The 72,089-nt window shown below is 38.1% G+C and overlaps 3 protein-coding genes across 4 annotated transcripts in view; 1 reads left to right on the top strand and 2 right to left on the bottom strand.

Annotated features, from left to right (window-relative positions):
• The window catches only part of LOC121387693 (palmitoyltransferase ZDHHC11-like), a 51,086-nt gene extending 19,906 nt beyond the window's left edge, over window positions 1-31,180 (top strand). The window contains exons 4-9 of the mRNA XM_041518883.1: window positions 9,949-10,073; window positions 12,427-12,573; window positions 21,663-21,793; window positions 26,833-26,900; window positions 28,495-28,638; window positions 30,923-31,180. Of these exons, the coding sequence (XP_041374817.1) occupies window positions 9,949-10,073; window positions 12,427-12,573; window positions 21,663-21,793; window positions 26,833-26,900; window positions 28,495-28,638; window positions 30,923-30,956 (649 nt within the window). The 3' untranslated portion in view covers window positions 30,957-31,180. The remainder of the gene's footprint in view (window positions 1-9,948; window positions 10,074-12,426; window positions 12,574-21,662; window positions 21,794-26,832; window positions 26,901-28,494; window positions 28,639-30,922) is intronic.
• A 10,730-nt stretch (window positions 31,181-41,910) lies between these two features.
• Window positions 41,911-55,078, bottom strand: LOC121387841. Of its 2 annotated transcripts, XM_041519070.1 has the most exons (6): window positions 54,952-55,078; window positions 50,191-50,293; window positions 49,603-49,757; window positions 47,573-47,703; window positions 44,493-45,463; window positions 41,911-42,531 (listed from the first exon to the last, which is right to left on the bottom strand). In XM_041519070.1, the coding sequence occupies exons 4-6, from the start codon at window positions 47,625-47,627 to the stop codon at window positions 42,235-42,237; spliced, it is 1,323 nt and encodes a 440-aa protein (XP_041375004.1). In that variant the 5' UTR covers window positions 47,628-47,703; window positions 49,603-49,757; window positions 50,191-50,293; window positions 54,952-55,078; the 3' UTR covers window positions 41,911-42,234. The 2 variants fall into 2 exon arrangements, with proteins under 2 accessions (XP_041375004.1, XP_041375003.1); XM_041519069.1 differs by lacking the exon at window positions 49,603-49,757.
• An 8,310-nt stretch (window positions 55,079-63,388) lies between these two features.
• On the bottom strand, window positions 63,389-67,728 carry LOC121387603 (potential protein lysine methyltransferase SET5-like). The gene is made up of 3 exons (XM_041518762.1): window positions 66,675-67,728; window positions 65,440-66,160; window positions 63,389-64,889 (listed from the first exon to the last, which is right to left on the bottom strand). Exons 1-3 carry the CDS (start codon window positions 67,420-67,422, stop codon window positions 64,202-64,204), a joined length of 2,157 nt encoding a protein of 718 aa, XP_041374696.1. The 5' UTR covers window positions 67,423-67,728; the 3' UTR covers window positions 63,389-64,201.
• Window positions 67,729-72,089: the final 4,361 nt, after the last annotated feature.

Below are 72,089 nucleotides of genomic sequence, written 5' to 3'. Positions count from 1 at the left end.
ACAGATTAACAAAGGAATAATCAAATATAGAGTTTAACAAATGAATTTTTTTTTTTATTCTGCCTTGTGCCTAACAAAATTTCTGGGAATATGACTAAAAAAAATAGGGGAAAATAATTAGGGTAAGCCCCCCCCCCCCCCCCCCCCATTTTTTTTTTTTGGAGGTAGGGTCTGTTCCAAGAAATATATATATTTTTTAACACCTTATAATGGGCACACCACATCTTCACTATTGTGTGTCTATATTGTATGTTGGGTGTATGTTATTTGCATGTCTCGAACAATTTTTTTTCTTCTTCAAATTGTGTATTAGGGGCTGCAGAAGAGGTGAGGGCCGATAGGGCCATGGTCTCCTCTGTTTTTCCTGTTACTGTGCTCAAAAGGCTGGAGATTCCATAGGCCCTATGTTAACATCTGATATTTAAACTTATTTCAGGTGAGCATGCCTCCGAACCCTAACTAACAGGTTCGGGCCCTCAAATACATGTATTCTCTTTGTCACACACACATACCACAACCTTTGAACTGACAGCACACTACTAGTAGCCTATGTCACACACACATACCACAACCTTTGAACTGACAGCACACTACTAGTAGCCTTTGTCACACACACATACCACAACCTTTGAACTGACAGCACACTACTAGTAGCCTATGTCACACACACATACCACAACCTCTGAACTGACAGCACACTACTAGTAGCCTATGTCACACACACATACCACAACCTCTGAACTGACAGCACACTACTAGTAGCCTATGTCACACACACATACCACAACCTCTGAACTGACAGCACACTACTAGTAGCCTATGTCACACACACATACCACAACCTCTGAACTGACAGCACACTACTAGTAGCCTATGTCACACACACATACCACAACCTCTGAACTGACAGCACACTACTAGTAGCCTATGTCACACACACATACCACAACCTCTGAACTGACAGCACACTACTAGTAGCCTACTACCACCCACATCCCCACTTTCAAATGCACTCCGCTGGCCCTGTACAGAATTTTTAAAAAGTGTGTTGTTTCTGAAACACTTTCTTTTAGTTTTGTGAAATTATTGATTAACAGAGCTGCCAACTGCTACGCTATGGGCATAGTTTGTTGCGCTTAGTCGACGTTTGCTACGCTCATGCCCAAATTGCTACGCTCAGTTGAAAAAAATCCAGTATGATGCGCTGTAGCTTTTTTATTTTTTTATTCCAACATATAAAAGTATAATTTGCAGATTAAGAACCATTGTAAAACAGTTAGGCCAAACAAACAAAAATGGTTTGTTTCCGGTCACCCGACCGACCCTAAATTTTACCACCGACCCTGAACTTTTTTTTTCTGCTGGGGTGGGGGGAAGCACACAGTGAAGTTGTGGTCGCGGATCGACAAAGCAGACGACAGAAGTACTCAAGTAGGATAACTCTTACTCGTCAGTGTGTGTGTTAAATGGAGGTTGAGGGGTGTGTGTGCGGGGGGGGGGGGGCAGCAGCGATGGTTTTTATACACCCCCACTGAAATTGGAATCATTAACCAGTGTTCTGCGTTGCGACCAAAATGTTGGCGTGGCGACCGATTGAATTTATCATCGTCACCATGTGGCGACTGACTCCAAAAACGTCTAAGTATTAAATTATTTGCCATGTGCGTTCAGAGTCCTAGCAGCGAAAACAAATGAAATTTGTTGACAGCATTGTGCAGTCGGAACATTTCACTATTTACGAAGTTGTCCGATTGATCACTGAATTCCGTATTAATTGTCGGTACAATTCGGAACTCATCGTTGATTTTAGTAATTTGGCGAAAACAATCCAGATACTTACAACACATTCATAAATGATATAAAATGAGTAGTGTCGCACTGTGGCGAGTAACATTTTAAGCTTGGCTAGTAAATTTTGTTTGTCCACTAGCCAAAGAAGAGTAAGTTATAAAACCGAGTGTAGAACACTGTTAATAACACGTGCTCTTATTAGGGGAACGTGGTAACTTCGGACTTTGGTAACTTCAGCCTAGTAACTTCGGACCCGAGTAATCTCGGCCCCAAGTAATTTCGGACCGGTAATCTCGGCCTCCGTATTAATGAACGCAACTTATATCTGGGTTATACGCAAACGAAACTTTGTTGTTAAACAACTTGATATTATTATTTTAAGATGAGTTTTTTTTATTTAATTAAACATTATTATATATTCATTGTACATTTTGTTGTGTATATTTTGTTTATTAACTTTTAAACATTTATTCTGCTCATACCCCGTCCCCTTCTTAATATGGTTTGATTTGGTAGGTGTTCCTGATTTTAATCAGATGTTATGCCCACATTAAGCATGTTTGAATCCTTGGCATATAAGCATTTTAATACCTATCAAACAATCCGAATTTAGCCATTGGTGAAAATGCATTGAGAGGCCATTTAGTGTATGTGAACTGTAATTTAAAAGCCCTGTTTGAATAAAGAAAGAAGAAAGAAAGAAATGTTTTATTTAACGACGCACTCAACACATTTTATTTACGGTTATATGGCGTCAGACATATAGTTAACGACCACATAGATTTTGAGAGGAAACCCGCTGTCGTCACTACATGGGCTACTCTTCCGATTAGCAGCAAGGGATCTTCCCACAGGCAGGATAGCACAAACCATGGCCTTTGTTGAACCAGTTATGGATCACTGGTCGGTGCAAGTGGTTTACACCTACCCATTGAGCCTTGCGGAGCACTCACTCAGGGTTTGGAGTCAGTATCTGGATTAAAAATCCCATGCCTCGACTGGGATCCGAACCCAGTACCTACCAGCCTGTAGACCGATGGCCTACCACGATGCCACCGAGGCCGGTCCCTGTTTGAATATGTCGGCAATACCTGGATCACGAGTGCTGTTTGGCCACCATCATCTTGGAGCGTCTACGGACTCAGTATATCCGTACAAATAATGATGTTGAAGGTGGCACAACAGACTAAATAAACGTGATCGCCCACATATGTCATTTTATATGCTGATTACCCTGCTTGGTACCCTTGCAAGTTTGATTGGTGAGCGAGTCAAAACTGAAACGTCACCAAGAAAAAAAATACCGGGATCTTCAAAGTACTGAGGAGAATATGTATGTGGAAGGCTCACGTAGTGCGCTGCAGCTTCTACGTTCATGATCCAAATTAAATGGACCCGTTCAGTAGAATGAGACATGTGGTCTACAATTCTCTGACATCTGTGAACTTTCAGTTTACTTTTAGAAACTGTATGCCTAGATTACTGATTAATAAAAATGGTGCTTAATCGTTTATATAATATTTGATGTTATCACAAATTGTTTTAGTTTATTGATGTAAGCATATAAATTTAAAAAAACCTGCAACATTTATTTATTCAGGATTTTACTTTTACGTTTGGAATATATATATAGATATAGATATAGATATATAGATATATATAGACACACACACACACACACACACACACACACACACATACTAGTAGTTGGTTAGTATATATTTTGTATTCACGACGCGGAAAGTATGATGATAATTGTCCCTCAGATATATCTAGAGTATGTACTATTAAACTGGATTTTAAATACAACTGGTAAAAACTGTCTTAACAAAATATTTTAAAATGTTTAGAAAATAAAGATATATATGAAATTGAAACTTCTTGTTTTATTTACTAGAAATAAAATATATGTACAACTGGGTATATGTCCCATACTTTTGGAGAAATATGCGTATTGAAATGAACGTTTGAACTGCATATGCCATAAAATGAAAAAACGTATTTCATTTCAACTATGTTCGTGGTTATATTCAATTAAGGTTCAAGCACACTTGCTATGGCACACACCTCAGTGGTTAATTGTTAATAGATATATGTTATTGAGAGTGTTAATGAGAAAAAAGGAGGGTGTAGTGGCCTTACATCTACCCGTTGTGCCCTTAAGAACTCACTCTGGGCTGGAGCCGGTACTGGGATGCAAACCCTGTACCTGTCATCCTTGTAAGACCGAAGTTTGCTTAGGCACTGCGCCATCGAGACCAGTAGAAAAATGTCATCGGAATTCCACTTAACTAAGCCGATGGGGTCCGAGATTACTCGGGTCCGAAGTTACCAAAGTCCGAAGGTACCCCTATTCCTTATTAGGTACCACGGTAATTGGTGACACACGAGATGGCATGACAGTACGGTAACGTGTGTGGCGATTAAACGGCTTTTATTACAAACTGCTAAATACTGTAGGCCTATAGAGGAAAATATATTGTATTATTGTAACTCCAGTCATCTCATACAATGTAGGTTTATTTTCCAAAAATAACAACGTGCGATCTCAACAAAACAATACAGGATTTCTCGATACCACATGCACAGACTACAAGTCATCGCATTTTTTCCCACACACAAAGGTGAAGGTCATTTGAAGAAGACTTTGTATGATTTTCGTTGTTGGCTACTGCTTAGGCCTAGTACCCAGAATTTGTTAATATACACGGGTGTAGCCTGTAGGAAGATATCAAAAAGTGGGGTGGGTGGGTACACACACGTATAAAATTAATATATAAACCATCGATGCTGCTTCCTACGCCAGTGATGTAGATAGGCCTATCAACTGCTGAGCATGGGTAATAATTAAATAAACGGAATATTCAAGAATAACCACTGACATTAAACAGTTCACATTTATTTCAGTGTTTCAGTTAATTGGGAATAAATTAATTTGAGTGATTTTAGCATGGGTCCGTTCAATAGGCTAATAAACATTAAAACTATAAATCCGTCCCACAGGGAACGCCTTAGCCCGAGTACTCTGACTGTAAGAGAGCTAGACGGACATTTGAACATAAACACGCTCTCATTATTTATATCCAAATGTCCGTCTAGCTCTCTTACAGTCAGAGTACTCGGGTTAGAAACGCCTTTTTTTATTACTATGAAATTTACTACAAGTTATTCATTTCTAAGCCGATTGATTTGTAAATTGCACACAAAATTAGTATTGTTTTGTTATTTTCAATACAAGTTGGATAAATCTGTGAACTTTTTGTGCAAACATCTATTGACCAACTTGGACAAATTTGTGCAGTCATCCTATGACAAAACTGGACAAAGCTGTGAAGTTTCTGTGCAGTCATCTACTGACTTTTATTGGTGAAAGGAATAGTTTGAAATTTTTTTGATTTTCTGTCTTTTGAAAATGGCATGTGAAACTTAAAACTGACATTGACAGTGAGATTGTTTTTATTTCTCTCTGGCTGCAAAGAGTAAAACAATGTCCGTCTAGCTCTCTTACAGTCAGAGTACTCGGGTTAGAAACGCCTTTTTTTATTACTATGAAATTTACTACACGTTATTCATTTCTAAGCCGATTGATTTGTAAATTGCACACAAAATTAGTATTGTTTTGTTATTTCCAATACAAGTTGGATAAATCTGTGAACTTTTTGTGCAAACATCTATTGACCAACTTGGACAAATTTGTGCAGTCATCCTATGACAAAACTGGACAAAGCTGTGAAGTTTCTGTGCAGTCATCTACTGACTTTTATTGGTGAAAGGAATAGTTTGAACTTTTTTTGTTTTTCTGTCTTTTGAAAATGGCATGTGAAACTTAAAACTGACATTGACAGTGAGATTGTTTTTATTTCTCTCTGGCTGCAAAGAGTAAACTAAGATTTTTCATACAGCTTGCCTTCATGTCTTTCATCTTGAGATTGAGTTTTCTCTGGCAAACACATTTAAGGTAGGGTAACCTTTCTTTGAACTGAAAAAAAAAAAAAAAAGGAAATCCTACCTACCTACCCTACTTTTTTTGGCCATGTTACCTGAAACAAACTTTTTTTTTTTTTTTGGCCTTATATAAAAGTTTGTTTCAGGTAACATGACCAAAAAAAGTAGGGTAGGTAGGTAGGATTTCCTTTTTTTTTTTTTTTTTTAGTTCAAAGATAGTAAGGTGTATTCAATAACAGACATGTAGTTTTACTGTAGGTTGATCCCAGTGTTGCGTACTACATTTGTATAAAACCTTCAAAGAACTGTTCTTTCGTTGTGTTATGCTTGCATGCCGTGAATATAGAAAATTGCATGTGAACGTATGCCAGTTAGGAATGGAGTAATTTTAATTTTAACTTGAAATAAGCATTCATATTTAGTATTGATCACATCATTGCACAACAGTTAATTTTGGGTTTATTGCATTTCGATCCTGTTTTAAAAACAAAATTCTAGTCATCGATAATCCTGTTCAAATCACCCATCTTATTTGACAACATTCGTTACATTTCGGGTATGTCCGTATCCCTTAACCAATGAAAAGTGTTATCTATATGCTAAAATTAACATGACCAAGTCTTTTATGGTTACTATTACATAGTTATTTGGTGTTTTCTTTTGCTGCTGTTTATGACATTTGGCCATGCTACGCTCAAATATCGCTCAAATATCATTTGCTACGCTCTGATTGTCATGAATGCTAACCTCACTTGTGGCTAGGGGTTGGCAGCTCTGGATTAAAAATAATTAATTAATTAATTAATAATCGACAACAAACATGATCAATGCCATGAGGGTAGGATGAACCCACCAAAACCCTCCCCCTCATGCACCAAAAAGCAGTGAACAAAACACAAATAAACAAAAGTCCACATATAGCATACATAAAATGAAGAAAATATAATATTTCAACTAGATTTTATTCAAATAATATATAAATAATTAAATTTTTAAAACCGAGAATGGATAGGTTTAAATATGTGAAAAAACAATTGTTATTAGAGAACTTGAAAATTATCAATGTAAAGGTATTTAACATCAAACCTAGGATTGTTGTATTAGAGCAGGGCCCCGTTCCACGAAACGATCTTAGCCCTACGATTGCGTAACTGCACAGCCAACATATGCACTTAAGGTGATCTTAGTGCTAAGATAGCTTTGTGGAACAGGGCCCAGGAATCTTTGACTACCGTTGTGTAGGCAGAGATTCAATTGCGCAGAATTTATAGAGTATGGTCTCCGACGGTTTAGAGAGCGTTATAACTGTTCAAATGTCCATCTATAGTCTGTCCCATAATGTTTTTAATGAATAATTTCAGTTTGGTTTAATGTAAGAAGAAAAGTAAAAATGTTTTGGAAATAACCCAAAAAAACCCTATTTTTGTGTGCAATTTACAAATCAGTTGGCTCAGAAATAAATAACTTGTAGTAAATTTCATAGTATGAAACAAGGCGTTCCCTGTGAGACGGACTAAGTGTTAGAGTACTCGGGCTAGTTGTTTTATTGACAGACAAACAGGTGGGTTTTTTTCTTCTCAAATATGTGGTTGTACTCATTTGACATTTTTCTTGTATTCCATTGCCTGCATGGGCTTATATTCATGAGGTTTTAACAGCACTAAGATAGCCTAATAGATTTCTGTTTCTGCTGAAATAAAAACCTTTAAAATGGCCAAAATTTCTGCAGACTTCATGTTTTCTTAGTTCAGCAACTATAGCCTATAGGCCTATCAGTCCAGGCGTAGGTACAGTGGATGGATTTTGGGGGTCGAAACCTTCCCCTGTTCACAATTTTAATTTAAAAAAAATATATATATATATTTTGCGTGGAAGCATGACTCGACCCCTCCTATAAGCTTCACTCGTGACAGTCTGGATCCCCACATACCACTGCTAATATTCCTGCACTCGCGCCAAAACAACCCAAATCAAACTTTCTTTCCATCTCTTGCATTTTGTCTTTTTATTTAAATTGTACATGCTTTTTCATCTTGCTGGTAGCCCATGGTCACACTTGTATAACAGAATTCACGAAAACAGTGATGCAATTACTAGTAAATAGAGATTACTATACGAGCTTGTGTGTCGTACTGGTTTTACGAAACGAGTGTCAGGATTATTGTATCTCGAGGGTTATACATGAATCCTGACACAAGTTTCGTAAAATCTTTACGATTCACACACGAGTGTAATAATTTATTATTAAAAATATTGTTTTTGTTAATAACAAGCTAGGACCATGTCAAAACGTTTCAAACGTAACTAATAAGATAAGCATTTACACTGGGGAAGCCCCATTAAGTTTTGACATTGCTTAACAACATATCACATCATTTGTTGTGCACGTGAAATCATTATGACACATGCGAGTCATACTGGTTATATTTCCCTGAATATCTTGAACTATGTGGATAATAACATAATCCACATGGTTCAAGATATTCAGGGAAATATAACCAGTATGACCCGCATGTGTCATAATGATTTCACGTGCACAGCGAATGACGTCATTTCCCACACGTCATAACTTGATGCGGTTTAAACACTTATAAAATGACATGTTTCATCGTCTCTTTTTTTAGTTACGTTTCAAACATTTTGACATGGTCCTAGCTTGTTGTTCATAAAAAAAATATTATAGACAATGTGCATAATAAAGAAATTATTACACTCGCGTGTGAATTGTACTGATTTTACGAAACTTGTGTCAGGATTCATGTATTTCCCCCACTCTCGCTTGGGCAATACAAGAATCCTGTAAAAGAAATCAGTACGACACAATAAAAACTTTTGTTTGCCCTTCTATTCCGGTTTGTGGATACGCATGCGAATACTAACTTTACGTCTCTTACTATATTTAGCTTATTGTGTAATTTCTGACAAGGGCTATATGATCGCTACATTAAAACAAATTAGTTCTTTTTTTTTTTTTAAATATCCTATAATAAAGCATCATTGTAGGCTACAGAATGCTTCAAAAAAGTTCATATGCTATATTTGAACTGTACATGTAAGCTTCTTTACTTTTGCCAAACTTCTACAATCATGATATAGGGCCTAATGTTTTTATTTCCATGCAAAAGATATTTCCCCTGGTAATGTAACAGTGTGTAAAATATGGATATATTAAAAAAATTTAAGTAGTGAACATGGAAATATTAGTGCATAATCACTAAAATGTCTTATCCTTTCAAGGATCGTATATATATATATATATATATTCAAACCGATTATGTAGACATTTTGGTTTATAGACTGGTGTAGTCTTGATATGAGATAACTCTATTTGATTAAGGGGCGGAACGTAGCTCAGTGGTACAGTGCTTGCTTGATGCGCGGTCTGTCTGGGATCGATCCCCGTCAGTGGGCCCATTTGGGCTATTTCTTGTTCCAGCCAGTGCACCATGACTAGTATATCAAAGGCTGTGGTATGTGCTATCTTGTCTGGGATGGTGCATATAAAAGATCCCTTGCTGCTAATTGAAAAGAGTAGTGCATGAAGTGGCGACAGCGGGTTTCCTCTCAATATCAGTGTGGTCCTTAACCATATGTCTTACGCCATATAACTGTAAATAATGTGTTGAGTGTGTCGTTAAATAAAACATTTTCTTTTCTTTCCTATTTGATTAAATTCACTACAGAGAAAATAGTCAGCGTTATCTCAATAAAACAAGACTATACCATTCCATAAACCAAAATGGCGACCATAACGCTGTAAGCGTCGTTTTTTGTTTTTTACTATGATATGTATTACATTTGCATTTTTTTGTTATTTCCGAAACACTTTCACTTTTTTCCTTACGTCGAACCAAGCAGAAATTTAAAAAAAATTTTTTTTTTATAAAAGGATGGGACAGACTGAACTTTATTTTTATCTGTATTAATGTTACCTGTATAAATATTGTTATCTTTATTAATGTTGTTATCTATATATTTGTTGTTGATCAGTAGTTTTTGTTGTCTTTATTAATGTTGCCATTTTGATTAATACTGTATGTTATGATATTAATTTTGTTACATCACGTCACTGATTACAACCGATGATCGATGATGAAATTCCAAACCAATTCCCATCACTAGTTATTATAATCTGTATTAATGTTACCTGTATAAATGTTGTTATCTTTATTAATGTTGCCATTTTGATTACTGATTAATATGTTGTTACAGATGGTTCATCATGAAGCTGGCTAGTGCTGTGGTTTCGTTTTGTCTGATTTTGTGTATGTCGTTAGCCCAGTTTATCGGATACTTTACGGATCGGACGAGTGGCAGAATACTGCAACCATATAAAGGTTAGTTCTTCTTCCATTGGTTGTCTTAGGTTTCCATAGTATTTTAACATAAAACACTAACAAATAACGTTATTATAAAATAAAAAATATTGTATGGCCCACAGGTCTCGAATTTGGCAAACTTTATAATAGAAGGCAAGGCCATTTGGCTTACGGTCAGAAGGCAGGGCAAAAAGACAAATTTCAACAAGTGTAAAATATAATGCAACACATTCAAATTAAAGAAGAGTGAACGATTTAAATGTTTTCGTAACAACTTTCAGGAGTCGTGTGCGAGAATGATGACCAATTAATATGCAAAATAAGGCATTGCCAGTTTCGTCTTGAGACTGTTTAATTTTCAGGGTATTGGGGAACGGGTCATTCTATAAGTGGGAAAAAAAGTTTGTTTTGTTTAACGACACCACTAGAGGACTAAAAGAATTCTTCATATGTGTCCATGACCGATTTATTCTGCATGGGCTGACGTCATGCAATACACCTGTCTTGCATGGCTAGGAATGGGAGAAATTGATTTATTAATTATTGGCTATTAATTGGATGTCAAACATTTGGTAATTATGACATATAGTCTCAGAAAGGAAACTCGTTACATATTTCCATTAGTAGCAAGAGATCTTTTATATGCACCATCTCACAGTCAGGATAGCACATACCACGACCTTTGGCATACCAGTCGTGGTGCACTGGCTGGAACAAGAAATAGGCCGATGGGCCCACCGACCACGTTTCAAGCGACTGCTTTACCACTGGGTATGTCCCGCCCCTCTATAGGTGGAGGCACAAATACTTTTGTATGCATTGTATGCAAACTAGTGCAGTGGGTATCAACATATTTTAAAAATAAAATCAAATGTGTAACTCTTACTAGTACTATAGTCGGCATAATTATAATTGTATATTTCTCTCTTAAATAGAGAATACTATATGAGCGGGCATTAGATACCGTTTATCTCACAAGTTGTTTAAAACTATCAAACAAGCGATAGCAACGAGTTGTTTCGCTTGTTTGATACATTTTTAAAGAACAAATTATAAGATAAACGGTATTTAACGACACTATTCTATTTCTTACAGATCTTCAGAAAACAGTTTTAAAATAATTTTAAATGCGTTTTCCCACTAAACCTATGTACAGCCCGGGCACTTGAACAAGTAGTCAACTTGTGCATTACAGACAAGTTAATTTCAGGTTCACATGTACCTCACGGAGTGATTGATTTGACTGTGCTTTTTTTTTCATTGGATGGTATGGCATTGGTGACCTGGCCATCACCTAGGTATATGAGCAGCCAGTCGTATGTCTTTAAAATGTTATTGCACGTATGTGTTATCAAAAATAACAAAAGATGCTCTCACCAATGGAGGTGTAGAGTAGCACAGAACTCAAACTTAATGACAGCACCAACAGCCATTGCCGTACTGTGATATGAATTGTCATGAGTGTTACCCAATGAGTTTTTTTTATTTAGTTTTTTTATTATAATTCTTTTTTTCAGTGGGTGGGACGTATACATTGTACGTAGCCCAGTGGTACAGTGTTCACTTGATGTGCGGTAGTTGTGGGATCAACCCCCGTCGGTGGGTCCAATGGGCTATTTCTTGTTCCAGCCAGCTAGTGCACCACGACTGGTATATCAAAGGCCATGGTATGTACTACCCTGTCTGTGGGATGGTGCATATAAAAGATCCCTTGCTGCTAATCGGAAAGAGTAGCCCATGAAGTGGCGACAACAGGTTTCCTCTCTCAATATTTGTATGGTCCTTAACCATATGTCTGATGCCATATAACCGTTAATAAAATGTGTTGAGTGGTGCGTCGTTAAATAAAACATGTCTTTCTTTCTTCTTTTTTTGCCACTGGGTAAAAATTATTGCCTTTAAAGGAATCGGTGGCTTAGGAAATTGCTAAAAAGTGGAGGGAGGGAGGGAGGGTGCACACACTATATATATAATTTTTGGTTATTTTTGTATTTTGTTGGAAAAGTTACTATAATTGGGATAACTGTGCTGTATTGGACCATTTGCGGACGTTAATACTGGTTTTACATTTGAAAACTTAGTTTTACTGGCGACGTGGAGTAGATACAGTAAAACAGATATTTGCAACTGTAAAACCAGCATTAACGTCAGCAAATGGTCAAATACAACATATGTTACATAGTTATCTCCATTGTAATTCAATAAATGCTTCTTTTCAAAATCATAACATTAAAATAATCATTTAAAACTGTTGTAGGCGCGGTCAAAATTGTCAAAATTACCATCGTTAACATTCTTAACTTCAAAGCAGTGGTATCACAGATTTACAGACTGTACTCATTCTGTTCTAATAACTGTCATATTCTTGCAGGGAATGGATCCGACGATGCTGTGTTTTTGATCCTTTACCAACCCGTACCAGACTGGGTATGGTTGGCATTTCAGTCTATCACAATATTGTTGGCCATCATATGCGTCTACTTGTTGACTGCTCTCCTCAGTTTCCATTGCTACATCGGTGAGTAAACGACAGTGATCTGTAGGAGTAATGCTATCTGTAGTAACTACATTTAGCGTTGCAGTTGTTGCTGCTATCTGTTATAGGGTTCGACATCTGTAGTAGCTGATAAAGGGACTCCAGCCGCTATCTGTTATATTGATTGCAAACATATTTTATTGTACAAAGAACAAAAGAATTGGGCACAAGTTTGACAACTTACGAGGCCCTCTTCTATATTCATACAATATACTTGGCGACCTACATGTATGTTACATAGCTGTAAATATAAACTACATGTATACATTCAAGGATAACCAGTGTAAGGAAATGTATTATATACAAAAGAATATATCTGTTATATTTGGTGCTTTCTGTTGTAGGTTTGGATTGGGTTGGATAACATATTAACATGCCTATATCCAATTAAGGTTCAAGCACGGCTCTCCCGGGAACAATATCTGACTTCGCCAGTGACTGGGTCCGAGACAGAAGGTGGTGGTGGGTTGGGTAGAGTTGTAAATGAGCTGAATTTTTTAAATAGCAATTGGTGAAAAAGTTAATAGAATTTTAAAAAGTAAAATAAAAGTTAAAAACCCAAAAATAAAAAGGAATTGACTGTTCCGCCGAATATTTATATAATTTATAGCATTTTAGAGAGACAGTCCAAAAATAAATAAGAGAAAGAAGAAAGGATCGGCTTATTTAATATTAAAAAAAGAAGTAATTTCAACATATAATTTTGAACAAAGGTCTAAAAGTTGAAACGTCTGATCTATATGTCCACGTGTGTGGCCTCGTTAAGGTGCCCAGCTAGGTTGTATAGGGACAAGATGGGTTGCATCCTGTCAAGAAAGCTCCTAAAGTGACAGTCATTAAATGTGGAATGTGTAGTGCTGTGCTGAAATAAAGATCCGGATCTGTGTGAACGAGAGAGTATTAGACTAGGGTATAGTCCAGTCGTCATGGTTAGTGTGTGACGTCGTTTAAACATCAATGCTGAGCCGTACATTCGGAAACCTTTATTGCCGACAGCAACAGATTGACTGAAATATACAAAATATACTATAAATAGCCTATTAATTGATTTATACAATAATAGTACTTGTTAGGAGCCAACATAACCTCTATAACATTACAAACATCTAATGCATGCATGTCGCAACAATCAAATGAAACAATAATCTACCCTTAGCACATGTATATCAATATAAGTAATACAATGCACCTACCATTTAATACATATACATTTATATACATATACATTTATACACATATACATTTACATACATATACCATTTAATACAAATACATTTATATGTATAGCAGGGGTACACAAATCGGTTGTCCGCGCACCCGGGACAACCAAAATATGTTGCGGGCAACCATTCTTTGTCAAACAGTTGCCTGACGGGCAATCTAGAAAAACATAAAACAAGTAAAATGAAAAACAAAACTTCCCGACACCCGGACAGTCAAAGGCAATTCAAAATTATCGAAACTGATAACTTGACTGACAGGCAATATAAATATCCACCCTAACGCTGCCATCCACTCAGTGTCCACCGTGCATGATTTTGACGAGTTCAATGCAGACAGATACATTTCAGAATGGTGGCTATTAACAAAGGGCACAAGACATGTGAAAGGCCACAAACTACGTACACCAACAACCATCCAGTTCTGAGCTAAAAATTTGGCTAAGCCATTTTCTATCTTCCAATGTGAACAATCAGTTACATAATCTATCCGACACCTAACATATAATAATAATACCAAATATTAACAGGGATCTCGCGACTGGTAACGAGAAGCGGTGTCATCAAGAATTCGGCATAACAATGTTTGATATTTTTAATAATCACAGTTATTAATTTTAACGGCAACATGTATGCAAGAAAAGTCTGAAAAATCTGTAGCGTGTTATTTTAACTCTGTAAAGTCTTTGAGCCAAAGTAATAAAAACGGACCGAAATTGCGTGTCAGTTTCAATACACATGCTAGTTCAGGGCCAAAGACAAGTAGGCTAGGGCCGAGTTCAGCTAGACCGAGCAAAACAAAAACGTCTGCTAAACTGGTTTATGCGCTTCACGTTAAACCCAATGTCCACATCGGAAACCATTCGCATAGTTCGCGTGTGCATATACATGTAGATCTCACTTGACAGTCAGCTGAGACTGTTGCATGTGTCAAAAGATATTGTTGCAGACATTAATAAATACGATTACACGCAAGTAAATCTTGATGTAAATTTGTGAGAAAAAAACCCACCACAGAATAGTTGTTCGCATCAGTGAATACTTAATTGCTGTTTCGTTTGTTTATTTCCGTTGTCTTTGTTAATTTCGCGATCGCGGGAAAGGAACATGCAGTATTTATACAAATTGCAGTTAAACGTACACTGATTACAATTAGTTAAAAATGATCATGATATTTGTTAGATAAAATATTATATAAATTTGTTGACTATGAGGTGACATCTCAAAAGTTAGCTAGATTTTAAAAAGACCGTAAAATTTGAATTCATTATCTTTTTAATCAAAACCTTTTGACGTAAATGAATAGTTGTCATAATGTAAAGTCAGCATTCTTAGGCTACGTATTTTACAAGCTGAAATCAACAGCAAGCATTTAACACCACGCGAAGTCAACAAAATGGCGCAAATTACGAAAAATGTTGGGGTGTGGAATAGATAGGTTATTTTAAAATACAATTAAAAGCAGTTCAAACCAAAATAAAGATTGCTATTTTACAGAAATAATGAGCATTGTTTAAAAAAAAAATTGGGTGTGTTTGCAGAGGGCATTGGCTTCCAACTCTGCATATCTCCCCTCACCCACTGAGAAATCAAAGTAATATATTAACTGCTCTACCCCCATAGCTGTCTTTGATTTTGATCGGGGATAATTTTGTTATTCAGATGTATTCCAGTTTGTACATAATTAGCTGAAAAAGATACATTTTCATATTCATATATAAATACTCTATACAGTACTACACAAAACAATTTTGGCTAAAATATTTTCATTATGGCAAATAAAAATCCGATTTGGCAATCTTTTTGGCAACAGGTATTTTTAATCCTAGATGAGCCCTGAGTTCATCAAGTATTATGATTGTGACAGCCCAAGCGAGATCGAACCACCTCTGTGTATCCATTCAGCTGATTGGGTTTTTTCTCGTTCCAACCAGTGCACAACAACCGGACAAAGGCTGTGGTATGTGCCTTCCTGTCTGTGGGAAAGTGCATATAAAAGATCCCTTTCTGCATTAGGAAAAATGTAGCTGGTTTCCTCTGATGACTACGAGTCAGAATTACTAAATATTTGACATCCAATAGCCGATGATTAATTAATCAGTGTGCTCCAGTGGTGTCGTTAAACAAAACATTTGTTTTTTTCAGCCTAATCGAAGATAAGCTGTAAATAAATTATGTTAAAAAAGAAATAAAACTAAACTGATAAGTAATGATAATAATAAAAACATTTTAAATTTCAGTCTCATTTTAAAGAGTTATATTCATAAAACGTTTTATGAAATATGTGGGCAACCAAGAGATGATGTTGGGCAACCAAACTTCAGCTACTGGTTGCCCACCGGACAACGATCACAATTTCACATTTGTGTGCACCCCTGGTATAGGCTTATTTTGCCTTAATATAAGAATAAGCAATATTTTATTTAAACATTTTAAACTAATTTATAAATAGTAATACATACTGTATGATATGTCGGCATACCACAAACATCTTTTGGACTTAACATAACTGAAAGGCAAAGAAATTAACGTTAACTAAAGAATGACATAACAGAATTACCATGATGTCATAAATGTAAACAAAGACGTGCATGCATAATAAACAAACAAATATATACATTACGTAAATGTAAAGTTTGGCCTTAACAGTTAGTATAGTGGTGCACATGGGCCTGGCTCTGGATGATATGAAATGGTCTCGATATAAAACAAAGTAAAGTCTAGAAAAGAGTAGTAGGGGCCGACTCCGCTTCCTATTTCTTCTTAGAGTGAGGCAGTCAATCTTCCAGTGCTACTAGGACAGGCTCTGACAGGTAGAGACTAAACATGAACAACCGTGGAGCTCTGCAGAATTACCGTCATATGAGTCCTGGAAAAACATGTCGCCAAAAGTGGTGGTGCAGGCTGTCGAATCAAGAAGCATCCCAGCGTTCAGTCGGTTCCAATAGCCGCATACATCCTAGTAGAAAACTCCCATTTCGTTGACAGAAACAAAATGAAGGATTCCCAAGTCAAACACATGAAAGCACGTACAGTGTGCACAGCCGAAACAAGCACATCTTGCCACTGAAAGCTCCAGACTGGGAATGTTTCTGTTGTAAAAGTGTGTATGGGACACCAAGCCACCATGTGATGTAACGATCGTTAAATAATCACATAATTGTGGAACGAGTAGGTGCCTACAATACTGTTTAGTAACAGGCTGTAACGGATCAGTGGGGAGATGTAAGATCACTAATAATTAACCACTGTACAGGACAGGCAATCCAGACAGCTTAGGTGTGAGCACGGGATTGCGTGCTTGAACCTTAAGTGGATATAAGGATGAAAATAATGTTCAAACAAGCAACACAATTTTTTTTTTAATGAATATCTTTTTGCCCACATCCAATTTGGTTGACGATTGTAATGTGTGCAGTGCCGAAAATCAATTATGGTTCAGGGCCCATATTTTTGAAGCCATCTTAGCCACACTATGTCGTAAATCCGTCGTAAGTTGTAGTGTATTTTCGAAATTGTTGTAACTCCAAAATATTGTAAATACATCGTAGACTAGAAACCGATATGGCACCTTACTTCTTAATTATTTCATGATAATGAAGATACAGCTCCCCAGTTTTGTAAACTCAAAGTATTTTGCCGTCAAAACTTTAAAACAGTGTATTTGCAACCGTGACCTTTGATTGTTAGGCTACCTACATGTATTTCAGAAAATTTACCAATCGATATAATGGGGCCTGATCGGGGTTGTTGAAGAAGGCACAGGTGTGAAATGTGATATGCACCTATATAATGTATCGGAAAGCCCAAATAAAATAAATATTACTGAAGTTAACCCAATTGACAATTTTTCACTATTTACAGTAATAAAAAATAGATAAGAAAGTTTTCCAAAATTAATATTTGAAATGTTTTACTGGTACATAAGAAATGTCAAGATTTTTTTAATAAATAAAATATTATTTTATTAAATAATATTTATACTACATTATTAAAATAGTAAAATATGTTGTGTGAACGCTTGAGGGGGTGGGTGGATGTATGTACAAACGTTATGTAGCGTTAAGCACTTTTTTATAACTGAAATGTTTTTTTGTTTTTTTAATGGGTTTTTTCTTTTTAACCTTCTCATAAACACTGTCACGGCAACAATGTTTAACGTAGGTAGTTATAGCTATAGTTCTTCCAATAGGGAACATTCTATGAAATTTACTACAAATTATTTATTTATAAGCGATTGTTTTCTAAACTGCACACAAAAATAGTAAAAAAAAGAATTTATTTCCAAAGCACTTTTACTTTTCTTGTTACGTAAAACCAAAACTGAAATTATTTACACCCCCCCCCCCCCCCCCCCCATTTTTGTAGGAGGATGGGACAAACTATATATAGATGTAAACACACAATGATATTATAAATAGAGTTGAAATATATGCATATCTGTGCCATTGGCATAGCCAGGATTTTATATTTCCCCCTCCCCAATATAAAATCCTAGCTTCGCCAATGGCACAGATATGCATGTCTTGTATATGCAGGTAACCCATATTGGGGAGGGGGGAAATCCACCCTATGTATGTATGTATGATTTTATAAAATTTAATAGTTTAAAAAAAAGGCTTGATTGGGGGGGGGGGTGGCATGACCCTGTGCCCGTGCCCCCCCCCCCCCCCCCCCCCCCCCCCAATGCCACTGCATGATCAGCATTTTCCCAAATCACAAAACCAAACCAAATCAAATCAAATCAGTTTATTCATAACTACATAAACAGCACCTTAAAATTATATTACACCCATGGCATGTCTTGTTTGAAAATGGGGGAGGTCTCCAAACTTTAAATAACTTTATAAAATTGTGGGGTGTATGGTTTAGCGTTAAAGGGAGAGGAAGGGTGTCTAATTTTGACACAAATATTTGAACGGCCCCTTAATCTGTATCCATTTTCCTTCATGGATTTGTGATTTTTTGTTATTAAAGTATAAAATTAAAGTTTGTTTTGTTTAATGACACCACTAGAGCACATTCATTTATTAATCATCGGCTATTGGATGCCAAACATTTGGTAATTTCGACATATAGTCTTATGAGAAAACCTGCAAAATTTTTCCATTAGTAGCAGAGCCCTCAAAAGTACCCGGTCTCCGGCGGCAAATCGCCGCCTGAAACAGCTTTTGCCGCCGCCTACTTTACGTTGATGGTAAAAAAAAAAGTGCTTTCTCTTCTTTAATTTCTTCGATTTTTCAAATGTTTATGGGGGAGGGCCCCCAGACCCCCCGCTTTGCCCCCTGCTATCATCACTGTTGTAGCCTGCTACTTCTTAAATTATTGAGGGCGCTGTAGTAGCAAGGGATATTTTATATGCACCACCCATAGACAGGATAACACATACCACAGCCAGTCGTGGTGCACTGGCTGGAATGAAAAATAACCCAATGGACCCACCGACTGGGATCGATCCCAGACCGATCGCACATAAAGCGAGGGCTTTACCATGCACTCATCTAAAATATTCATAATCAAATAATTTTAAAAGTTGAATTATGTGTATAGTACTTTGTGTTCTGGGTCTAATGTAGCCTAATCACTGTTAACCAGCCAAAAGAAGAGAAAATAATGTTGGACGTCTTCCCCACATTCTTAATTAAAAGTTCCAATTCTGTGGAACCCAGGTTTCCCTTACAGGGCCTCTTTGTCTGGGGTTCGGATGTTTGCATAATATCCATTCTGCCAGGTCAGCTGTACCGAGATGAAGTTTAGAAGGAATTTCCTTGATGATGTCACCGAGAAATACCAGGGCTCGAAATGCAGTGTTAGTACATGCACCGGTGCATGCTGATATTTGCGTGTGCATGTAACTTTTAAAACTGGGTGCACGCGGTGCATGCTAATATTTTTCAAGTACTGTGTATTGCGTATACTAGTATCCTGTTGTCTACCAGATTCAGACTCAAGTTGTTGAATTTTGCGTATGCATTTCGTAGTCTGTTCGGCGCATCCATTTTGTATCCCATAATCCTACTTACAACAGTGGCGCCCTTTCGGTCATTTCCGTGAAATATATTTGCGAAAATTGCCGGCAATATCTCGGTTATATCCGTGAACGGTATTAGGGAAGGTGGTCAAGACCGACTTTGGGGTATCCACGCGCATAACACAGTTGTTGTCGTCGCTGACAAATTGAACTCCGCCAGATCTGTGATCAATACAAAGTACCGTAACTGCCTTGAACATTTTCGACCTCAGATATGGGCACTTGATCAGGTGATTGCGAACGTGCAGGTGCGTTACTCACGTAGTTGACTCGAAGTCAGCCAGTGATTATTTCAATCGCAACTTCTCGTCGAATTCCGTAGGCTAATTTATATTATACCAACAGATCTTATCGAGTTAAAAAAGTTGATAACTTGCTTAATACAAAACACAAATATTCGTACGTTTTTGTAATAGGCCTATTGTAGATTTCTGTACGGTGTTTACGTTGGGTGAAATTTTCAAATTTGATCAAGAATCAACAGGATTTACCTTATTTTTGGTGCATGCAGAATTTTAATGGTGCATGTAACTTTTTTTTCAGCATGCACCTGGTGCATGTAGATTTTTTTTTTTCATTTCTAGCCCTGAATACCCCATCTTTTCTATCTCCATTAGATGAGAGTTCCCATTTTTGTTTATGACAAATACCATAAATCAAGACACACGAAGAGAACTTTACAATACCTTCGAAAATCTGTCGTATCTTAAATCTACGACATTCGTATTTTCTCTTACCTAGCTACGATATGTCGTACCTAAGATGGCTTCGAAAATACAGGCCCAGGGTCCCGTTCCACGAAGCGATCTTAGCTCTAAGATCACATTAAATGCAATGCCACCTTATGCATTTAAGGTGATCTTAAGGTTAAGATCACTTCGTGGAATGGGGCCCAGGTTACCTACTAGGATATCTTGTCCAGATCGGATTAGCACATGAGGAAACCTTTATAGATTATACACTTTTACACATACAGGACAGCTCATACCACAGTACTTGATAATCATGTACACAACTAGTCACAGAGAACCAGTCAGTGTCTTTGGCTTACACATACTTACCACTAAACATACCCGAGTTAAATGAATATGCCCAAATAAGGACAACAACATTTATTCATATTTGATTCAGTGTGTTTCTTTTTTGACTGTTATTATACTCACCAGACCAAGCTCTGATGTGTTTTATCACATTTGATTCAATGCGTTTCTTTTTTGACTGTTATTATACTCACCAGACCAAGCTCTGATGTGTTTTATCACATTTGATTCAATGCGTTTCTTTTTTGACTGTTATTATACTCACCAGACCAAGCTCTGGCATGTTTTATCACATTTGATTCGGTGTGTTTCTTTTTTGACTGTTATTATACTCGCCAGACCCAGCTCTGGTTAGTTTTGTGCATTCCAGGGTCATGGAAATCAAAGATCATCATGAAATTTGCTAATTTTATGTTCCAGGCCTGAAACTCTACCCAGTATTTCTATTTTACATGTGACGTTATTAAGAAAACTTTTCTCTTTTTTTGTACCCATCCATTTATATCTTGATTTTCTCAGCTAGCTGACGAATTTTGTAGTGTCACGTAAGTTTGTGTCTGCTGTTCAGATTGTTTTTAGAAAAATATTCAACAGTCGCAAAAAATGTAAGAAATAACATTGCAGGTTTTATAACTAACTTAATAAAGATAAACATCTTGTAATCCAGTTGTGTAGTTGAAGCCAAATTTTATCTTACAAATATTTATGATTGGTTTTTTTCTTACAGGCTGCTGTTACCACTGTATTAATGCAATTCGTTTCTTGATTCTTACATTGCAGGTTATAAAAAGATCAGTACATTTCGCCTTATTTTACAAAAGCGAAAAGCCAAAGAAGAAGGATCCCAACAAGAGAGATCGAAACCGAAATGCCTTGTTTCAAGAAAAACCTGGGCCAACATTTTCAAAGTGGTACAGTCACATAAACAATGTTTTAACATAAGTAGTCATCTACAGTGGTGATGCAAGATTTTGAAAGTGAGGATGTGGGGGAGGGGGGGGGGGGGAGTGTTGCGTTTGTGAGACTGGTGCTGGGTAATGTCAGTATTAGATGAGTTGGATATTTTTCACTATTAGTGCCATTACTGATAATTGTCCATTTCCGTACATTTGGTGTGTTTCTGGCCATTTTGGCGTTTGTAACACCACAAAATGCTCTTCTCTTTTTATATTATTAAAAATGAACATCCCTCTAAGAAGTAATTAATGGTTATGGAGATGAGTTAAAGTCTATTTATTAATGGTAGTTCCCCATTTCAACACCACAGACTCTTGTTTCTCCCTATTTATAACATTATATTCAAATTGTGTTTAAGTTTTGTAGATTAACCAAACATAGTGTCAGTTTTTTTTAACAGGTTAAAATTAGCATCTGTGACTTTAAATGTACTTCGTGTAACCAAACCATCGCTTATTTAGGTAAAATCAAGTGAACCAATTTCTGGTTACTTAAAGGGAGGGTAAACTCGAATAAGAGCCTTATGTGTTGGAAAGATGCATACCCAGACCACCAACACATACTGACACTTTAACAAATGAAAAACGCGTAATTTTAGTTAATAAAAAAACAAGATTATTCCTGCTAACTGGGAGCAGCCATTTTGTTTTGTTTTTGTGACATCTGGTGGTATAGCCTGGGGTGAAGTGACATCGGCTCTGTCCAACTCCTCTAAGCACAGTGTAAACAAACGCTCTAATTTACGACAAGGCGCTTCACTTTCATCAACTTGACTTGTAAAACAACATAAATGACTTGATAGTATAATAAACTATTTAACTAAATATATTTCAATTTGCATCAATAGAACAAAGTGGAGTTATAGTATTTTTCTCTTTAAAAAAATCCAAAGAAAAAATGCTTATTATTAGGCCTATTGGTAGGGTGCGTTCAAGCAAAAATGACCACTCACCATACCCATGTGATAATTTTCTTTTCTTTGGGACTACTTAATTGGTCAGTTTTGTGATTTTAGATGGGAACGTCTACTTAATTGAGGGTTTTACAGGATTACCGTACTTACAATAATAAAGCAGGATGGCTGATAATGTCCATTACGATTAGAGGGATGTCTGCGTGGCTATCAAACAATACCTTGTGATCTTAACCTTCTGACTACTGCAGGCGAGATATCTCGCCCGACGTCACGTCAGTCGATATACTGTACACTGTATACAGTGCATTCCCCAATTCATATTTCCCACCGTTTTGCACACGACACTCACCGGAAACGGAAATATAATTAAAGAAAAAAGATTTTTTTTCAAAATGGTGGTTTTTGTTTTGATTTTTTCAATTGAAAATACCTTGAAATTTTGAGTTCAAAAAGTGGTTTTCGGCAAGTATTTTCGCTTGACAACAATGGCGGCACGTCGCGGTAATTTTCAGGGATCGATAGCTGATTGTAACAGCTAATTTGATAATAAATTTGATCGTTTTACCAACAACGAAAATTACCAAATATTGCAATATGAATCGTAGTTCGGGTTTTAAAAAAAAATCTGGTCAGAAAACCACTGTTATTGGGAATAATGGACATAAATACTGGACAGCTGGCCACAAATGCCCGTAAGTAAACGCAACTTTTTCGATTTTTTGCCTAATTTTAATCACTATTAGCCGATCTAAAATAATAAAAATTACAAAAAAAGACACGAAAATAATACTTACCGATTCATATATGAACTTTATTTCATGTATTTATGAAACATTTAAGTGAATATATGTGAGTAAAAATTATAAACTTGTACCCACTCAACGTGGTTTTTGTTAAAAATTAATCCAGTAGTCTAAAGGTTAATAAAAGAGGCACATCTTTTTAGTGTGTCTAGATACAGTGTCTGGGAACCGTCTAAATATACACCTGCCATTCAGGAACCACAGGTACAGGCCACGGAAAGAAAATATCAATTAACCAAGAAAACACACCGATTATTATTTCAGTTCGTGGGTTAATTTATGTACAAAACATAATACAGTTACAGGGAATAATTTGTTGGGGTTCGCATCGCAGTTTGCTAGTCATTCTAGCTCACGAGCGAACCAATTTCGCACTATGGATCGCTGTTACTGCGAACCAAATAATCTAATAGTTTTTGCTGTTGTAGCAAAATTACCATCATGTTTTTTTCACTCTTTCAATTGGCAAAGTTCGGCTTGAATAATTCAGTGTTAGAATGTCACATTCAGTATTCAATCGAAATTTCAATGACGTCACGTGTATTCGGTAAAACTCGGAATTAATACCGGTAGTTGACTTTCTGTGTTTTAAAAATAACTTTTGTGCTGACGTCACTTGTGCAAAACATGGATCAAAATGGTTGTTAATTTGTCAACGGTAAACGCATGGATTCGTGAAATTGACCCAAGGGAGAAGTGGATACGTCCTCTAATACTTAGCATGTACATCAAAACTGATAACACTGGAACTTTCAATCAAGGTACACAAATCATTTTATTAAGGTACACATCAAATGATGATTTATTCACACTCCGCAGTATATCTTATTGCTTAGAATACATTCTGAAGACATACAGTAGATCACAAAATCTCTTGGGCTCTGAAGGGATTCATTGTGCTGTCCATAACTTACATGCTTGAGCCTACGTGGAAACTGCTAATTAAATTTACAAATGTGCTAATCAAATCACAAAATGATTAGCAGCAACTGCTAACCATTTTTTTCTGTACAAATTATTCCATGAGTTATTTCAACACTGACAATGGTGGCTTATTTTGTATTGGAAAATAATATATACTTGCTGCTGGCTTACTGGGATGGATATTATTACAGAATATTGCGATGCATCCGCAAATATCAGGTATGTTTTGTTTCTTCAGTTCGATTTTTTTGTTTTTGTTTTTTTATTTAACGACGCCACTAGAGCACATTGATTTTTTATTTTATCATCGGCTATTGGACGTCAAACATATGGTCATTCTGACACTGTTTTTTAGAGGAAACCCGCTGTCGCCACATAGGCTACTCTTTTACGACAGGCAGCAAGGGATCTTTTATTTGCGCTTCCCACAGGCAGGATAGCACAAACCATGGCCTTTGTTGAACCAGTTATGGATCACTGGTCGGTGCAAGTGGTTTACACCTACCCATTGAGCCTTGCGGAGCACTCACTCAGGGTTTGGAGTCGGTATCTGGATTAAAAATCCAATGCCTCGACTGGGATCGAATCCAGTACCTACCAGCCTGTAGACCGATGGCCTAACCACGACGCCACCGAGGCCGGTTTCTTCAGTTCGAAGACCAATTCCTGACGTGACACGTTAGGTGTTACGTAACCACCAGCTCGCCAGAGGGCATATTCACTGGGATGGTACAAAATGGCTGTGCCCGTTATATATAATAGGCGTCACATTTAACCGTTTTATTAATTAACTATACGATTATACTTGTTGATATTAAGCAAAATGTGCATTATATATCATTGGATATGCATACCAGGCCAAATGCCTTAATTGTCGCTTCTTTTAAGATTTTCAAATTTTAATGGTACCCTAGCTGAAATGGTTTTAATTAAGAGTCTTTTTCCGGTTAAGGAGAATTTCAGTTTGTTCTGGGCTAAAAGTGTATGCACATGGCTACATTGTATGTATGTATATTATTAGTACATTTATATTGTACATATAGGGCCTTGAGTCTGCAAATGCATAGCTGAAACCTGTATACATTATAATACAGTGATCTATTTCGCACAAAAATAATTTCAAGTTCGAGCCAATTTTTTATTTTTGTATTGTTTTAACCTTTAGACCATTGGATTAATTTTTGACAAAAACCACATTGAATGGCTACACTTTTATAATTTTTACTCACATATATTCACTTAAATGTTTTAGAAATACATAAAATAAAGTTCATATTTGAATCGGTAAGTATTATTTTTGTGGGTTGTTAAAATTTTTATGATATTTTAGATGAGTTAATGTTGATTAAAATTTGGCAAAAAATCTAAAATCTAAATGTACATGTGTATGTTTACTTCCGGGCATTTGTGGCCAGCTGTCCAGTATTTATGTCCATTATTCCCAATAACTGGTTTTCTGACCAGAATTTTTTTTTTAAACGAACTACAATTCATATCCCACTGTTTGGTGATTTTCGTTGCTGGTAAAACATTTTATTATCAAATTAGCTGTCACAATGTGCGACATGCCACCATTGTTGTCAGCAAAAATACTTGCCGAAAATCACTTTTTCAACTCAAAATTCCAAGGTGTTTTCCATTAAAAAGAAAAATCTAAACATACAGGAAGTTGAGTTGTCTTCCAGTTCCTGTTATCTAATTTTTTCCGGTGAGTGTTTTGTGCAAGATGGTGAGAAATATGAATTGGACAATGCACTGTATTCAGTGAACAGTATGTCGACTAGTGTGACGTTGGGTGAGATATCTCGCCTGCACTAGTCAGAAGGTTAAAATTAAGCTTTCTTGCTGTTGTACCCCAAGTGTGTCAGGCAGTAATTGGAGTGCCCCTGTCTGTCTGTCTGTCCGTCTGTCCCACATATAGTTGCGCGGACATTTTTCAGCAATGCATTAAAATAATGATCTGAAATTTTGTGTATATCCGTGTCATGTACAGTTACAGATTAAATTTGACTTTCATAGTGATTTACCCATTTTTAACAGCAGTCTTTGCCAGAAGTCAGTGATCATCCACACTCGCCTGGAAAGTTTTGGGAGAGTAACAAATTGATCGCCTTATAATAAAAAAAATTAATGCATCTTATTTGAAACTTGATGTGATTACTCACCTATAGCACCATTTTAGGAGAGTGATCTGCAGCCCACCTTGATTTTAGGCGATAAGAAAATCTTTTGGGCCCGGTAGGGCACATACATGTATACTGCTTTAGCAGCTAGTACCCGCAAAATGCTTGTTTAAGTACATTGTAGTTGTTTCAGCTTTTATTTACTGTGTTAATAATCTGTTTTGTAGAATCGTGTCAATCCTTTAAAAGAAACAACCATACCAGATATAGAAGACAGGTTTTTTACTTGTATCAAGTAAGACTTTTTCTCATTTTGTATTATTGATTTAAACAGAACCAGACATTCACATTTAAACAGATTGTGTTCACTTTCCTACTATTGTAACATATTTCTGGCTAACAGAGGCCAGGGCTCACCCTGGATAAAAAAATACCTGTAGCCAAAAAATTAGCCAACTGGGATTTTTATTAGCCATAATGAAAATGTTTTAGCCAAAATTGTTTTGTGCAGTACTGTGTATACAGTCGAACCTTGTTAATCCGGACAGAATGGTTTTCCCACAAATTCACCGACTATTGAATCATTTGATTACAAAAGATTAAAAAACCCACAAAAACATGCATGAAATGCAATAATTTATTTGTTTAACCTTCAATATCATGTGCACTCAAGCCTCAGTCAATATTTCACAAAGTAATCTGAAATACGGCATTGTCCTGACGTAAAAGAGCTTTGCATTTTAAGAACAAGTTCGAGGTTGTTTTCATCGCCAACGGTCTCAAAATAGCTGACGTGCATTTCTCGATAAGTATTTAAAAAAACAAACGTGATATCCCTTAACTCTGTCTTTTGTCGACCAAGTGTAACAGTAACTTGAAGTTAATTACCCTTAATTGACTGTTCTAAAGATTATAAAAGATTGATAAAACTAAATTGAATATTAATTGCCGAATCACTCTAGATGCACTGCTTGAACACAATGTGGCCTGACGGACTTAATGAGTATGACCTAGCTAAGCAGTCATTGACTCTTCTTTTGTTACTTTCCCCCAGTCGGCTTATCCTGTGATTTTTTTAGTCTTTTAACTTGACCTTTTCACTTGAACTGTTTTTATTCACCTGGTTTTAATGCTGAACTCCTGGTTTTATGTTTAGTTTGCTCCTGAGGATGTCAGCATTTAGCTTTTTAACTTGAGATTTTTAATTGTGGTTTTTAGACAGAGACGTTATTTTATTATTTTATAAAGATTATAAAACACAACAGGATCAAAGAGCGGTATATCAAATGCAGTGCACCAAACCGATAAGTGTGTAAAACAAACAGAGGTGTGAAACCCCTTGCAGTCATTAGAGCTCATGTGGATTGCCTGACTGGTCATAACTGGTCGTGTTTATTGAAGGCAGGGGATTTATTGTTTTAGCAGTAACTGGTTAAATGAAGCAAATTTCCTTTATTTTTGACACTTTGTTTTGGATTATGACTGTCCCGGTCCGGAAGCTGAATATCTGGACTACTGAATAAATTTGCAAAGTAGCCGTTTCGTTTTGTCGCTCATCTGTCCCGAAAATGGGGTTTCCGGATAATCGGAGTTCGGATTAACAAGGTCGACTGTATATATATATATTAGACTTCGTAATATTCCGGTGTTTTTGTTTTATTACCATATTGTTGTATCTGTATTTTGTCTAATATATGGATGTTCCATACATCATTACAGTAATGCATTACTACAGTTGGATATGTCATCTATCGAACAATAAATGCAGTTGCTTTACTGACATACGTTTTCCCAAGGATCCCTAGTGAAAGCAGAGTTTTTATTATCTTTGTTTGTGTGATGAATCGAAGTGTACATAAACATTATGATTATTTTGTTGTTGATAATAGCGACAGAGAATCCCATGGACCATGTGTCGACCGCCATGAACAGTCAGAACTTCAAAGTTCAAGATCCAGCCACCAGGCATCTTCACAGTCTGTTGTGATCCATTCGAACACCAATATAGGACCACAGCATCTGGAACCCATGATGTAAATTATTCTGTTTTGATTATTGAGACTAATGTCGTTTCTTCATGTTTAAGCTTAATGATTACCAATGCATCTGATTGAATTTGAAAAATAAAAATATGTATACGTTATAACACATTAATTCACCAATCTTTTACCGTTAATATTTTGTTATAAATCAATATTAATTGATAGAAGCCTAAAGTAACCCTTGAATCAAGTTTTATCTTGTACTATTTATTGATCAGTCTGTGATTTTAGTAAGATTCCATGCTTCCACGAATCACAAGTTGTGGGTCGGAAGAACAAGATGAGATGAAATCCCAAATTATTTACACATCATATTAAAGATTCAGGTGGAATTTCAAAAGAGAAATATGCTTATATCAAACACAAGAAAGGGGTCTTTCACATGCACTTCCCCAAAGACAGGACATTACATACCTATTATCTCACGACTGATTCATCAGAACCCATGATAAATGATGTCTTATTTATGGGAAATGAAGTACTGGTATTAGTAGGAATGGTCTGTGTGACAACATAAGGTTTCCACTAGACCAAGGGTCAAGGTAATCATGTTACAAATCAGATATTCATAGTTTAAATGACATTAAATAAAGTTCCTTTCGCAGGGGTGCAGAAATGGAAAATATTTCACTCGCCCGCCGGACCAGAGCCAACTAAAATTTATTAGCCCGCCAGAATTTCTACTAGTCTGCCAGCCTATAGAACAATATATTATTTAACATATATATATATATGATATGGAGGTGGTGGGGAGTGGCCTGCGGTTCGAATCTTGCTTTGCGCCAAAAACATTGTAAATTGCATCGTTCACTTAAACCCCTTTTACCTTTTCTTTTTAAACCAATTCACTTATTACTCTTCACTTCAGATTGCACGTATTTTCGTGACAAATTGTAGACTGTTTTACAGTCACGATAGTTTCAGTGTGAAACAAAAGTCATAAACAATTGGTGTTTTTGTTTAGGATTCAATAAAAACCAGTTAAATTGTTCTCTAGCACGTTCTATTCAGAACACTTCACTGGTTTTCAATTTTCACTTTCAACTGAAGGCCTGGAAATAATTGTTTGGCGGTGCTTGTCAAAATTGCCTGTTATAAATGAAAATGTGCCTGTCACCAAATGTTAAAATAATATTACTGTTGTCCTTTATTAATCATGTACTGTTACATATACTAGTATGTACAAGTTTATATGATGCAGTGAATCTCCTCTAAATAGTACTGAGCAGCCTAAACCCATGTGCCAAATTGGGTCAAAGTAAGTTTGATGGGTATCCAGTTTACAGGGGGGGGGGGGGGGGGGGGGGGTGACGTAAAAGTCTTTGTTGTATTCTGTTCACTATTAAATATGGAAAAAGTGATAAAGCTGTCAGAAAAAACCTACAATCAAATGTGGATAAAATGATGCATTTAGTTTAGGAGTGGGGGTGCATGTTGATCATCAAACAAGTTGACGTTTTGTCGGACTTTTGACATAATGCAATTTCATTTCAAAATGAAATAAGCTTACAGTTGTTATTTTTCCATGAATCCCCAGCACAAAAAATACACATCGGCTATTGGGTGTCACAAAGGGTTTCTATTGAGCTGCAATTTTGTGTATAGCTTTATCATGTGGAGTTAAAGTTTAGGACCCTGTTCCACAAAGCGATCGTAGCCAAAGATCACATTAAGTGCATAACTATCTTATGCACTTCAGATGATGTTAATGCTAAGGTCACTTCTTGGAACAGGGTCCAGGTTTGGTCCATATGACTCTTGAACTTACAACATTCGAAAATGTGTTGGGTATGGTAGTGGACATGTATTGCTTTAGCAGTACACTCAGTATGTTTGTCCCTTCCCCCCCCCCCCCTCCCCACTTCTTGCACCTTTACTTTTCTTGTCTTTCCTCGCCTTAGTATTGCTTGTAACAAGTGTTAAATCTTTAGTTGCTATCAACATCCGTTAGTCAGTCAGTCTGTTATAACTGAAATGTAAGCCTTAATTATCTCTCTTTGTTTCGGCCAATCCTTGAGGCAGGAGCTATCAACATCTGTTAGTTAGTCAGTGTGTTATGATTGAGATGTAAGCCGTAATTATCTCTCTGTTTTTCAGCCAATCCTCGAGGCAGGAGCTATCAACATCTGTTAGTTAGTCAGTGTGTTATGATTGAAATGTAAGCCATAATTATCTCTCTTTGTTTCAGCCAATCCTTGAGGCAGGAGCTATCAACATCTGTCAGTCAGTCTGTTATGATTGAGATGTAAGCCGTAATTATCTCTCTCTCTTTTAGCCAATCCTTGAGGCTAGAGCTGTCAACATCCTGACTGACTTGACAAGCTGATCAAACCCGAAAGAAAGAAAGAAAGAAAGAAAATCCTACCAACAAGTTTATTCACATAAAGACCACCAACGGTGCTACATGTGTGACAGTGAATGCAGGGTTTTATCACCCATGTTTCTAAACTCCAATAATCGGCATCATTCCCCACCATTCACAAAAGACTAATTTTTTATTCCCAATTTTGGATTAAAACATTCCCAATCTGAATGTAGATATTCCTTTTGTTGATCATTATATACAGATAGATTTTGAAATTGATACGTAACGCTTGACAAACACCCCTTCCCTCGCCCATAACATTTCATAACGCAAAATAGATATATTAATTTGATGTATGGTATTACTCTTTTAAAATATAACTTGGTTTAATAAGATGCAAATTCCCTCTTCTGTTTTGTAAAATGACACTAAAATTCCCAAAGTCAAAGCCATGGGCGTCGAGTCGAGCTGTTTCTGTTTAAATAACAAAGTAAACTTATAAAAATTTGGTCTTGTAATAAATTCTTTTTTAAGATATTGTCTTTCTATCAAAAATGCAGAGCATGGTATTCATTTCCTACACACTGATTCTGGCATAGTGTACAATATCTCTCGTAAGGGATGTTACTCTATCGTTCTCGTTCTACTGGTAATAAATGATTGGCAGTACAAAATTTAAGTAATGGAAGTGACAAATTGTTTGGCAAATATACATGTATTAAGAAATCTATCTCAGTTTGTAAGAATCATTTTTAAAACAATTTTTTTTAAATTTAAAAACAGTGTTGCAGAAAACTACCATATCCCTGAGTGTTACATTATTTTTTTTTGTTCCTCAATGGAGTCTGGGTTTTATGATAAGTCTGCTAGTCACTGGAGGGAAAGAAAGAAATGTTTTATTTAACAACGCATGCAACACATTTTATTTATGATTATATGGCATTGGACATGGTTTAGGACCACACAGATATTGAGAGAGGAAACCTGTTGTCGCCACTTCATGGGCTACTCTCTTCAGTTAGCAGCAAGGATTCTTTTATATGCACCGTCCCACAGACAGGGTAGTACATATCACGGTCTTTGATATACTAGTCGTGGTGCACTGGCCGGATCGAGAGATTGATCCCAGACCAACCGCGCGTTTTACCACTGGGCAACTTTCTGCTCCTTCACTGGAGGGAGGGAGGTTGAGGTGTGGTGGGATGTGTGTGTGTCGCTGGTAGAGTGCTTGCCTGATGTGTGATTGGAAGATCATTTGATCTTCTGTTGTTTTTTCCATCCCAACCAGGACATCAAAAGATTTGGTATGTAATGTCCTGTCTTTGGGGAAGTTCATGTAAAGTACCCCTTTCTTGTTTGGTAGAAGCAACTATATTCTACAATAAAATATCAATAGCATAGTAAAAATACATGCATCTGAAGTGATGTTGAACAAACATTTTATTTTTCGTTCAACTGTCAGAATTGGTCTTTACCACATGCAATATTTCATAGCATCACTTACCCGTTGGTGATCTAATTTTGTGTTTTAATTTAACTCTGGAATTTTTATGTTGATTTTGACCCTCAGTTCATTCATGTACTTACCTTTACTTTACACCCAGTAGTGGATGTATTCTTAATGCTGAAGTATCGTTAAATATTCATTCATTCATTCCAAAACTGTAGAAACATGCTTATTAAAGTCACAGACACTTTCAACTAAAAATTAACAATAAGTTTGTTTAATCTTCAAATCTGTAACACATCTATACTCTTCAAAAGAAGAAACGCAAAACCACATTGTCGTAACATTTGGAGAATTGATTTAATTATTGAATGGCGAGTCCGATAATTACCAAATGTTGCAGGATTGTTCACAATTCAGGATAGTCCATTGTGAGTAAGTGATAGGACACACCACCAAGGTCAAGGTCATCTGGAGTCAATACCGGGTGTGGCCTCCGCGTGTGTTGACAACTGCCTGGCACCGCCTGCCCATTGAAGCAACCAGAGTACGGATGACGTCCCGGGGGATGGTGGCCCACTCGGCCTGCAAGGCTGCTGCCAGCTCGGGCAGGGTCTGGGGCTGTGGTTGTCGCTGTCGGAGGCGTCGGTCCAACTCGTCCCATAGATGCTCAATTGGGTTCAAATCCGGTGATATCGATGGCCAAGGAAGGACATTAATGTTGTTGTTCTGTAGGAAAGCCGTTGTGAGACGTGCTGTGTGAGGCCTGGTGTTGTCATGTTGGAACACTGCGTTGGCGTTGGCCATAACTGGAACGATGTGTGGCCGGAGGATCTGGTCAATGTAGCCCTGTGCATTCAGGTTGCCCTGCACGTGGACCAGGTCATTTCTGCCAGTGTGTGAGATGGCTGCCCACACCATGACACTACCCCCGCCGAATCTGTCCACTTCTTGGACGCAGTTTGCCGCATAACGTTCACCACGACGCCTATACACGCGACATCTTCCATCATGACGTCGGAGCAGAAATCGGGACTCGTCACTGAACCACACCTGTCTCCATCGCAGTTGAGGCCATTGTCGATGAATCTGGCACCACTGCAGTCGGAGTCGACGGTGTTGTGGTGTTAAGATGACACCTCGAACTGGACGTCTGGCACGAATTCCTACCTCACGTAGGCGGTTCCGTACGGTTTGGTCGGATATCCTGCGCAAACCTGGTATTGCTGCTGCTGTGGAGGTGGCAGTAGTCAATCGTTCCCGAAGGTGGCGTACCCGGATGTAGCGGTCCTGCCCGGGGGTAGTGACCCGTGGTCGACCGGATCTAGGGAGGTCACGTGTTGATCCATGTTGCTGGTAACGGTCCCACAGTCTGGAGATGGTGCTTGGGGACACATGGAATGCCCTGGCAACGGCCGTTCTGGATTCGCCTGCGTCTAGTCGGCCGATGGCATTGTTTCTCTGCGGTTCACTGAGACGTGGCATGTCCTGGATTGTCAACTGTCGGCCAGATACAGAGGCCAGGCAAGCGAACACCCTGCACTTTTATACTGTCGGTGTTCATATTGCACGTGCAGACAACGCACGTGCAGTGGTGACATGGTTTGCACGTGGCTGCGTTTTTGCGAATATTCACATTTTGGAACTTTATTGTACAGTAGCTGCGTTTTATCGAATGTAACCGTGGGAATGTGTTTGGGACATGCAATGACCTTATATTCACAAAGCATGAACCGGTAGGAAACATAAAATCGGAGTTATAACCCATTTGTACCCTTTTGCGTTTCTTTTTTTGAAGAGTATATATAAAACTACAATAGAGTCAAACGAGAATCTGTGACATTGAAATGGAGAAACACTGTTAAATAACCATTACTTTCAGAGGTACATGTATGTGCATTTTTTTAAATATGAGAAATGCATTCCATGATACTAGAAACATCAGGATGACCAGAAACACTTCAGATATTTTTAAATGGATAATGAAAACACTAAAATCTAAGCAATGTCAGATTTCAGTTATCGGTAATAGTAAAAAATGTCCCAAACATCTCAGATGAACACTCTACTGACAGCTAGATCCTATCCACTTGGAGGAAAAGATCCAGCATACACACCAAGCATGAAATATTTGGTTTGAGTGTTGCGGTGTATTCGACCCTTCCGAGTTTGACCCAACGACATTCTACTATTCTATACATAAGCAACAATTTTTTTTAAATATATTTTTAATCCAGTTTTTTGTGATAACTGATTATGTGTAAGAAATAAGCAAACTCCATAATGTAAAACATGTTTTAATTACCATTACAGTAGGGTTTTTTAACAGTTTAAGTTTTAATAAAATAATCTAATTGAAGAACACTCAGTAAATATGCGCAAGTCACAAGATAAAATTAAAACTTCTTTTAGAATAAAGTCTGTGTTTAAAAACAAAACATTTGCTGTAATTCAACAAAAACATTTGTAGCACTGTTCACCAAATTATCTATATGTGACTTGTTACCCTTTGCACACTGAAAAATGCTAACCAGCAAACTGTTCAATTATACCATAGTCTAAGTAATTTTTAGTTGTTACATTTATGAAGCTATAATCAAAGCAATTATTAGATACTCCTCCAACCTTAGCACAAACAGTGATGAGCAATGTGGACAATATGTAAGTTATTGGTAAGTTACCTGTGTAAAATTGAAACGGGCAACTACATGTTTCCCTTCCAGATATGGGTATTAGCTTAAAATCTGGGTATATAGTTTTGAAAATGGTACAAAAAATAGTTAAATGCAAATTTTATGACACAACAATTAGCATATATATTGTTTTCAACTCAAAGGTTCCTAAAGAAAAACGTATGAGGTTTTCACGAATGGAAAAACAGGAAGCTCCATATATATTTCTCACATTGGTAGGCCCGAGTATTTTTGGTTATTTTATTTTTTAAAATTGATATGGCTTGTAAAAACTGCAACCTGAACATGCCACATTACGGTACAGCGCAACAAGTTTTAATAAAGACACAGCTTCTAGATTATGGTAGCCCCACTCCCATGGCTAGTGCATGGTATTCAATGTTGGGCTAGTAAATAACTACTATTGCCATGCCCGACAGGTCTTCTAGATTATGGTAGCCCCGCTACCATTGCTAGTGATATTCATTGTTGGGCTAGTAAATAACTACTATTGCCATGCCTGACGGGGTGAATTTTTAATCGTGGCTAGTAAATTTATAAAATCACTGATCCCATGGCTAGTGGATTTTATAAAAATTCTAGGAACCCTGATAAAGATGTTGCTTTCAACAGATATTGACCGTCTTCATGTAAGTCTGTCTGTTTTAATACTTTGTCATAGTAACACCAACCAGTGCAAAAACACCCATTTTCTGTACGTTAAAATGGAGAAAAATAAATGTTTATAGTCAAAAGATATAAAAAATGGCATGTAATGGTAATTATGTGGCTAGCCTTTTCTACATGTACATGTATGCAAAGTTAATATAATTTTACTAAATAATAGTAAATATCTGCTATATGTCGCCTAAAGAGGGAGATAGAGCTTAAAAACACTAACATTGGAGGGTGGGGTGGGGGCAGGGTATTCATATTTACAAAATAGACAACTGCAACACTGACTTTAATTTTTTTTTTTTTAACTAGCCATCAGGCATGGCAATAGTAATTATTTACTAGCCCAATACTGAATATCACTAGCCATGGGAGTGGCGCTACCATAATCTAGAAGCCCCGATGTATGTTGTTAAGTAATTTTTAAAATCTACTCGAGTTTGACGCTTAAATTCAAATAATAATATGTTATCAAATTCAGCTTTATTAAGGATTGGTGCACACAAAGTAAAAGAGTGCCGACCATTAACCATATTTTAATATGACAAACAAGAAGTATACAATCACAGACCGATACATTCTTGCAACATACAACATGTATTTCTGCATATAAAATTAAAAATAAATAAGTCTTAGATAAATCTCATATTTTGATAGGATTATAGATGTATGGGACCATTCAACAAGTCATATTCAATGGGGAATGTTTGCATTTAAAAACACCGGTCAAGAAAGCAGAATAGGTGTGTTAAAAACAAACAAAACCCCGCACCAGATTTTATGTTACGTAATTGTTGAAAATCCCCCAAAATATGTACATTTTGTGGTACTGTACTGTTCCCCTATCCAGTAACACTCTGTACAACTGGCTAATTAAAAAAAAATAATGTTTTATTTAAACAACATCATTAGGGCATGTTGATCAATCAATCATCAGCTACTGAGAAAACTGCTTCATTTTTGTCGTAAGTAGTATGGGATCTTTTGTATGCATTTCCCCCACGGGCAGGGCAGCAAATACCATGACTGTTGATATACCAGTTGTGGTACACTCATTAAAATGGGGGGGGGGGGAGGGAGGGAGAGAGAGAGAGAGACCAAGGTGGTTTGATCCTATGGCCAAGTACCTGTAATGTTTAAAAAAGAAGGTAAAAAAACATACCGGATATACAGATCTGATAAAAAGTTAATTTAAGAAAGAAATGTAAGTATTCAAAGCTGATATGAACTTAATAAAAAACATTTTTAAAATTAATAAAATAAATAACAGTTGCGTAAGTGAGGGATATTGTACAATACATTTTAACAATGTAAACAAAACATTTCTATAAAAATGATAATAAGTTGAAAATAATATAAACTTGAATGCAAACAGATCATAATGTACAATGTACATGGAATAAATATCATAAACTTGGAGTACATGTACCTGTAAAAGTACACACCATAAAAACACGAGCTGATCTTTTATGAGCTCGAGCTACATGTATTAAGAATACATGTTAAGATCGCTGACATCAACCACACAATAATGTCCTCTACTTCCATACAACATGCACCAATTAAAAGGCCACCATCACAGTTTGATATGTGCAGATTTGGCAACAAGACTTAATTTACAGTATGATATAATTTATACACACTAAGGAATTTGTGCAAATTATTTTGATTAGTCAGCCTTGTTTTCATGACTTACATTGCAAGTTGTCACCAGCCTCTGTGGTGTCGTGGTTAAGCCATCGGACATAAGGCTGGTAGGTACAGGGTTTGCAGCCCGGTACCAGCTCCCACCCAGAGCGAGTTTTCACGACTCCGTGGGTAGGTGTAAGACACTACACCCTCTTTTCTCTCACTAACTGCTAATTCACTGTCATGGACAGACAGCTGAAGTGTGTATCCAGGACAGCGTGCTTGAACCTTAATTGGATATAAGCATGAAAATAAGTTGAAATGAAAATGTAAGATGTCAGACAAATTTTCCACATAATCTTTATCTGATGAGATCCGTGGGAGGGTCTTTGGGTGTGTTTTTAGTACTTGAAATGTTGCAGTTTAGTGTGATAGACCAATTGGTGCACTATTATTTGCTCCAGGAACAGGCATCAAATTAAATACACATACTGTCTGGTATCCTGTGTAGTATGCAAGTTAAAATGAAGAACTGATCTTGTTACCCACTTGGTTAATGTCTGAGTGTGGCGTACACATTTTGTATTAGTTGCTAAATAAATGACTTTATTCGCTTGCGAGGGGCGGGATGTAGCCCAGTGGTAAAGCGTTTGCTTGATGTGTGGTTGGTCTAGGATCGATCCGCGTCTGCAGGCCCATTGGGATATTTCTCGTTCCAGCCAGTGGTGTAACAAAGGCCATAGTATGTAATATGTATTGTCCTGTCTGTGCGATGGTGCATATAAAAGATCCCTTGCTGCTAATCGAAAAAGAGTAGCCCATGAGTGGCGACAGCGGGTTTCCTATCTCTATATCTGTGTTGTCCTTAACCATATAACCGTAATTAAAATGTGTTGAATGCGTTGTTAAATAAAACATTTCCTTCCTTCCTTCATCTTCCCTGGTCTTAGCTCTGTGCATTTGCATGTTAAGATCGCTGAATTACATTGGAAATAATTGTCATATTTTATATAATTTTTATGAAACTAGTGAACTTCCCACAGTATCTAACATCATTTTCATTCAGAAAGATACCAGACCTTTCCCCAGGATTTTTATAAGGCGCTTACTTATTTAGCATCATTATAACACAAAAATCAGCCATCACACAACTAACATGGAAAGTTCACTTGTTCCATAAAAATTATATCTATCCCCATATAGTATTCTATATTTGTGTCCCATGGTTTGATGATGGATGTATTAATATAACATTTGTAACAAAATTAACCCTAAGCATTAACACGTTATGTCACATGGTCTCAAATTAAATGTGTTGTCATGTAACATCGTCTAACGTATTGTAATTCTAATTCATTCACAACCTAAACCTACCAACTATATAAATAGGAGTTGAAATATTTTAAAGCTGTAAAAATCATGTACAGGCATGTCTGTGTATTGAGTGTGTATAATCGTATCTAGAAAGTTTGTTTTGTTTAACGACACCACTAGAGCACATTGATATATTAATCATTGGCTAGTGGATGTCAAATACTTGGCAATTTTGTCATATGGTCTTAGAGAGAAAACCTGCTACATTTTTACATTAGTACCAAGGGATCTTTTATATGCACCATCACATAGACAGGACAGCACATACCATGGCCTTTGATATACCAGTCGTGGTGCACTGGCTGGAAAGAGAAATAACCCAATGGGCCCACCAACGAGGATCGATCCTAAACTGACCACACTTCAAGCGAGCACTTTACTACTGGGTTACATCTCACCCTAATCGTATCTAGACGAATGCACACATACAATGATGTACAATATTTCTAATATAAATTTCATGTCAAGCAATATAAGCAGCATTCAGATCAAAGACTTTTTTGCATAGTAACTGGAATGGTTACCAAGTGATTGCATAAATAATATCACAGATTGTACAGCAATTTTTCAGTATGGTTTGAAAAAATATATAAAAATATGAAAAAGATTCACACATAAATACAACTGATATGTACATGTATACATGTAGCTGCTGTAATTCTAAGACTAGGGTATAAAACACCTTATATACATGACATGTACTTGTATGTAGCTATTGAGACTTCGCTTATAAATATATATCTAGTCAGGCATTTGTCTCTTTTTCTTAACCTGAAAACACATCAGTTGTTGGCAGTCCAATCAACTTTTTACACAACTCGTTAATGTTACTGTATCGCTGTCAAATCATGTTGTATCAAATTACAGATTTGTTCTCTTTACACAACTCGTTAATGTTACTGTATCGCTGTCAAATCGTCTTGTATCAAATTACAGATTTGTTCTCTTTACACAACTCGTTAATGTTACTGTATCGCTGTCAAATCATGTATCAAATTACAGATTTGTTCTCTTTACACAACTCGTTAATGTTACTGTATCGCTGTCAAATCGTCTTGTATCAAATTACAGATTTGTTCTCTTTACACAACTCGTCAATGTTACTGTATCGCTGTCAAATCGTCTTGTATCAAATTACAGATTTGTTCTCTTTACACAACTCGTCAATGTTACTGTATCGCTGTCAAATCGTCTTGTATCAAATTACAGATTTGTTCTTTTTACACAACTCATTAATGTTACTGTATCAGGAGAAGCTGATGGGTTCAACATAATAATATTGCATCTGCAGTAAATAAATAAAAAGAAGGAGGAATATTCATTCAGTGACACTCCAGAAAGAAGGGAAACCTGATACTGCCTGACAAACAGCAGACTGGGCAGTAGGTTCTGGGTTCACACCCTGGTACCGGCTCCCACCCAGAGTGATTTTAACAGTTAAGTGTGTGTACGGCCACTACACAGCAGCAACTAACCATTAGTGAGGCACCAGACAGCCGAGATGTGTGGCCAGAATCTGGTATTGAAAACTTACTTGGACACAAGCATTAACCTACCAAGTTGAAATGAAATGAAACCAGTCATGGGGCATGGTCTATAAATAACAGATGCTTTATTACATCAACCATACCGGCTTCTGTCGTGTAGTGGCCAAACCATGATTGGTCTGTAGGCTGGTGGGTTCGCAGCCCAGTACTGGCTTTCACACAGAATGAGTTTTAACAACTCTATGGGGAGGTATAAAAACACTACTGACTTCTCTCTCAATAACCATTAACAACTACAATGTGGCTATGAACCCCTGCCCTGGACAGACGGCTCCGATAACTGAGGTATGTGAACAGGACAGTGTGTTTGAACCTTAATTGGATATAAGCCCAAAAATAAATTAAAATAAAATGAAGTGAATACACAATAGTTATGTCCTCATTTCTGTTTCTATGGGGGAGGTAGACGGGGAAACACTATTATTATACAATAGGAAAAACCCAAATGGGGACAAGTTAACATGCAACATGTTTATCAATTCTGTCACAATAACCATCCATCATTTCGGCAGCCATCAAGCTCTGTGGAATATGATTCTCCAACCATCTATGTTACAACTAATATCCATATCAAGAAGAGCCATTTAATATAAATACATTCTTACTACATGTATATGTATGTTACCATGACATTGAAGAGACTGACATACCTCGAGATAATTGTGGTTTGAGATAAAACACAATTTTGAGATAAAACACAATAACTGTTTGTTAACATAATACATGTGATTGTTTTGTTAAAATTATGCATTGGGACAATAGTTTTTACATCAACATATCATGAGCCCGTAAGATGACAGAGTTCAAGATAACAATGTGTTCTAATGATGTTTCCCTGTTTATATACTTGCAGAAAAAAGCTTCCTGTGCACCAAATAAAATTGTCCCAAAGCAAATGCAAAGTGTGTAAACATACATGTAACTGTGCAAATTGTCTGATAATGTTTACAAATGACCAATAAATTAGGTGATAGACCCACTTTGTTTTCATATCTGTTATCTTTATTACATACCTATTTAATCTTACTATGGTAATAATGACCATTCTGACTGTGCAATTAAAAAAAATATTTTGTTGATCATATGTGTATAAATACAAAATCACATATGCATAGTATGTGTTCACTTGAATGATGTCATGTTCCTAGCAATATACAAAGGTGATACATAATAAATACAGAACCACATACCAGTTGTTTTCCCCATGTTATTCACTGCACTCATTTAGGTCAGTTCAGGTCATAGGGTTTTACGTGCACATTCAAAACAAGCTGTTGTAGTGCACATCTGTTGTGGGCACAGGTGCTGGCCGTGACCGGCTCGTATGTCCAGGACAAGAAAGGGGTTGGGGTGGGTGGGAGAGCAGACTGCCCACACTGGCAGGTGCAAGAGAGCACCAGCAGCCCTACTGGTACTATTGGTGCTATAGAATTTTGAACGTCCTGTAGGATTAAGCCAAAGAGAAATTTGCGGAATTTTATTGAAGAATTTAGGCACATTTTGGAACGGTTCGCCGATATATAAAGGGGATGCACTCATTTATAGTTCACAAGAATTATACCACTCGACCACTACGCAGTCTTGTGATATAATATTCTTGATATTCTTGTGCACTATAAACTGATTGTTAAGCATTTATAGTTCACAAGATTTATACCACTCGACCACAATGCAGTTTTGTGGTATAATATTCTGGCGCACTATAAACAACATGGGAGTACTACTGGTACAATGTATGTAAATCTGTATTTTTATTAGCGACTTAACACCTTGTGCAATACATGCACAGAAATCTCTCTCCCCCCACCCCCATGATTATAAGATTGTGTCTCTGAGAAAGATGGGTTGATGGCTGCTGAAATGTTGGACAATGATTGCATCAGAAGTGATGAACATATTTCTGTAAAACAATACTAGCAGCAGTGTAGAAAGTTGCTATCACAGTTTTGCTGGTAGTTTGACTTCACGCAGCGACTGTTTGCGCATCCTCAGTGCCATCCGCACCAGGTGGAGCTGTCTGTCGAGGATGTGGAAGGGTACACTCTTGTTGACGGGGAGGTAGACCACGTGGTCTATCATGTACTTGGCTTCGTGGGGGTACAGCTGGTTCATGGAAGCAGACGGGTGCAGCATGGCAGCACCGTTTGATGGCTCTATGAGGTTGAGCTGAGTGGCGCCGCGGTAAGCATCCACACCTAGAGAGTTCAGAGTCTCCATGAAGTCATCTGGGTCCTCCTGTGAAGTATATGTAAATAAATGTAGGTAAATGACTGTTATTAATTTAATGTATGCATAGACCTCAAGAGAGTTCAATGTCTCCATGAAGTTATCTGGGTCCTCCTGTGAAGCATAAATAAATAAAACTAGAAGACTGACTGTTGTTAATGTATGCACAGACTCCTATTCAGAGTCTCCATGAAGTTATCTGAGTCCTCCTGTGAAGTATAAGTAAATAAAACTAGAAGACTGAGTTTTGTAATGTATGCATAGACTCCAAGAGAGATCAGTGTTTCCATGAAGTCATCTGAATGTCCTGAAAGCCAAATTATTATTTTTTTAAAGGAGAAGGAAAGGAAAACCATCAGCACATTTTAAAGTCCCACAAATGGTATATCAAAGGCTGTGGTATGTACTGTCCTGATTGTGAGAAACTGCATAATAAAAAGATTTCTTGCTCGAAAATTCTTGTAACGACCACTTGTGACCCATTGTCTTATCCCATCTCAAACAGTGTCCCATAACTGACATATCAAAGGCCATACTACATATAGGTGCTGTTCATATTGATACCATAAACAGGGCTAACTCTGCCACTCACCAAATTCGAAAATTGCGAATTTTAAGAACGATTGGCAAATTTTATTTTAATTTGGTGAAAATATAAATGTGTTATAATTGATATTTTGTTGAAAAATAGTTTAGATTTTGCATTTTTGAGATAATTTGGCAAAATGTTCTGATCATCCAGAGCTATAATGCAGCCCTGCATAAACATTCCCATGCTAAGGATAGCTGCAATGACTCTCCATGAATTAGTCTCAGGGGAGAGATGGGGAGTGAGAGTAAATAACGACGTCTACACAACAAACATGCTTCAGGGAACAGTTTGTTTTCAAAAGCGTGATCAAAGATATTTCTAGTCAATTAAAAAGTTGATTAGTAGCTACTGGTTAAGTTTTAAAATTGGGTACCGATCTCTGAAACTTGTGCAGTGAATTGCGATGCGATACTGAACAAATTATTCCCGGTACTTTAATTAAGGATTGTCTGTTATTTCTTTTACGTTCATCAAAAGGATGGAAATGTTTTATTTAACGATGCACTCAACACATTTTATTTACGGTTATATGGCATTAGATTAGACATATGGTTAAGAACCACACAGATACTGAGAGAGCAAACCTGCTGTCGCCAATTCATGGGCTACTCTTTTCGATTAGCAGTAAGGGATCTTTTATATGCACCATCCCACAGACATGATAGTATATACCATGGCCTTTGTTACACCAGTTGTGGAGCACTGGCTGGAACGAATAATAACCCAATGGGTCCACTAATGGGGATCGATCCTAGACCGATCGCGCATCAAGCAAAGGCTTTACCACTGGGCTATGTCTTGCCCCTTTATGTTCATTGGAGTCAAACAAAAAAAAGTCATCCGCAAACTGTGTGAATCGGCATGTAAGTTTGTGTATGATTTTTTTGGTTCATACTCGGAGGAACGAAAAAGAAATAACAGACAATACTATAAAATACAGTAATTAAATATGAAATATACTTTTTATAAATAACACTAAATGTTCATATTTTATTGGTTCTTGAACAATAACACTCATTAAGACAAAGTAGCAATATAAAGTGATGTTTAAGATGGCTAAACCAATGGGATGACGTTAAATTGTAATGAATCCAACGAAATTTAATTAATCACACCAGCCTTGGTGGTGTCGTGAATAAGCCATCAGACATAAGGCTGGTAGGTACTGGGTTCAAGGCCCAGTACTGGCTCCCACACAGAGCGAGTTTTAACGACTCAGTGGGTAGGTGTAAGACCACTACACCGATTTCTCTCTCACTAACCCTCTGTCCTTGACAGACAGCCCAGATAGCTGAGGTGTGTGCCCAGGAGAGCGTGCTTGAATCTTAATTGGATATAAGCAAGAAAATAAGTTGAAATGAAATAATTAATCACTTACGACTAGAATGGGGAAGAGCCAGTAATTGTTGACGTCACACTTCGACCCGACGACCTCCAGACTGTCGGGGAGACGGGCGTGGATGTACTCCCCCTTCACCCTACACAGGTCAATCTCCTTCTGTGAGAAACCCGACTGCCGCTCCACCATCAGCGACAACAGAGCCGTGGACGGCTGCTTGCGGATGTTCACCAAAAGCTGCCCGGGAAACCCGCGACTCAAGTTCACTACCAAGTGTTTGATGGCGTTGTGGTTTATCCCAACACCCTTCATCACCAAGTAGCCTGGTCCAATGAAGCTGGGGCAGTTAAGGCAGAGATAGACGATGGAATATTTAAGGAGTTTGGTGAAATATGTAGTGTGGCTCTGAACGGGACACTTCTGGTAATCTGTCGACATCATCTCGAAGATGTCCGGTTCCCGGATTTTGGCAATGGCTCCGCCGAATGATGAGTAGTACTTGATGAGTCCGAAACTGAAGAGAGCGATGTCGCTTTTCGGATGACCGAGTCTTTTGAAGCCGCAAAAACCTTCCGCACAGTCTTCAATGACCGCGAGGTTGTATTTCTCGGCGAACGATATCACTGGCTCCATATCGAACCATTTCCCATACAGATGGGTCACCAGCAATGCTACAGTTTTCTCCGATCTAAGACTCTCCAGCATTTCTGTTTTGGGCGCAGTCGTATCCAACGAAACGTCAACAGGAATTATTTTCAGCTTGTGCTCTTTCAAAATGACTGCCATGTCGGGAATATTAATGGCCGACATGATGACCTCCGACCCCGGAGGAAAGGCCTTGGCTGTGAGGTAAAGGTCAAGGCCAGTTCTGACGGACAGGAGAGGCAGCACAGGATTGGGGTTCGATGAGGTGGTCCATATTTTCTGAAGAGATTTGATTAATGAGACACGGTCTGATGGACAGTGGAGGCAGTACCACATGGCTGAACACAAGTGTTTGAAGTCAGCATCTGAAAAAACAACCTTAACGAGTAAATAAATAAAGTTTGTTTTGTTTAACAACACCACTAGAGCACATTGATTTATTAATCATCGGTTATTGGATGTCATACATATGGTCATTTTGACGCAGTCATTGAGAGGAAACCCGTTACATTTTTCCATTTGTAGCAAGGGATCTTTTATATGCACCATCCCACACAGGATAGCACATACCACAGCCTTTGATATACCAGTCATGGTGCACTGGCCCCAGCGCGTGCTGTAACCTCACCGTGGTGCAGGGGTGTAACATTCTCTTTGAGAATGGCCAATACAGCACAAATTGAAATTTTGAGTAAAAGTCAGTATCTATCTGTGATATTTGTGTTTTTGCACAGTTCTTTACACTTGTTTGCATTACCATAGTTTGACACCCAACAGCCGATGTATTTTTCGTGCTGGGGTGTCGTTAAACATTCATTCATTCTGGTGCATTGGTTGTGGTGAGATAGCCCAATGGACCCACCAACGGGGACTGATCACAGACCAACCAAGCATCAAGCGAGCGCTTGACCACTGGGCTACATCCTACTGGGTCCAACAAATTTTCATATCTCCTAAATTCAAGGACCATATCTGACAAAAATTATCTAAAAAAATTTCATCTCAATATCTTCAGGCAATGCAAAAGAAAAGTCTGGAATTATTTTTCAAGGGCAATAACTCTGTGAAATGCCGGTAAATCTCGATAAAAGTAACCTAATTTGTAACAGCTAGTACATGATGAAGCTATACATGTATATACAAAATTTCATCTCAATATCTTCAGGCAATGCAAAAGAAAAGTCTGGAATTTTTTTTTTCAAATCTCCCAAGTTCAAGGGCCATAACTCTGTGAAAACTGGTAGTCAAACATGATCTGTAACAGAACATGATAAAGGTATACAAAAAAATGTTAGTTCATTATATTGAGGCATTACAAAAAAAAAAAAGTCTGGAATTTTATATTTTGTATCTACTAAGTTCAAAGGCCATAACTCTGCCAAAAATGGGTATATCACCATGAAAGTCAAACTTGATCTGTAACAGTACATGATAAAGCTATACACACAATTTCAGCTTAATATCTCAAGGCGTTGTGAGAAAAACATCTGGAAAACTATCTGTGGGACAGATGGACGGACGGACAGATAAATGGGTGAAGATGAAACCTATAGTTACCTTCAGTTAGCCCAGTAATGGACTAAAAACATGCACAAATACTTTATTGTTAAGGATTAAGCTTATTTAGTGTCATCAAAGATGCCATCATTAATTGGAAAAGTAAAATTAAAAACAAAAACAAATACATACATGTTTGAATCAGCGAAGCCGTTCACAAATAAGTTTGTGGATGATTTGTTTTTGTTCATATCCAGATGAATGTAAAAAAAATAACAAGCAATCCTAGTTTTTGTTCATATCCAGATGAATGTAAAAAAAATAACAAGCAATCCTTGGTTCTAAACAATAACGCTCAATAAGACAAAGAAAGGGAAAATTTTATTTTCAAAATCTTTATTTGCGATATTTCTAGTCAATTGAAAATTGATCAGTAACTACTGTTTAATGTTTTAAAATTGACTATCAATCTCTGAAACTTGCGTAGCAAATCGCAATGCAATACTGAACAAAATGTTCCCTGAAGTACCAATTGATATAAACGGCTGTCGTCGGATATGACGTTCTCCGACGATGTAATTTTTACGTTTATCAAGAAACTGGGCTAGCTCTGGGTCAGCAGAAAATTTCACCAAATTATCTGTTAAAAGTTCAAAGTTTGCAAAAACCCAGTTCTTTTGTATGAAAATATCACTTATTACATGAAATTATTTGGCCAAATTAAAACAACATTCGCCAATTGTTTTTGAAATTCGCAATTGGCCAATTTGGCGAGTGCCAGAGCTATATTATAGCCGTGAAGAAATGAACAAACACATGTTGCTATATATTGCTGGACCAATGGGATGACAAATTATAACGGGTGTTACAAAATTTTATTATTAGCCAATGATTAATAAATCATCATGTTGTAGTGGTATTGTTAAACACAGTTTAACTTTTTATCTATATAATATTACTAAACCATTTTGACTTACCAATGTATATACAGGTATAGGGCAGCATGCTGGAAAAGCCCATGATGGTAGACATAATGAGATGAAGTTATCCCTCTTCAGCTGGACTGTCCACAATGTCACCTGTTTCTCCTCTCATAACTCATGGGCTGCTGTAACAGAAAGCAGAGAGCTCATTTTGATGTATGACCATCACAGTACATGGAACCAATATGAAACAAAAGGACTATTTGCTGAATAACACCTCAGCACATTTAAACTATGGCTATGTGATGTCTAAGATGTGGTTATTTTGAGAGAGAGAGAGAGAGAGAGAGAGAGAGAGAGAGAGAGAGAGAGAGAGAGAGAGAGAGAGAGAGAGAGAGAGAGAGAGAGAGAGAGAGAGAGAGAGAGAGAGAGAGAGAGAGAGAGAGGGATGAAGAAGAGGAAAGAGGAAGAGAGCTGATGGACATAGCCTAGAGATAGCAACAAAGCAGAGAAGAGATAATTCTAGAAAGACTTAGACACCATGAAAGAGGGATGAAAAATAGCATGAAAGCTGATGCCACATCTGCTTATTCATAGCAACAAAGCTTGCAAGAGTTGGTTTGTATGTGCACTTTCCCACAAACAGGACTTGCATGCACGTACATGATCTTTTTGTATCAAACTGTGGGGTGCTGGTATTTGACAGAGAATTGTTTTGTCACACACCAGGGTTAGATATTACAGGTCATAACAATTAATATTCTATTTGTGTAATATCGGCACGTGAGACTGGTGTGGTGTCATTGCTAACCTTCAGAATGATCACTGCGTTATGCGAAATGAAAAATGTCACTTTGCATCTCTCTACAAAAAGATTTTGCAAACCTGGTTTGCATAACCTGATTTTTTTTTATAACGCTAGAAAAATTAATAAGTGCCAAATTGCTTTTTTGAAAAACAAGAGAGTGGCAATTATAAGTACAAAGTTGTATGTATACCAATATTTAACAGAAATACTAAATAATAATAATTTAGGACTATTGTACCAAATTACGAATATGGCCATGAATGTCAGGCTTGACCTAAGATATAAAACATATTTCAGCCTGTGTGCATAACTAAGTGTGAAAAATAAGAATTCATTGCAAGGGTCTGTCGTCAAACCATTACTCTTTTTTATTAGTCCCTATGTGTAAAATGTCATGACATTCAGAATCTAGTGGAAGACTATTGCACTCCTCTCAATTTTCTGAGGATCAACAATGGATATTATTGTGAATTTAAACTGTCATCTGACAATTATGCATCCAAAATCTAAACTGTACGTCGCTGATCACTGTCCATTTCAGTTGTTTAAGTACTATCACTCTCCACTCTGGTTTACTTCTGCATTGAGGATTGATTTCAGTAGATTGTAATAAATAAAACAATAAACGAGCATGCATCATACCATTTTTATGGATAAATTCGTGATAACGTGTTCTAACATCCAATGGGACTGCGCTATTTCGCAAGTCATATTTTCAAAACTTGACTGGTTACCTTACGCGCTCATAAAAAGCACTGCATCGGGAACAAGAATCATGTTTGGTACTCTGATAAAATAAACACTTGTCCGTTTGTCGGGACAAGTGAAAATCTAAATTATACAAGCAAAATGTAAATCGGTAATGGCATCCAGTGCATGAGTAAACATTCAGTTCGTGCAATTGGTGCAGGCCTGCACTGCACATTACAAACATCATCTGGTACTAGAATAAAACAATCTATTTATTTGAACAAGTGAAAATATTGGCAGACAAATAAATTTCTTATATTCTTGTTATTGTGTTCAGGTTGGAAATGGTAAATGTTTTTCACTATTTCTATCACGGACCAGAACCAACTACAAGTATATAACATCAGTGTGTACAAGCCACTGTCCGATAGCATATAGAAGTTGTGTCCGCATTGCAATCTGGATCAGTCATACATCACTGCATATCTCAAACATGGAACAATACAAACATCTTTATTTTATCTTATATGGGATGTACATGTACATGTACAATGCAGTTGTAAACATGTTTAGAAATATAAATTACCTTCCTTATCTTCTTGTTATTGCTGTCCAGGCCAGGTCAAATTTCTCACTTATTCAAGTTATTGCCAAGAATCAGAATGTTCACCCTGATTTTTATGATGGCCCAGGTGGTCCTGTCACCAAATTATGGAGGGTGATTTAGGGGATCTCTCATACCTGCAAAACGACACCAGCTCCAGGGCTATTAATGGGTTTTAATATTGTTAATATTGTTAACAGCGATTAAAATAAACAGATATTTTCACTAGTCCACCAGACAAGTACATTTAGAAATCTACTTATCTGCCAATACATGTACATGTATGTTCACATGTCCAAATAAGTGGTTTGTGTTATTCAAGTACCAGGATGATGTTTTTGATTGCTCAAAATGAAACTGCACTGAAGATTTTCACTTGTCCACTGGACAACCACTGGGGTACATTTTGCTTGTCCGAGCAGATTTTCACTTGTCAGGACAAATGGACAAGTTCTTATTTCGAACACTGCATAAATAATGTTTTTTAATTTTGATGTTGCTATCAGTATTAATGGGCTTTGATATTGTTAACAGATCATAAAGTTAAAACAATACAAAACCTGGACTCACAATGTTTTTATTTTTAGTCACAATTGTTTTCATCACTTTGATCTTAATGGCTGTCGTCTTCTGAGTCAGTGGATTCCAAAATTAAAACCATCTTGTACGTCTCCTAAATTAAAATTAAAATCTTTATATACATTTACAGTACAGTGTTTGAGTCAGGCCTTCAACTATATGTATGAACACTGGGGAGGATCCAGCTTTTCTGATGAGGGGAGGTCCAAGACAAAAAGGGCACCATAACATTATGAAAAGGCTATATTGAAAAATTACACATGGTTCACATGGACCATAATATAATAGTGCTACAACAGGGACGCTGGCAGACATATTCTACAGTGTTCTATACATTGACAGTATAAATAAATTTGTAAAAAAACTAAAAATCCTAAATAAAAGGGGCACTTCTCAAATTTGAGGGGGGTCCGGACACCTTGGACCCCACTCTAGATCCGCCCCAGGAACACATTCTACATGTAGCTTGGTCAATAAGCCATGTGATAACAAGCAATTCTGAGACTACTGCTAAAGCAATAATAAATGTCCACTACCAGGCCCATCAAAGTTTCTTATAGATCTCAACAACAAAACAGGTTGTATCTCTGTAAAAAAAAAAAAAGAGTGTAAATTGCCATAAAAGCCAAACAGAAAGTTATGTGCAAAGTTACATCTCAATATCTTATAGAAACAATATTGCCCAAATAATATTTTTTGGGTGACTATAACAACATTATGTTTTTAATATTTAAAGTTGCCTAAAAATGACTATGACCTGGTGACTGGCAATTTCAGGCCCTGTCCTACAAACAGGACAGCACATACCACATCCTGGTTACACCGGTTGTGGCACACTGGCTGGAATAAAAAATAGCCCAGTGGATCCACTGATGGGGATCGATTCTCGACTGACCATATATCAGCTAAGCACTCTAAAATAATTAGGGAAATGAACACATCATTATTATTTTTAACAAGAGTACCGGTGAGGTACATGATACGCCCATCAGGAGTTTGATGGAAAACCATATCTATATTAATGAATACATGTATGTTACAGATATAATTCAAGTCTAATTATGTGAAATTTTTGCAATGGGTTGGATGAACAGTTTGTTTTGGACCACCAACCACCATCCCATGTTATTCCTACATGTGGTTTGATGCATGGTCCTGTACGCAAGATATGATCTGGACAAGAATTTACTGTTGTGTGCAGTAGACCGTGAAAAGTAGGTCACAGTGACCTAGTAATAGTATGTGACACACCACCATCCCAAGTTGTTCTTACATGTGAGGTTTAAGGGTCCTGTATGCATCTGTATGCCAGATATGGTCTGGACAAGGATTTACTGTTATGTGCAGTAGACCGTGAAAAGTAGGTCACAGTAACCTAGTAATAGAACACTACATACCACCATCCCAAGTTGTTCCTACATGTGAGGTTTGATAGTCCTGTATGCATCCACATGCAAGATATGGTCCAGACAAGGATTTACTGTTATGTGCTGTATAGACTGTGAAAAGTAGGTCACAATGACCTAGTAATAGTATGTGAGACACAGCCATCCCAAGTTGCTCTTACATGTGAGGTTAGATGGTCATGTATGCATCTGCATGCATGATATGGTCTGAACAAGAAAAAGTTAACAGACGGACGGAAGTACAGATGGACAATGTTGTACGCCATACCATAATATGACAATTCATAGATGGGAGTATAAAAATGATTAAATTTGACTATTGAAGAATGGGGTCAATTTGAGGTCAAAATGATGAAGTTGACCTAATAACCTGCTGCTGTGACCAGTTCGTATTACCAGCATTTTACTTTATTTATGTCCATGCCTTGCTTACATCAAAATTGTTATAAAATATGACATTTATGATGCATAAATATGCTACTCTTGAGTATCGTGAAACATAGTGAACCGGGCTACCCGATAAACCGGTCTATTTATATATGACTGGTTTTTAAGGAATCTGCATACGATTGAACCCTGACATCAAAATAGTTTTTGTTGAATTAAGAAAACCTTTGTTGGTTGATTTCGACAATAAAGTGAACAAGGTAAAACATTATTTCATCAAATCAATCATACATTACAATGTGCATGTGCAGAAACCATTTCCCGTTAATAGGCCAGTTCACGGTTACTTGAGGATACTCACTGTATTAGCCATAGTAAAAAGTTAAGAGGTTTTTTTGTTTAATGACACCACTAGAGCACATTGATTTATTAATCACTGGCTATTGGATGTCAAACAACTGATAATTTTGAGATAATAGTCTTAGAGAGGAAACTCACTAGTTATGTTTTTCGATTAGTAGCAAGGGACCTTTTATATGCACCATCCCACAGACAGGATAGCACTAGTTCATTGAGATAAACATCTCCGCCACGATATTTATTATTGTTATGTTTATTGCTGTGCCCAATAGATGTAAAAATGTTAAAAAACTGACCGTAGATGTTTACCTTGGTGAAGTAGTTACAGTCGACGAGTCACTTTTTGGACCCTTGTTTTGGCTTCGTACATAATAAATATTACATATTCAACAGTAATTGTTTTATTTCAAATATTTGACAAAAGGTACTTTTATTTCATTCATCTTTTAAAACTTAAACTTAAACAGAATTATAAAAAATAAAAACATACCGACCTGTAAACAGCGTTATCTGCTTGTTATAGAATTTTGACAGGGTCAAGGTTAGTTTTTATTTTAATGTGCTGAAGAATTGTAATAATACAGCTAATTTTAAATTTGAATAATGTCTGTATTCCAATTACGTCACTTTGCATCTCCTTACAATAACCATAAACCAAGTACTGACGTTTCCATTTTCAAAATGCTGGAAAAATTCCAATGCAAAATTGCTTTAGAAATTTTTTGTTCGAACATTACTAATGCATCTGAATGTGTTTGAAGAAAATCTTGTGATTTAAAAATTGTATCTTTTATGAAATATGGATTTCAAGTGAAATTACGGTAAGATATGTTATATTTATTGTGTACGAAGCCAAAACATGGGTGCGAATTCAGAGTGACTGTCGTCAACCTTAGGATAGGACATACCATGGTGTTTTGATATATCAACCATGGTGCATTGTAACGGGGAGTAAATATTTGTAATTAGTTTATTTTAATATTTACTGTATTATGTATATGTATTTTATTTCAGTTTTCTAGGTTACAATATTCTGTTGAGAATATCGTATTTCGTTTGGACAATGCCCTAGCTTGTTATTAGCCAATAGCCAATGATATGTTTTATTATGTCACATGTTGTTTCATGTAACGTCCATACAACATTTACATACACACACAACACCATAAGATTTTCATTAAGAGGGGTCTGTTGGATTTTTTCTGATTCATTGTCATTGAACACAGCACAGGTTGAATAATATGCATGTATTGGTAGTTTTAAGTTGACACATTATTATAAATTGTATAAACATATCTAGTAAACTGTAACTAATAATGAGTAAATTAACATGTATTAAAGTAATTTAGAAGTTTCATTTTAATCACGTAACTAAAGTAGTAATGAGTAAGACGTTTTTAATTAAAACTAGTTATTTTAATGATAGTTAAATATAACATCTCATTTTAATTACAACTAAAGTATTATTCTGTATTGGTAAAATAGCTTGTTTCGTATTTCTGTAAGACTCATCTCCCACAGCGAAGGTGTGTAGTTGTTTTATTGTTTAAATCATGTGCAGTGCATGTGTTGTACGAGCGTAATGGCCTGCGCTCGTGTCATTTCTATTATATTGTCTGTTTTGGAAATATGTTTATCATGCATACTATTTTGTAAACGACTGAATATGCATTGTATTTCTACACGTCTTAATTTCTTATTTATAGTCTTGATTATATTTTTTGAACGAATATAAGTATAAATAACATAATGTTGTAGATGTGATATTCGTGATTACTAATGTATTATTTTTATTTTTGTAGAGTCGTGTGTATAATTGTTTTATAAGTTCTGGTTCCCCCTGGGAATAAATTCCGGAAGGACTTTCCTTTGGCACTGTCACTAACCCTAGCCATAACTATTTATATTAAGTATTTATAATAATAATGTTCTTTATACATGACAGTGCCAAGGGAAAGTCCTACCAAAATTATGGCCTCAGATTACAGTTATCTTCCCATTTGGTTGTCCAAAATCCGGAAGTTTCACCGCGCAAGTAGTCTGCTGTTTGACTGTGATTATTTCATGGCAGACAGCTATGAAGTGGCAACTGTTTGACTGAAGTGACAGGGGATAGCATGTAGTTTGTAAACATGTGTAACTTGTTGACATTGAAGACTTGTTTGTGGTAATTCCGGCCCATGCAAAAGTAGTGCTTTTTGTGTAAAATGGGTGTACTCCGGCCTGGTTTAGAGGGTGTGTCTGTTTAAACCAATATGCTGGGAGAAAGAGCTGGACAACAGGGGTTGTCCTTTTCAGGGTATGTGTCCCCCATGCAGGCAAAGGTACATACAAAACTTCACGGGCCTGCTGATATTAATAAAAATGTTATAGCCACTAAGGCTATATAGAAACATATAGCGAAATTAATTGTGGTCTGAGGCCTTATGTGGGTATTGCGACATACCCGTTTTACCTTCTGGCAGAAACCCTGGCCATGGAGTCGACACGGAGTCTGACCCGAGGACGACCGTGAATCGTGATTGAGCGAGTCACTAGAACACTACTCTAAAGTCAATAATTTGAATAATTTCAACCCTCACTTCCAAATCTTACGCACATAAATATCTTGATTTCCAGTGCATATGCTTCTTGATAGACATTTTTACCTACATACAACTATTATTACATTTTTTTTAATGGTGAAAAAACCGTTAACAAAGTTAGTATCCATAAATAAATATTTAGTTTACAAAACATAGAGACGGTATTTAGAGTTACTGCCCCTTTATAAGCTGTGATCCTAATCGAGCGCGTAGATGTTTGCAACTCGAGTGCTTTATCTTGAATGTTTTTTTTTTTTTTTTTAAAAGGTTTAAAAAAGAAACCGTACTGAAATCATACTTTAGTTAAATTTTATTCAGTTCCGTGATTCAGAGGTGTTTCTGGTCATCCTGGTGTGTTTATTTAATTTTTATTGATGTATTTTTCATATTTTAAAAAACGCACACGTGCGTCTGAGCAGTAGCGGTTATGGAGTCAAGTTTGAACAGACTCTTGTTTCACTGTGTTGCGTCAGTCTTATTCAGTCAGCGATGAAGCAATATTATTATACCAGATTTCTTGCATGCGCTCTCGACCCTCGACCCCCCCCCCCACACACACACACACACACACACACACACACACACACACACACACACACACCTGGGAGCGATGATCGCTTCGTTTGGCGTGTTAGCGGAGTTTCATCTTACGTACACCAGGTCATGGGCGACTGTGACTTTGGTGTACGAGGAAGCCAAGAAGCCGAAGAGGACTCTGAAGAAACGCACGCCCACCCACGTCCAGCTACTCCCGAGGCGCTTGCGACTTCTGCCCTACATGCTCCCGTCCGCACCGATGGTGAAGCCAGTGTTGAGCAGATGGCAACACTACCTTCTGTTGATCGGGTGGCTGAGAACAAACCGAAGAGAACGCGAACAGAGCCTACTCAATCAACCCAGGGGGACTGGCAGATTAACATCGGCAAGCAGCGATCCAAGTATCGACGGTGCGTCAAGAACGAGATCACCAACACGGCCGAGTTACTCAATATGGGACCCATCGCTACTTCCCTCTCGACCAGCAGAAAGGGGAGTACGACTTCATACCAGTGAGTCTGAGTGACGGGACGGAGTTCCACTCCGGGGTCGTCATCCTGCTAACAGTTCGGCGTGACTCTACTTACACACATGCAGTGTTAACACCAGGCATGGATAACAACACTACACATCGACTCCTGAAGATGTTCAAAAAATTATGTTTATTTGTTTTTTAAATAGTCCGACGCACTTTATTTTTGGCGCCCGTCAAAATTGCTCAAATCACCTTCAACGTTTATGGCCGAGCACTCAAAGTTTATTTTTGGATTTAACTTTTTTTGTTCCAGACTTGATGTTTCGCAATGATTTGTAATAATATTCATCCCAATAATCCAAATAAGAATACATTATTTTTCCTATACAAAATAAACAGCCATTGTCAAAATGGCTACAAAACAAAAACGAAATAACTACCCAACGATGTACCATGTTTTATCCTAGAAGAAGCGGTATAAAATTCAGAAACCTACATACTGAGTTGATACGATGGCAACCAGGAATTGACAACTTGTTTACCAATTGCAGGATACTTTGACATCGCTCGCTTGATGCGCGATTGGTCTAGGATCGATCCTCGTCGGTGGGACCATTGGGCTATTTATCTTTCCAACCAGTGCACCACGACTGGTATATCAAAGGCCGTGGTATGTGCTATCCTGTCTGTGGGATGGTGCATATAAAAGATCCCTTGCTCCTAATGGAAAATGTAGCGGGTTTCCTCTTTAAGACTATACGTCAAAATAAACAAATGTTTGACATCCAGTAGCCGATGGTTAATAAATAGACGTTTTCTAGTGGTGTCGTTAAACAAAACAAACTATAACTTTTGACATCTATTCAAGTCATCCATTCACTATTGATAAAATTAATTAAGGTAATTTGACCAAATCTGAACTAGTGCAATAAAATGTGCTATATATTATGGTTGCATGTGTCAGATGAGATGTTTTGTCACTGATTATAGCAAGGACCAAATGCTTTACATGTTACCAATACCGTATTAGGTCAGCGTAGCTTCAGTAGTAAATAGGATTTTGTTTTCTCTCTGAGGATTATGATTTTCTGCGGTACACACGGATGTATAGCAGTATTGCCTAACAAACTTCCTCCCGAGTCCCCTGCGCGTGCTGTAACCTCACCGTGGTGCAGGGGTGTAACATTCTCTTTGAGAATGGCCAATACAGCACAAATTGAAGTTTAGAGTAAAATTCGGTGTCCGTAAAATTTTGTGATATTTGTATTTGTATTTTTGCACAGTTCTTTACACTGTTTTTGTTTAAACCTTGAATTTTTATATTGATGTTGATCATCACTTTATTTATTTGCATTACCATAGTTTGACACCCAATAGCCGATGTATTTTTCGTGCTGGGGTGTCGTTAAACATTCATTCATTCATTCATTCCTCCCGAGTCAAAAATATTCAATGTCATATTGGCAAAAGATGTTATGACCAATGTCTCATAAACTACATAGTTTGAAACCACATATTAAAAAAGAAGATTAATTAGATCTAGTCTTCTGAGACTGTGAAAAAAATGGAATGCTTAGTACAGTGATGGCCGTGTCATTGGCATGAACGACCACGCCTTATTATTCATTTAATATTACATGGATGTTATGAAAAGAAAAGAAAAAAGGCCGATTATAACTTCTTCTTGTGTTGATTTCAGTGCAGGAACATTACATATAGTACCAGTTGATTGATTGGTATCTCGTTCCATTTTGGTATCCTACCCTGTAGGGTCTCCACGAGTACTCGAGTACTCGGGCACGGGTCAAGTCTAGCACGTATCAACCGGTTTCTAAATGCAATATAATGCCATGATTTGGCATCCATGTTCAGCGCTGGAATTAAGATGCATAAGTCTATTTTACTTTATTCCTTAATTTCATCATCATCTAGTGTAAGTGTCGGGTACTCGGGTCCGGGACGAGTTTGACCTTCGAGTACTCAAGTTCAACATTTTGGACTCGTGGAGGCCCTAGTACCCTGTACTGTTGTGTGTTTCTGAGGTTTTGCTACCCAATCAGCAGCTTCGTTTTGGTTCAGGAACTAGAAGTCATCTGCTTCTGGCACAGAATAATGTTTGCAGACTTCATACTCATGGTACATCTGGGTAGTGGCGGAAAATGATCTGAGCGCATTTTGAGGAAGTACGAAGGACCATAACGACTTCCTGGTGGAATGCATAGCGTCCACAACCACATGAAGGTTTGGAACAGGTTAATGTTCAAATCCTTTAATAGCACTTTCACCTGCCCGGTGCTATCTTTAAACTCTTCTTGTTAGAAATGCCCAGAGAAAATCTACTACACCGAGAGACAATTAGTATGAATCAGCAAGTATTACTGTTCCAGACGCAGGTGCCGTCTTTGTCTTTAAATGAAACATCCGAACATGTCAAAATACATGTATATCAGTAGCTACCGAGAGAAAGCATTAAAAAGAATAGATTATAATGCTACATGTTTCTAGTCGTCCCTACTTGATTATAATATTTTAAGACATCTGTCATAGTGACAACACTGCTAAGTGTGTATACATCAAAACAGGTGAGGAGTTTAATGGCACACGGCTACAGGCAAACAAATCATTCAACCACGAATCTGTTTTGCTCCTAAAATACTGATGTTTTTAATAAATAAAATGGTTCACATCTTGGATGTTTCAAGTCATGAGAAAAAACTCAGGGGTTATTCCAGGCTATTTTATTACTCTGGGTCCAATCGCATGTACCCACATAGTGAAGCCAATGATAACACGTCGGGTCGAGTTTGCCTAATAGATGTTTGACCCCTGGGTCAAAAATCAAGACTCCAAGGATGAACAAAAAAAGAAGACCTCATAACCCCACCAAATTAACCTAAACAAACAAACAAACAACGATTCTCGTCATAGCAATGATAATAAGGATACGTGAATAATGTCTCTAGCCTCCATGATGTTTTCTTTATTTATTTGTTGTAAAAAAACCCACACGGTAGTACAGAATAGCATGTTCATATAAAAAACTAAAACAAAAAATCGGAGATATTATCGCCATATATTCTATTCGTTCAGATACAACCAGAACGAACTGTGAAAGTTTAAAAGTTGTATATTAATTATATAATTAAATAATTAACAATCTTTTTAAAGAGACTGTTGATGAGACAAGGCATTGATTGATGTCTGTGATAAGGTAGTGATATAGTTACAGAACAAGGTACACTTGTAATTACTTAATATCAAAGGCTGTGGTATGTGCTGTCTTGTACATATAAAAGATCCCTTGCTGCATTAGTAAAAATGTAGTGTGTCATTAAATAATAATACACCCCCCCCCCCCCCAACTATTTATAATCTTATAGGGGGGATGGGTGGCTGTGAAAGCCGTTGGATACTCATAGAATAGGGACAACAAACACACGGCACGCACGTAAATTGCATCATCTCTACATAGGGTGCATTGGTCTAATAATAACAATGCACTCGCCCACAAATTAAAACAGCAATGGCCCAGCACGTACTTAATAAGGAATCGGGCAAGAGAAAACCGGCTCCGAGTACACAATTGCAATACATCATGAGGAAGCTGGACAAAAGAATACCGGCTCTCTCTACCCAACCCCAAATCTTCTTGCTGCTGGCGGAGGCACCAAGGCACAAGAACGGGAGAGATGGAAGAGGAGAACAACATACGGATCAGACAGTGCCAAGAGACGGGACCCAGGGAAACACAATTGCAGTATATATATATATATAATTGCGTCGAGTCTCCTCTGGGTTGTCATGCTATGATAAGAAAAGATCAGGCCCTTTCTAAGGGCCCTATGGGCAACCTAGGGAGACACCTCATCATCCGCAGGTCTTAACTACGAACTACTCTCGGCCTACTAAATCCAAACCTATACGTATGTATGTATGTATGCCCACAAATGACTGTCAGGTCAGATGTCGGGAATTAACGTGCTTATATCAATTTAATGTTCAAGCACGCTCGTTGCGAGCACGATTTCTGACTAGGGCCAGAAACTGTGCTCACAACGAGAGGGGTGGGGAGAGTGTTAGTAAAAAAAAAAATAAAAAAAAAATAAAAAAATAAAAAAATACATTTGATTAAATACAAAACACTAATTAATGGTTAAATAAACATTATTTACAAGGAAGTTAAAAAGTGTTTATACAAAGCGTTAAAAAGGGTTTCTACAAATGATAAGGTAAAAAGTAGAATATTGACAATAAAATATGTCTGGTTAATCTGGTATTTATGTCGGAGGAGAGTAGACGGGAAGGTCTGCCACATTTAATTCATTTCCCTAGGCCGTCCCGTCCACCACCTCCAGCATAATGGAAATGTTAAGAATTGGAAAGTGGAGATTGATGAATGATATCTCCATATTAACCATAACATGAACCCGCATAAAACTATGTGATTGGTGCTGTGACTTAATTTAAGTCAAAAGAGCTATCACCTAACTTTTAACATCCATTTAAAACAATGAGAAGGATAAAAAAAAGTAAATAATAAAATAACAATAAAACAATAATAATAAGAAAATAAAATAAGAAAAAAAAAGAAGAAAACAAAAAGATTTATTTTTATTTTTATATAAACATGTCATAGTAGTAAATTAAAAGGTGTTAATGTAAGTAGAAAGAGAAAATGTGGATTATATTTTAGTGTCCAGTCGTATAAAAGTAAAGTAAAAGTGTGGGCAATATTAATGTTAAACCCCCTCTGGAATCCCAATAAGGATACCAATCCATACGAGATGTAGTTCCAATAGGGGTCACATAATTATTAAAATACCTAAAATAATTTTATTTTTATTAATCACATATGGTTAAGAACAAAAGTCAAAAAGTTAAAACGTATAAGCATTACTAATATACAGCGTATTACTCCTGCCAGAGAGATTAGACGCAGTGTAAGCCTTGATAAATTAAACGTATAAAACACAGCATAAAACATAGAACATAACACACACACACACACACACACACACAAAAACACACACACATACATATACAGCATATATACATATACAATTATAAAGAAGGGGGAGACAAAAACAAAATCCCACAAAACGAACACGTACAAAAAAACAAAACAAAAACCCACCCAAAAAAAACCCCGGACAAACGAACAAAAAATCCACATTTAAAAAAAAAACGGAAAAAAAGAAGAAAAAAAAGTGGAGCCAAAACAAAAGACTAGGATTTAGGTTGATATATACAAGGGCGTCAGATATTAAGTTCTATATTTGAGGGGGATATTTACAGTGCATATAATGTCTAGGGGTATATGAATGAAGGAAGGAATGTTTAACGACACCCCAGTAGGGCTATATGAATTATAAACCTATACGTAGCTCCCTACCTTTTATTCTTTAGAACGACCATCATAATTGCGCCAAACTTCCTTCATCTAAATGCGCACCCATTTCTCTTTGGCTTAATCCTACGCGACATTCCAAATTACATAGCACCATACCACCATCCGCCTGTTACCGACTACGGTTGGACTGCTGGTGCTCCCTTGCACCTGCCAGTCCAGACGGTCCCCCCTTCACCCACCCCAACCCTTTCCTGTTCTGGACGGAAGAACCGACTGAGGCCGGTATTTGTGCCCAGGACAGGCGTGCGCTACAACAGCTTGTTCTGAATGTGCACGTTAAACAATTTCCCATTTCCCATATAATCTTATAATAATACAATTACAATTTTATATTGATCTGAATCAACACAATTTCCATTCGTTTAACACTACGTTTGTGCAACAACAGAAATATACTTTAAAGGCTGAGGTATCATTCAATGTTCGTTTGTCCGTCCGTCCATGATCATTCATTGAAGTTATTTTTTTGGCAAGTTGTTATACGCTATAAGTTTTGTGGTAGTGAATGTAGGTCATACGTTTCATGAATGAATGAATGATTAACGACACCCCAGCACAACTGGGTGTCAAACAAAGGTAAGTATATTAATATGGGGAAACGTTCCAAACAGGACGTTATCAAATCTGCACATCCAGTGAAGGAAATAAGGTGGGAGGAAAACAGGGTCCCCCCCCCCCCCCCAATTTTACGACAGTTATATTTATATTTTATGTTTTAATTTGTTTGCATTAAAGAATCTGAGGAATCCCTTCGAGATCGTTTGTGGCTTTCCGTGACATATCCCCCCCCCCCCCCCCCCCCCCAGTGGATTTTCTGGATCCACTGACAGCATTGCCGGTTTCCATGGTATATCCACATCAACCCAGATAACCTTTCAGACAATAAAATTGCAATGTAAATTTAAAAAAAGCTATTAAAACTATATATATATATATATATATATATATATATATATATATTACCAGAGTTGGTGCCTGTTTACCCCCATCCCCGACGAAAAACAAAAAACAAGGAAAAAACCCAACTTAGGATGTATGCAACTTTCTGCAGGTAAATGTTTGTTTATTTTCGCAAAAGCCTTGCTTTAGTGTATGCATACACGTACTGATGATAGAGTAGGCTATAGTAACAGGTTACGACCGTTAAAGTAGACTATAGTAACAAAGAAAGAAAGAAAAAAGTGTTTTATTTAACGACGCACTCAACACATTTTATTTACGGTTATATGGCGTCAGACATATGGTTAAGGACCACACAGATTTTGAGAGGAAACCTGCTGTCGCCACTACATGGGCTACTCCGATTAGCAGCAAGGGATCTTTTATTTGCGCTTCCCACAGGCAGGATAGCACAAACCATGGCCTTTGTTGAACCAGTTATGGATCACTGGTCGGTGCAAGTGGTTTACACCTACCCATTGAGCCTTGCGGAGCACTCACTCAGGGTTTGGAGTCGGTATCTGAATTAAAAATCCCATGCCTCGACTGGGATACGAACCCAGTACCTACCAGCTTATAGACCGATGGCCTGCCACGACGCCACCGAGGCCGGTACTATAGTAACAGGTTACGGTCGTTAGAGTAGGCTATAGTAATAGGTTACGATCGTTAGAGTGGGCTATAGTAACAGGTTACGATCGTTAGAGTGGGCTATAGTAACAGGTTACGATCGTTAGAGTGGGCTATAGTAACAGGTTACGATCGTTAGAGTGGGCTATAGTAATAGGTTACGATCGTTAGAGTGGGCTATAGTAACAGGTTACGATCGTTAGAGTGGGCTATAGTAACAGGTTACGATCGTTAGAGTGGGCTATAGTAACAGGTTACGATCGTTAGAGTAGGCTATAGTAACAGGTTACGATCGTTAGAGTGGGCTATAGTAACAGGTTACGATCGTTAGAGTGGGCTATAGTAACAGGTTACGATCGTTAGAGTAGGCTATAGTAACAGGTTACGGTCGTTAAAGGTTGCGATCATGTTACAGATATGCCTCTTGATGGATTAGAAAACGAAAAACGAAAAACACAACCTCTGTTATGCGTTTATTGATCCAGTGTAAATATTACTGTAACACATTCTAATGAGTTAAACTCATTTGTCATTGAGCACATCATACTGGAAGTTCACAACCGCATGCTCTGATACAGTACATTTTAAAATGGTGTTATTTTTTATTCCCCGTGATCTCGAGTATACGCAGTATACATCAACAGTCGAATATATAGCACGAAAACTGGTTTCCTCTTTTCTTTTTAAACGGTTGCCGTAAAAAGTGGATATAGGACAGTTAAGTGCGGGTGGAGGTCAAACATAAGACTATGAAGATTAAACGTGTGTCTGGAATGGTATTTTATGCATTTTGAGGCGTCCACCAGAATTCAAGAGCTTTATTTTTCATTTGTGGTTGTTTTGTGTGTGTGTGTGTGTGTGTGTGTGTGTGTGTGTGTGTTTATTTGTTTAACTGACAGGACTGGTGCCGTTTCATACACGCCCTTGTATCTGCTAATATCCACTGTACGCACCCCCCCCCCCCCCCCCCCCCCCCAAGAACAAACCAACAACGGTCTCGGTGGCGCAGTAGTTAAGCCATAAGAACCAAATAGCTTCAAATTTTCATTTTTTGTGAGAGACACCCGCCCTCTGAGAGACCCCCGCCGTCTCACATTATAAACCAAACATTGACATATTCCATGGATCGTTCCCCGCTACTGGCAACTAATCAGGGTCATATCTATACTGAAGTACCTGGGGGAAGGGCAGTACAAACCATGGCACAGTAATATCGTTTCTATAGCTAGATATTAAAAGGTTCACTTGTAAGCTAAAAAGGGCGTTTCATGTGTTATTCTGAAAGAAGTCTCGAATAACATATTTTCTTATGTCCCGTCTTCCACGCCAACTTCTGACAAACCTGGCTGCAGTACCACGCCTTCTTACACTTACTGCACACCGGAAACACTTTCCTGCCAGGCTCGTCGCACTTTCTTTTACACTGCGTACAAACTTCCGGCCCATCACCTTCAAACTCGCACCGCGGACAGTGACACCAGAAGTTGTATGCTCGGAAAAGCCACGCCCTCCGGTCGCGCCGGGGCATCCGGGTATCGACGTAGTTTATACATATCTCCTCTCCCGGTGAAATGACTTTTCTGGCCTGGACAGCGACGCCCGGCACGCCGTCCTTGACTCCGTCCAGAACTTCCGCGTTATTGGCGCACGAGTGATTCATACAGGCATGCAAGGGAAATAATCCCGCAAACTCTGCTTCTGGCAGCTTTCGCGGAAGATACTTCAGCAGTTTCTGCCATCTTGGTTTTTCAGTGATGGAGTCTCGGAACTGCTTGAGCGGACTGTTTGGGTCCGAGAACGCCTGGACGTTGCAAGAGGATTGATAGTAGCGCCCGTCAAACTCGCGCTCCGTGATGTGATACGTCACCCCGTCTTCGCCAATGTCTTTGAAGATGTCCGCCATTAACGACAGCATGTTGGGGATCATCGTTGCATTACTCGCATGACCATAGGCGATGAATCTGAAATACGAACAAGCAAAGGTGAAGAAAGGACTGTTTCAGTTTTATGTTTTTAATTGTCGTTTTGACCCACAGCAGTATCGATACTGACGCAAGCCTTCCTATATATTTCAGATGTCGATCGATTACATTTAAGTGTTGTAAATCCAGTGGGCAACTCGATCTATAAAAAATTAATATGCGAACCTCACCGTAAAAAATAAATAAATGTGGAGAGTGGTTAATTGCTCACCTGGCTTAGATTATGGGGAGCCATTTAAGATGTTACCACATTGAGCACTGCTATTTAAAAAAAAAAAAAAATTGTAGTATTAATTAAAAACAAAATGCAAAAAGGAGCTGAAAATGACTCCCTGAACTAGACTCAGGGAGTAATGGGTCACCGTTAGGTCAGGTCATAGGGCTTAACGTGCACTTTCAGAGAAGGCTGTTGTAGCGCACGCCTATCATGGGCGCAGGTTTCGACTTACGCCGGTTCCTTTGTCCAGGACAGGAATGGGGCGCCATGTTACTGGCTACCCTTAATTCGAGAGGTTGGACTATTATGTACCTTCGGTAGGGCGCCTGGGCTTTTGCCCAATCAGCGGCGTTTGGTTTATTTCTTCCCGCTTTGCTGCACAGTCGTTTTCCTTCACAGACAATGGCTGCCCAGATTCTGGCGAGCAGCATAGGCGAGAAGGAGGCGTTCCACCAACCCTTCCAGACGCGACTGTCGCCGACCTTGAGGTCATTGTACTCCACACACACCTGGTGAAGTTTCTCCACCTTCGGATTCACGACCGGGCAGATAACTCTGTGGTAATTATCCCACGCTTTGGTTGCGCATGCCTCGCTGCAGTACTTCTGCGTCTTGCACTTCCGGCAGGAAAACACCTGACGCTTTGGCCAAAAAAGTCCCAGAGCTTTTTTCAGATCTTGGTCGTTCGTCAGAGCGCTCGGTTCGAAGACGTCGTCTGGACACAATAATGACGTGGCACAGAACGAGCATGCCGGGATATGTTGGGTGTCGAGAGTCTGCGCCAGGACCAGAGGACTGTCTCTGAAAATCACCTGCTTCATTATCATTGGTTGCTGACAGAACACAGCTCGTCCGTACTGCGTGAATCTCACTTCCACTGGCGTGGCCAGCGTCAATGGACCGTAGATCCGACTGACCCGAACGTTCTGGAACAAGATGGCGGCTTCTGTGTCGACTGGCGAGCTCATTTCGGTTGCTCTTCTGAACCAGGATTCTGCCATGACGGGAAGACCTAGTTCTGATAAGAGTCTACCTGAAAGACAAAGAAATTATTAATATACCGAATAGCGCCGTATGTATCGAGGAAGGGGCGTGGGGAAGAGTCCAGACATCCTATTAAAAATACGAAAAAGTTTAAGTTTTGTATTTAAAAGTGCCCGCCTTACCTTGTTAAGCAGGCCTTGTTAGTAGAAACATGTTACAGTTGTGATATGATTATGATAATTATGCAAAGATTATATGCAGAATCGATTTATAGTTAGTATTACTCTCTTGGAAGACTAAGCCTGTTCAAAGCTGATGGGAAATGGCAGGTATGTGACACGGATAGCCACAAGAGATATTCACCTGTCGCGGTTGGAAAGACAAGGACTGTGATGTGGAGGTTGACAACGAAAAAAGTTGAAAGACAGAAAGAGCTGCCAGAGAAATGAAATAATTTTTAACAAAAAGAAAGGAAAAGGGACAGGACTGGAATTAAAAAATAATAATAATAAAATAAAAAAATAAAGAAAAGTAATTTTAATAACAATATTAGTTAAACATACCTCCCAGAATCCAGTCATTTTTGCTTCTTTTCTTTTTATCTATGACATTGCACGTTCGGAATGCTTCAGCAAAATCACCGAGCTTTTTCAACACTTCAGCTCTTTCTTTTAACAGCGAAGTGTCCCCCATGTTGTATTCTAGCGCCATTGTTAAACTTTGTAAAAAACCGTTTAAATTTCCAGCAGCCTTTTCAATGTCGGCTTTTAGTACTTCTTCTGTTGACAGTTTTAAGTTAGGCGTCCTAGAGGTCAGGGTAGGTAACTCGTCCAGCTTCCGGTCAGCCATTGTTTTTAGTTCCTGGCGCATTAGTTCATCATCACCTGGGTAGCAATCTTGAGAGCAAAGAGTCACGGCGTTGTAAGATGACTCTATCGTTTCTGTTGTGTCATGGTGAGAAATTATTTCCCTTTGTAGCCTGGCGAGCTCTTGCGTAATCCCGACATCGTCTGGGTCAATAGTCAGCCCGTGTTTGTACACATCGAAGGCCTCTTCAAATCTTTTCAACTGAGTGAGACATTTCCCCTTTAAAATATATCCACACGTCTCTCCTGGCTTCCGTTTCAAGACGGAAGCTGCGTCATCAGCCGCGTCTGCGTAGTTGTGCATTTCAAAATGGCAGTTCCCCCTCTTCCGGAATGCATCTGCGTTGTCGTTATTTGCGTCGACGGCGTCACTATAAAATGACAACGCCTTTTCGAAATCTCGGTGCAGAAAGGCTTCATCTCCGCGCATAAGACAGTCCGCCATTGTTTAAAATATTTTGTTCCTACGCTGTTAAAACTAGATCTTCTGAGAAGGGGTTTTAATCTCGGTCGAATGATATAGCCTATAACGTGACAGTCCAATTAAATGGCGAACATTATATCCCTCGTCACCTCTTTCTTATTTATACAGGAAATAGAAGAGATATATTCAAAGAATTGCGGCGGTTTTCAAGAACAGTTCATCTACGCTTACAAACTCTACAGAATATAAAACTCAATTAACACAAAACTCGACAGAACACACCACAGAACACCGAGTGGAAAACTCAACAAAAGAGTGCTGCCTCTTTTCTTTCTTTCTTAAAAACAAAAAAACGACCATTGAGCATTTAGAACCAAATCTGAATGTTAAAATGCCAATCGAATAGCGTTAAAATGGCTTCTTCGTGTTGAGAAAGATTTCCGTACAGTACTTTCCGTTAAGAAACTCTATAGGACCTTGGCAGGGCGCGTGCGGTGGCAGTTCTGTAGATAATTGCTACGGTAACCAAATACTGTGAAGGAAAACCTAACAGCGATAATCACACCAGACACAGTCAGTCAGTCTGATTGAGAGAACACGTTTCCACTGAGATCATTTCATTTCAGGGGCGGGACGTAGTCCAGCGGTAAAGCGTTCGCTTGATGCGCGGTCGGTCAGAGATCGATCCCCGTCGGTGGTCCCATTGGAATTTTTTTATTTAACGACGCACTCGGCACATTTTATTTACAGTTATATGGCGTCAGACATATGGTTAAGGACCACACAGATATATCAGAAGAAACCCGCTGTCGCTACTTCCTGGGCTACTCTTTTCGATTAGCAGCAAGGGATCTTTTATATGCACCATCCCATAGACAGGATAGCACATACCACATACCTTTGATGTACCAGTCGTGGTGCACTGGCCGGAGCGAGAAATAGCTCAATGGGCCCACCGACGGGGTGTGGTCCCATTGGGCTATTTCTCTTTCCAGCCAGTGCACCACGACTGGTAAAGCAAATGCCGTGGTATGTAGTATCCTCTATGTGGGATGGTGCATATAAAAGATACCATATAGCGGGTTTTCTCTCTAAAACTACGTCAGAATTATCATATCCAATAGCCGATGATTATTAAATCAATGTGCTCTAGTGGTGTCGTTAAGCAAAACAAACAGTCTGATTAAGAGAACACACTTCTACTGGAATCATTTCATTTCTCAGTCTTTATTTTTAGAGAAGAAAGGAAAGGAATGTTGGGTTAACGACACCTAAGCACATGTTAAACTATGGCTATTTTGTGTCTAAAATGTATATGCCCCCCATCCCCATTAATAATAAATTCTAAATTGTCTAAAAAAATAACCACCCTTCTGTCCCACGCCCTGTGATTGGCCTTGCTATAAACTGGGCACGGGATGAACGTGCCTGAATCTACACCCTTCTGTTCCACGCCCTGTGATTGGCCTTGCTATAAACTGGGCACGAGATGAACGTGCCTGAATCTACACCCTTCTGTCCCACGCCCTGTGATTGGCCTTGCTATAAACTGGGCGCGGAATGAACGTGCCTGAAGCTACACCCTTCTGTCCCACGCCCTGTGATTGGCCTTGCTATAAACTGGGCACGGGATGAACGTGCCTGAATCTACACCCTTCTGTCCCACGGCCTGTGATTGGCCTTGCTATAAACTGGACACGGGATGAACGTGCCTGAATCTACCCACGCCCTGTGATTGGCCTTGCTATAAACTGGGCACGGGATGAACGTGCCTGAACCTACACCCTTCTGTCCCACACCTTGTGATTGGCCTTGCTATAAACTGGGCACGGAATGAACGTGCCTGAACCTACACCCTTCTGTCCCACGCCCTGTGATTGGCCTTGCTATAAACTGGGCACGGGATGAACGTGCCTGAACCTACACCCTTCTGTCCCACGCCCTGTGATTGGCCTTGCTATAAACTGGGCACGGGATGAACGTGCCTGAACCTACACCCTTCTGTCCCACGCCCTGTGATTGGCCTTGCTATAAACTGGGCACGGGATGAACGTGCCTGAACCTACACCCATCTGTCCCACGCCCTGTGATTGGCCTTGCTATAAACTGGGCACGGGATGAACGTGCCTGAACCTACACCCATCTGTCCCACGCCCTGTGATTGGCCTTGCTATAAACTGGGCACGCGAGGAACGTGCCTGAACCTACACCCTTCTGTCCCACGCCCTGTGATTGGCCTTGCTATAAACTGGGCACGGGATGAACGTGCCTGAACCTACACCCTTCTGTCCCACGCCCTGTGATTGGCCTTGCTATAAACTGGGCACGGGATGAACGTGCCTGAACCTACACCCTTCTGTCCCACGCCCTGTGATTGGCCTTGCTATAAACTGGGCACGGGATGAACGTGCCTGAACCTACAGTGGATACAGGAACATTAATAAAGTAACTCAGACTCGTTGTTTAATATGTGGTTATTTTGATACTTGGTAGAGAGACAAAGAGTGAATGAATGAATGAATGAATGTCTAGCGATACCCCAGCACACAAAAAATACGTTGGCTACTGTATGTCAAACAAAGGTAAAGAGAGATAAAGAAAAGAAAACCTGCGGCCGCCGCATAGGCTACGCCTAATGATAAAGGTCAGGTCAGGTCAGGTCAGGTCAGGTCAGGTCAGAGTGTTTAACGTACACATTCAGAGCAAGCTGTTATAGCGTACGCCTGTCCTGGGCACAGGTGCCGGCCTCGGCTGGCTCCTCCGTCCGGGACAGGAAAGGGGTGGGGTGGGTTGGAGGGGGACCGCCTGCACTGACAGGTGCAAGGGAACACCAGCAGTCCGACCGGGACCGGTAACAGGCGGAGGGTGTTAATTATAAAGTAGCAAAGGATCTTTTATATGCACCTTCCTATTTGCAAGACAGTACATATCATGTCCTTTGATGTACCAGTCTATTTCCCGTTCCAGTCAGTGCACCACGATTGGTATATCAAAGCCCGTGCTATGTGTTATCCTGTCTGTGAAATGATGCATATAAAAGATCCCTTGACTAATTGGAAAATAAAATGTAGCGGGTTTCCGCTCTAAGAATATGTCATAATCACTAAATATTTGACATCCAACAGCCGATGGTTATTAAATCAATGTGCTCTAGTAGTGTCGTTAAATAAAACAAACTTTAACTTTGATGTACCAGTCGTGCGCCACTACCACTGAACTACACCCAACCTCTTTTAAGAAAGTGAATTTCATTTTATAGGGTACCAAATAAAGAAGAAAGTAGTTTTAACTCTCTCCTCTCTCTCTCTCTCTCTCTCTCTCTCTCTCTCTCTCTCTCTCTCTCTCTCTCTCTCTCTCTCTCTCTCTCTCTCTCTCTCTCTCTCTCTCTATATATATATATATATATATATGTGTGTGTGTGTGTGTGTGTGTGTGTGTGCGTGTGTGTGTGCGTGTTTGTTTTAAGAGCATATTGATGTATTAATCATTGTCAAACATTTGGTAATTCTGACACGTTGTCTATAGAGGAAACATGCTACATTTTCCCACGGTAAAAGGAAGGGACCTTTTATATGCACTTTGACACAGACAGGTTAGCACATACCACGGTCTTCGAAGACCACTGGTTAGGACTGGGAAAAAACAATCAGAGAATGGGTCCACCCAGGGGATTGGATCCTACGACTCTTGAACCTTAACTGCCTATCAGCGGGGGAAAAAGAAGAAAGAAATGTTTTATTTAACGACGCACTCAACACATTTTATTTATGGTTATATGGCGTCAGACATATGGTTAAGGACCACACAGATTTTGAGAGGAAACCCACTGTCGCCACTTCATGGGCTACTCTTTTCGACTGGCAGCAAGGGATCTTTTATATGCACCATCCCACAGACAGGATAGCACAAACCATGGCCTTTGTTGAACCAGTTATGGATCACTGGTCGATGCAAGTGGTTTACACCTACCCATTGAGCCTTGCGGAGGAGTCGGTATCTGGATTAAAAATCCCATGTCTCGACTGGGAGCCGAACCCAGTACCTACCAGCCTGTTGACCGATGGCCTAACCACGACGACACCGAGGCCGGTACCTATCAGCGGGAAGACACAATTTAGAACACTTCAATGTTAACACGTATTGAAGCAGAGATTGTTCTAAATGGAAACCTGTCTAAATTAAAAAAAATTATTCGCCTAAAAGAAAACCTGTTAAAATTGAAAATGATTTGTCAAAACGAAAACCTGTCTAAATGAAAAATGATTTGTCTAAATAAAAACCTGTCAAAATGAATTGTCTAAACGAAAAATGATTTGTCTAAACAAAAACCTGTCTAAACGAAAAATGATATGTCTAAATAAAAACCTGTCTAAAAGAAAAATAATTTATCTAAACGAAACCCTGTCTGAATGAAAAATGATTTGACTAAATGAAAACCTGCAGTTTGAACTGTTTAACGGAATGTGCACGTGAAGCGGGCACGAGCGTGAAACTTATTGACTGGGCTAAATTTAGAACACATGAACTATTTCACGAATTCGCCGCAGTGGTAGACGGGATGAACGTAATTCAATACTATCTATGTGAGATATTTGCCAGGATGGTTTGATCGACTTTACAGACAACTAAACTTGCAAACGAGCTAGCTAACATTCCGCAGAAATGAGCTGCACAAACATATACGTGGC

Source organism: Gigantopelta aegis, chromosome 13, assembly GCF_016097555.1.
Source record: "Gigantopelta aegis isolate Gae_Host chromosome 13, Gae_host_genome, whole genome shotgun sequence".
NCBI classification, from domain to species: domain Eukaryota; kingdom Metazoa; phylum Mollusca; class Gastropoda; order Neomphalida; family Peltospiridae; genus Gigantopelta; species Gigantopelta aegis.
This window is presented reverse-complemented; position numbering and strand designations above follow the sequence as displayed.

Coding starts and splice junctions, on each gene's coding strand:
- LOC121387841 (XM_041519070.1), bottom strand. CDS start 47,627: ATGTCTACCATCATGGGCTTTTCCAGCATGCTGCCCTATACCTGTATA. Junction 45,464..47,572: donor CTATACCTGTATATACATTG/GTAAGTCAAAAT, acceptor TTGTTTTTTCAG/ATGCTGACTTCAAACACTTG. Junction 42,532..44,492: donor GGCTCTTCCCCATTCTAGTC/GTAAGTGATTAA, acceptor TATACTTCACAG/GAGGACCCAGATGACTTCAT.
- LOC121387603 (XM_041518762.1), bottom strand. CDS start 67,422: ATGGCGGACTGTCTTATGCGCGGAGATGAAGCCTTTCTGCACCGAGAT. Junction 66,161..66,674: donor AAATGACTGGATTCTGGGAG/GTATGTTTAACT, acceptor TTTGTCTTTCAG/GTAGACTCTTATCAGAACTA. Junction 64,890..65,439: donor GCCCAGGCGCCCTACCGAAG/GTACATAATAGT, acceptor TTCGTATTTCAG/ATTCATCGCCTATGGTCATG.